General features: G+C 35.1%; 1 long non-coding RNA gene across 1 annotated transcript; it reads left to right on the top strand.

Moving 5' to 3' along the window:
* The first annotated feature begins 33,993 nt into the window (after positions 1-33,993).
* Positions 33,994-40,730, top strand: LOC131047854 (uncharacterized). Its single transcript, XR_009106294.2, has 3 exons — positions 33,994-34,363; positions 34,512-34,671; positions 40,420-40,730. It is a non-coding gene; the product is annotated as an uncharacterized LOC131047854 (long non-coding RNA).
* The last annotated feature ends 31,359 nt before the right edge of the window (positions 40,731-72,089 follow it).

The following is a 72,089-nucleotide window of genomic DNA, read 5'->3' as shown; positions in this document are numbered from 1 at the left end:
CTTCTATTTTAGGAGGCAAGACACCATTAAGTTTGGCAAATTCTAAAAATTCTTCTTCCCTGCCCAAATCTTCCAAATTATCCCCCAGAAAATGCCATTTTAGGAATCTAAGGCCCATGCTTGCAAAGGTTATGTGCTTTTGAAAGTCCTTGCCAATAAGGTCAAGCTGAAATGGGTATAATTTGATCATCTCACCCGGGATGTTGAAGAGAAGTCTCTCGCTCAATCGAGGAGCCCCAGAATCATGTCACACCTTGTTAAGAACCTCTTGCAGTTCGAGCAAGATGTCATATTAGGAAATAGTCTTTTAGTGAGGGTCCAGACTGCTTGTTTGTCAAGCTTTAGGTCCATGAGGGAGGCGACAAACCGAGATGAGATGTTGGTGTTGTCTCAGAGGTATTCTTCCCTGCTAATATGCCAACTGCCAAGATGACTGTTGGCTCGGGGAATATGAGGAGCCTCTTCAGCCTTAGGTCCGTGAAATTCCTGAAGGAGACTTGACGGGTAGAGGCCAAGAGAGAGATGGGAGTGTCCGCACCAAAACATGAGATTGGTCTAGGGTAGACACTCATAATAAATCCAAATGGCTCCTCACCAGACATAGCTTCGAGAATCTGTAGTTGCTTGATCTTCTATGAATGTGATTGCAGAGATAAACTAGTTGATAATCTTGTTGCAGAGGAAGCTGAATAAAAGCTAGAAGGCACTTTCTTCGACATGCATTAATGAGAAATGCCTTGCAATGAATTCGCTTGCAAAGGTGGCGAAGGATATCTATCTAAAATCATTGCAAATCTCCTGGCTAAAGAGTTAATCTCTATCCAACGGACAATGCATGCCTCATACTTAGAATGACGACAGACCGTAGGCTATCTTTTCGGGAGGGGAGTGGGAGAATTCGTTGATAGAAAGGCCAAGATTAGGTGATGTCAGAGATGACGTGTCAGATTCAATTCTTAAAGTTGGTAGAAAAGTTTGAATTCAAAGAATTAGCAGTTTCACCAAACTTTGACGTAAGAGTTAATGCCCAAGGAATAGAAACAAAAAACCATTGTTGGGCAAGATAGATTAACTCTCTGAAGGTTGACCTTGGGAACTTCTGCCCTGCTCTCACCGGAGCAATGGAAGGTCATCTGCTACAAATTTAAAAATAAAGTCTCCCTCTGATAGTCTCTTTAGCGAATAATGAAAATACTCTATAGGTTAGCCCTGGCGATTGCCATCCTGCTCCCACCAATGAAAAGAAATGTCTTTTGCTGTAGATTTTGAGAAAGCATCTTCCTTTGTATTCGCTTCTCTGTAGATATGTTTAACCTCATATTGCTCTAATATAGCCAAATTATCAATTATGCTATCTAGAATTGTCTGTAGCCACTAGTTTGGGGTTTTCTTCAATTTAATTGCATTGATTGCTATCTCTGAATCTCCCTGTATTATGATGTTTCTCAACCCATGATTGAGGCAATCTAGTAGGCCTAAAAGCAAAGCTTTGAATTCTTCTATATTATTAGTATCCGGTGGCACTGGCTTGGCCATTTTTTCAATAATTGACCTTGAATAATCTCTAACCATATATCCTATACTTGAAGGACCTGGGTTACCTTTGGAGGCTCCATCAAAGTTTAGTTTGAACCAAATCTGCTTAGGAGGGGACCATATAGCTTCCTTTCAAGCATTAGGTTTTTGCCCAAATGAAGGAGGAATCTTGATTCCTTGCTAGTTATTTCGTATACTACCATCTCAAGAAGAAAAGATTTTGGAAGAATCTATTGAGAAAGCTAGTTTGCAATTTATTGTCTCAACAATTGAGGTTTCAATTGAGGTTAAAACTGATTCAAATCTCTTTGCTTTATTGTCAAAAAGTCTTCAATTCCTTTCTTTCCAAATTTCCCAAACAAGGCAGGAAGGAGAAATTTCCAAAATCTGACTTAAAGTGCTTTCCTTAGAAGGAAGAGGCCAATATTGAAAAAGAGAGACTATATCATTAGGAAGGGCTAATATCCACCCCAATTTTGCACAAAGTCATCGCCAACATTTTGAGGCAAAAGGGCAATTCAAGAGAAGGTGATCAATTGTCTCTGCATGGGCTTTACACAAGATGCATCTCAAAGGCCCTTCATAGCCCATTTTAGTAAATCTTTTTACAGTAAGAATCCTCTTTTTGAAGGCCAACCACGCAAAGATTCATGCTTTTGGGACGATCTTATTGCTCCAAAAGGCCTAATTGGAATATCTTGTTCCTCTCGATTCCCAAAGTTAACTAGAACCCTGTAGCCATCTTTAGCATTATAGTGACCTATTTTCGAGCAAGCCTATATAAGAGTATATTTCCCTCTTCTAGGATTAATATTTCTTACTCTTATAAGGTCTAGAAGCTAATTGATTTTAGTAATTGGAATAGGCAATCCTTCCATAGGCTTCCAGCTCCATCCTTACATGCTAGAGGTCCTTTCCAAAACCATATAATCACTAACTCGGGATCCCTAGTGTTGTTGAAGCTAGTACTTAGCTGTTGGAATGTTAAGAGAGATTTCAATGTGTAGACACCTAAAATTGTCCAGTCATTTTATTTATTTAATTATCTAAGCTTAATTCTTCTATTAATTAAATAAATCTTTATTTATTTAATTAATTCATTTATCCTCTTCTAGCCTTATTTCTCATTTAAATAAATACATTTATTTATTTAAATTATCCTTTTCCTAAATTAAATAAATATCTTATTTATTTAATTGATCTCACTCCTTCTATTAATTAAATAAATATTTATTTAATTAATTAATTCATTAGCCTTTTATACCTATGACACATGTCATTCATCTCTTAATTCATACACTTCCTACCTCTTTCATTATTTTATTATTTCTTTTACCTACCCTCTAATCATAGCCGGTCATTTATCTTTTACACCTCTCAATCTTATCCCTCCATTTCATATAGTGTCTTCTATATAAGGAGATGCTTCCTTCATTATCAAACCCTAATCAATCATTCTAATCAATCATCCTAACTACTTGATCAATTGACTACTTGACTACACTATGCTTTTGAACATAGGCGATCCTACTTGCAACCACATTTCGTTCTTTGTTGAGCTCTTGTGCACATAAAATCTGAGAGCAAATATATCAAGCAAGATCAATGGAGATAGGAAGAATGGAGATCCAAACCCTATTGGACATGTGATGGTATAATCTTTGTGATTTCATTTGATTTGCATTGTCTTAGGTAATCTTCATATGTAATGGTGGATCTTTGTTGTTGTTAGGCTAGGGTTTTGTGGTTGAATTCATTTAGCCTTTCAATATTGTTATTATTGTTATCCATTTTCACCATATACATTTTGGCACGCTCGGTGGGACTCTTTTCCCTTTTGCATTTAACATCCTTGTTGCAGATTTTGTATTTTGAAGTCGCAGATCTAATGTTTTCGGCAACATTTTGATATTCCCACGTCTGTGCACTTTCGGATCGCGTTTTTGTTTTTTGGGCGCGTCTGCAACTTCTGGAATTGCATCTGTGTTACTAGCAGTATTTTATTTTGCAGGTTACGGGAAAGTACGTTTGTGTTATTAAGTCGCGTCTGCGGTGTTTTTAGCCGCGTTTGTGTCCAGAAGTCGCGCCTGCGTTCTGTAGCCGCGTCTGTGTCTCACAGAACCGCGTCTATGTCAGGAAGTCGCGTCTGTGTTGGGGGTAATCGTGTCTGTGTTCACCAGTTTCAAATTTTGGGTTTATTGATTCAGTTTTGGGATTTTGCATCTAGGGTTTCAGATCTGGTTTATTTTGAGCTAACATTTTCAGATCTAGCTAACAAAATTGGTGCAGCTTGTCTTGAAAGCAAAATCGTTTGGTTGAAGGCCCCTATTTTCACAAAGTCTTTTGGGTTTAAAATTTACCTAACTTGTGTGCTTGCAAGAAGGGGTGATCATTTCAAACAATCCAAACTACTAATAAATCTTTGTTGCAGGTCCTTGACAAGGGTTTTTGGATTTTTATTGTGTGCCTTGTTTTCATAGACTAGCAAACACTTCAATTGGTGCACTAAAATTGAATCATTGTCTTTTGTGTTTTGAGCAATAGACTCTTTTTGTTTAATCTTTAGAGGGCCTGTCTTCCCGTGTGGTCATTAAGACTACTAGTGAGAAGAGAACGACCCAAGTGGTAACGAGGAAAACCCACCTCTTCTGAACCACTATAAACAAATGTATTCATAGTGAAAACTATGGATAACGTGTGCTGATTAGTTCATACCGACACTATGTCTCCCCATAAACCCGTTTGATCAAATTTATTTGATCAATTGTAGGGCGTAACCCCTACCGGCTAGGAGCCTTCTATATTTACAGAGCTGAAAGTGCCGCATGTATGGCCACATGAGCGGATGCCCTTACTAGCACCTTTTTGTTTTAGAAGCCCAAATCCTTCTAGTTGTTGGGGCAGGAGGTCGGACCTCTGGTAGTGGCCCACACACATACGGTTCTTAGTAGAGATACAAAGTTTGCCATGGGGAGTTTTCGTGGGGACTGATGCTTGGCTAACTCGAGAAGTGAGTGTCGAGGGTGGAGCCAGTGAGGTCAAGCATCTAAGTATCCGCTCTGAATAGCATAGCCTCGGGGGTAAAACCCCATGTGGGATCAACAACTATTGTCTTGGCCAGCCATAAGAATTGTGCTTGACTTATTTTAAACATTCAAAACATTCAAGACCAAACAACAAAACATTGTGTCTTTTGTGTCTTCAAGTGTATGCAAAACATTTTTACATCAAACAACACACTTTTCTTGGAGTCATTTTGGAGTCTAGACACTTGCAAACATTGGGTCTTCATCAACATTATGTCCTCTTGTCACGAAAAACAGTCAAACAATCAGATTTGGTCACAACAAAACAACTTCACAGATTGGAAAAAAATTGCACAAATTTTGTAGAAACGTGTCTGTGTCGGACATAATAGCGTCTGTGTTGTATAACCGCGTCTATGAAGGGTAGAATCGCATCTGTGTTCCCAGAATCAACATTGCAATTTGCACAAAATCTCAGAAACGCGTCTGTGTTAAACAGAGACACGTCTGTGTCGGGAAACCGCGTCTGTGAAGTATACAGGCGCATCTGTGTTCAGAATTGAAAAACTGTTACAGTCCAACAAACAACTACAGTCAGTTTCTGAATTCTTGAGCTTCCTAGGTCATTTCTTCAGGGTTTCATTTAGCAGTTAACCTGTCCTTCGGTCTCACAAAATCCATCATTGCTTTACACCTTACATTACATTCACATTTGTCTAAAATTGAGTCAAAAGGTCACTTGCTTGTCCTCACTATACTTTGTCAACACACTACATACAACAACACTTTGCTAAGTGGTCCCTCATCAAGGTTTCTTACCTTTGGGTCTCATTTGGTCTTAGTTAGAGTCAAGGTCAACTTACCTCATCAAGAGAAACTATCCTCTCTTTGGAAGTCACACCTACTCTACTACATACATACTTGGTCTTACACTTTGGACATTGCAAGTACACCTCAGATTCATTTACATTCCATCCAACTCTTGGTCTTCCATACTTTTTTTCATTTTCATCTAGTCTCACACATCTTGGTCAAGACCTAGTTCATGGTTGAAACCTGTCTTAAAAAATCTAGGAGAGAAACTAAAGAGGCTCAAGAGTCCGCAAACATGAGTTCTTATGAGTATGAGAATGATATATTTTTCAATTCTGATCTTACCACATTACCTGACATGGATGTCTATAGAAACATTCCAAATGTTGAGAACATGGACACTACAAACAACAATGCTACACACAATGACAATATGGACAACTTTTCCGTACATTCAGCAGATGTGGAAGAATCCATTATGAATCCCCATTTCAATCGATTGGTTGAGGAAATAATGAGGAGGGATAGACAATACTTACAAATGATGGCACAAAGTGGAGCCAAGATACCTCATGATTTTGACATGTCTCAAATCATGGAAAATCGACCTTTGCAACAAACTCACTCCAACATGGATCAAGGAAGGCCTAATAGTGGAGGCAATAGAGGACTACATATGGTACATGAATCACCATCATCTCTATTTCAAAAACCAGAGGTCCCATACACACATGGTCAAGCATATGATACTCACCTTCGCAGACCATTATGGAGGTCTTATGCAGACAGATATGCTCAATCACATACCAATGCTAAGGATCAACCATCAAAGCAATTGGATATTCAAAGACATGCTCAAAATTTGGACACAAGGAAACCCCGTGTCAAATTTGGGGGCAACACATTAGAACATGACATGCCTGTAGAGTATGGTATACATGCACAAAATAGATATGGTGTTCCTCAACATGAATCTATACCAAGTGGTCCATATACGCAGCATCATTAGAGACCTCCTCCATATGAACATGTGTATGATCAATATCATCCATATATGCAACATGCTCCTCCTCCAATTGGTGCCTCAAGCATAGGGTATGGTCCAAGAAGCCGATCTCCACCTAAGAACAATTTGGAGCAACAAATCAGGGACTTACAAAAGAAAATGGAGGACATAAATACACCGAAGCCAACATACACAATGAGAGACATATGTCCTTATCCATTTGACAAGAGCATTCCAATGCCTCCTTTTCCTACACACTTTGTGACGCCTAAATTTGATAAGTATAGAGGAAAAGGGGATCCTAAGGCACACATAAGACAATTTTTTACAGCTTGCATTGAGGTAGCAGCAGAAGAGACATATTTGATGAGATTATTCCCACAAAGCTTAGGTGATCAAGCTATGGAATGGCTCTCCCAACTCCCACCTGGTATTTAGTCATGGGGTGATCTAGCAGAGGCATTTATCGAACATTTCTCCTACAACATAGAGACAGACATATCAGTCACTACCTTGTGCAACACCAAGCAAAAAGAGGGAGAGTCTTTTGCATCATTTTTACAAAGATGGAGAAATCTAGCCAACAGATGCTCTTGTGAAATTCCACAAAAACAAATGGTAGAGATGTTCACCCAGAATGTTAACAAAGACACTGGCTATGATTTAAGAAAAGCTTGTTTGTCCACCTTCAAGGACGTCATTGAAAAAGGCTTAGCAACAGAGAAGGTCCTAATTGAACAAGGAGTCATTAAGATATTCAAGGAAAACAAAGATGACTTTAAAGGAAAAGACAAGCCAAGATTTTGGAATAAAAACAAGAACACAGTCAATGATGGTGTTGTTGACGCCAACACAGTGTGACCCAAATTCATCTTTTCGGGATCAAGTTCTACAAACAATCAAGTGAATACTCAAACAACTTCCAGATCACGAAGGAAGTACACTCCATTGGGAGAACCACTTGAGTCAGTTTTCAAAAAGCTAGTGGCAAACAAAGTAATCACTATTCCAGATTTTCCTCCATATGAGCCAAAGGTTAAGCCAAATTGGTGGAATGATGACGAGTATTGTGAATTTCATAAGAGCAAGGGTCATAAAATAGGAAATTGTCATCGACTGAAGAACATCATACAAGATCTTATTGATAGAGGTGATATTGAGATTGAGGGACATTCGTTTAATCAAGAACATGAGATGTTTAAGGAACCATTCCCAAAACATGACAAAGGAAAAGATAAAGCCACAAATGACCAAACCAACTATACCAGAGCATCCTACAACTATGATTCAACTATCAATCACATCTCGATGGACAGTTATGTCTCTACCATTATCATCAAGGACAAAAACCCTGAGAATTCTACCCGGAGACCCAGGATTGTCCTAAAAGGTGTTGGATCTTCTTCCGAACCTACTTCTGAATGTCATGTTACAACCCGTCGAGGTAAAATCACTTTGCAAGGTGCTCCAACTAAGAACACCGCTTCTTCATCAACCAAACCTGAGTATGACCTTGTAGAACAGTTAGGGAAGACACCCGTGCTCATCTCCATCCTTGAACTATTACGCATATCCCCCGCTCATAAAGCCATTTTTGACAAAATCTTGAGAGATACTGTCGTTCCTACTGATATGAACGTGGACTAGTTTCAAGCCATGGTGGGATACCTTTCCGTTCCACATTCCCTTACATTCACAGAAGCCGATGACGCCTCCGTAAGTCGGCCACATAATGCACCGTTACACGTTGAAGCCTTCATACACAAACATCGAATAAAAAGAGTCCTGATAGATGGAGGAGCAGGTCTAAAAATTTGCACATTAAGCACTATTATACAATTGGGATATTCTGATAAAGCTGTAAATTCTAAAAATCAAATCACCATTAAGGCATATGATGACGAAGAGCGTTCATCCAAGGGCACAGTCACCTTACCTCTCAGAGTTGGGCCAGTTACAAAGGATGTGGTTTGTCAAGTCCTGGATCTAGATCTCACTTATAACATATTACTAGGACGTCGTTGGATTCATGAAATGAGGGCAGTCCCATCTACATATCACCAATGCATTAAGTTTCCTCATAACGGAGTGGAAGTAACAGTTAATGGCGATCCTAATCCATTCATATACTGCAATAACCTGAAATCAAAAACTGAGACCATCATTCCCAGTAATCGTGAGGCTGTTCCTTCGTCGGCATACATTGATCCTGAGTCATTGAAACCTTCGACATCAAAACAAGGTGAGCTTAAAGGCAAGTTTCAAGACAAGGGCATGGGGGAATACGCTTTAAATCAAACCATGTACTTACGACAAGTCATGAGTTCCCCAAAAGAATATGGAAGACCACATCCTAACAAGCAAGTATCCATCATGATACTAAAATGGGACCCTACTACCTTTCAGAGATGGGGTGAACTAGAAGAGGAAGATTTATACAAAATTCTTTACAAAGACATTGAAGATGACACACAAGACCACATTAGTCTACCATGTGAGAAATATGGCAAAGGCTTCAAAATTCTACAAAAAATTGGGTATGATGGAAAAAGCCCTCTTGGGTTACGAAAGGAAGGCATCATTGAACCTTTACAACCTGAATTGACTTTCAAAAAGGAACGCTCGAAAGGACTCGGTTTCTTAACTTCCAAGGTCCATACCCAAAGGACAGAAGAAGCCTTACAAATCAAAGCTGACAAAATGCAACAAGAGGATCGCTATTCCACATACTCCAATGAATGGGAATGGGGTTCAGATAAATCCTCCAGTGACTACGAGCTCACCGAGACATTCAGAGAGCTAGATGAACCCACAGAAGAAGAGGAATTTTATAAAAGATTCAAATTTGGTCGAGAAACAACCCATGGGGATTCCACACAGTCCTTGTCTCAAGGTTCTAGGTTGAAATCACATAGGATGAGAACACCTGTCCCAGAATGTGCTACTAGTGATGATAATTTGGATTCGTTCGCGATCGAGACTGATGAGGAGAGTGCCATCGATGACCTCGATAATTACCTTAACATACCCAGATATAATTGCATCTTCACTCTTAGCCCCACTAACTTCGAAGACATTAACAGCCTTCCCCTTGTTCACCACCAACTCATTGACTGGGATCATGAAGGACCTGCACAGTTTGACACATTCCATAATGATGAAGCTTTTATTGACTATCTGGGCATATGAGATGATCTTCCTCCTGGGGACCATAAAGCGGGATACACTATAGAACTCAATAGCATGGCATATTTTGGTGAGGGTGTCGGACCTTCCAGTCGCAAAAATGTGAAAATAAGAACAAATCAAGGGTCTTATGGCAAAAACCACACTGTGGCGTTGTTTGACCCCAAAAAAGTAAAAAGAAAGGACGTATCTGAGGGCGAAAATCTCTTTGAGGCACTCGAAGATGGAAGGCTCGACATTCTCCCAGCATCATATGAGAAAAAGTCATCCATGTTGGTAGAGGAGACCATCAAAACAAACATTGGTACAAAAGAGGTTCCACACAACATATTCCTAGCTCAATCGTTGACAGAGTCAGAAAGGTTAAAATTCATAAGTTTCTTCAAAGAACGACAAATCAACTTTGCCTGGTCATATGCTGATATGCCTGGAGTAGACCCGGATTTGGTAATGCATCATTTGACAGTTAAACCGGGGGCAAAACCAGTGAAACAGAAATTAAGAAAGATGCATCCACAAGTGGCATTACTAGTCAAAGCAGAACTTGAAAAATTATTGGATGTCGGATTCATACGCCCAATTGATTATCCTGAATGGATCTCTAACTTAGTGCCTGTCAGTAAACCAGATCGCAGCATCAAAATTTGTACAGATTTCAGAGACATCAACAAAGCTTGTCCAAAGGATGACTTCCCATTACCAAATATTGACTTGATTGTTGATCTCACAGCAGGTCATGAAATGTTATCATTAATGGATGGATTCTCTGGTTATAATCAAATAAGGATCGCGCCCAAGGATCAACACAAAACATCATTTACTTGTCCTTGGGGAACTTTCTGCTGGAACGTCATGCCCTTCGGGCTAAAGAATGCAGGTGCTACATATCAAAGAGCCATGACTACTATCTTTCATGATCTCATGCACGTAACCGTGGAAGATTATGTCGATGACCTCTTGGGCAAATCAATAGACAGAAACACACATTTGGACATACTTTCAGTCGTCTTTGATCGGTTGGAAAAATACAAAGTAAGATTAAACCCTAAGAAATGTGTCTTTGGAGTAACCTCTGGGAAGCTCCTAGGATTCATTGTATCCAAAAGAGGAATCGAAGCTGATCCAACAAAAGTCAAAGCCATCTTGGAGATGCAACCACCAAGAAATATCAGTCAGCTTCGATCCTTACAAGGCAGACTCCAGTCCATCCGAAGATTCATAGCACAACTTGCAGATAAGTGTAATCCTTTTCAGCACCTGCTACATAAAAACATCAAATTCAAATGGGATGATAACTGTCAACAAGCTTTCTAGACGCTCAAAGATTATCTTCTAAATCCGCCAGTTCTGATGCCACCAGTTCCAAATCAACTTCTGTTACTATACATATCAGCTACTCCAATAGCACTGGGGGCACTCTTAGCACAACAAATTGCTGAGGGCAAAGAAAAAGCAGTATACTATATCAGTCGCACATTGGTGGGATATGAGCTAAACTACACACCAATTGAGCGTGCATGTATCGCCGTGGTCTTTGCTCCGCAGAAATTACGACATTACATGCTCACTCATAAGACTAAGTTGGTTGCAAGGATCGATCCATTGAAATACCTTCTCAATAAAGCAACACTTACTGGGTGACTAGCCAAATGGGTAATGATCCTGAGTGAATTCGACATCGAGTATGTGGACAGAAAGGCAATAAAAGGACAAGCCATCACAGATCAATTAGCAGATGCCCCCATGATAGATGATGTTCCTCTAAGTTCAGAATTTCCAGATGAATCTATTTTGACAATGTCACATGCAAAGCCATGGCAACTGTACTTCGACGACTCATACACACAGCACGGGGCAGGAGCCGACATCCTCTTTATAACTCCTCAAGGGGATTCCATACCAAAATCATACCGCTTATCATTTCCTTCTACTAACAATATAGCGGAATATGAGGCATTAACAACAGGATTATGAATTGCAGTTCAATGGAAGATCCAGGAACTTCATGTTTTTGGGGACTCTCAACTTGTCATCCGTCAAGCAACTGATGATTACCAAACAAAAGATGAAAAATTAATGCCTTATAAACAAATAGTGGATGACCTGAAACAACACTTCACAAAGATAGACTTTGAGCAGATACCAAGAGAGCAGAATCGCGCCGCAGATGCCATGGCTACAATTGCTTCCCTGATTGATTTACCTCCAAACGAGACTTGCTATGAATTCTTGGTGGATAACCTTTTGGTTCCTTCATATGAGATCATGCCTACTGAGATGATATGTGTTGTCGGTCCTAAATCCCAGTTATATGGTTCCATTTTCACATACCTTCATGATAATACTCTACCTCCTGATCTATCAAATAACCAACATTGCACTTTCATTCGCCAATCCTCTCGATATGTCATTTTAGCTGATATCCTATACCGGCGAGGTCTAGATGGCACTCTTCTTAGATGTTTAGAAAGAGATGAAGCTCAGATTGCGTTACGTGAAGTGCATGAAGGGATATGTGGTCTACATGCTAGTGGTCCTACCTTGGCCAAGAAACTCATTAGGACTGGATATTACTGGCCAAATATGGAAAAAGACTCATATCAGGTTGTCAAGAAATGTAAGCAATGCCAAATTCATGGCGACCTCATACATGCACCAGCATAAGAACTTCAACCACTTGCGTCTCCTTGGCCCTTTTGTCAGTGGGGACTCGATCTCATAGGCAAGATTCACCCTCCTTCGTCCAATGGTCATAAATTCATTATCACTGCCACATAGTATTTTACAAAATGGATTGAAGTTGTGCCTCTCACACAAGTCACAGGAAAACAAATTGCTAAATTTATCCTCAACTATATCATTTGCCGATACAGTATTCCTATTTCCATTATCACTGATAATGAGCGTCCCTTCAAAAATCAGGATGTTCGTGAACTCTGTGACCACTTCCATATTTCTCATCGTTTCTCCATGCCATATTATCTCCAAGGTAATGGTCAAGCTGAGGCGTCTAATAAAACAATCCTTAAAATCCTAAAGATGACAGTCGAGGATGCTGGCCGTAATTGGCATATCCAACTTAATCCTGCACTTTGGGCCTACCTCACGAGTGTCTGCACACCTACAGGAGCTACACCCTGTTCACTTGTCTACAGCGTTGAAGCCATCTTGCCTATTGAGGTCGAGCTACCCTCTTTACGGGTCTCTTTGCAAAACATCATCAATGATGAAGCCTATAGGGTCTCTCGCTTACATGAGCTCGAATTACTGGATGAACAAAGACAAACTGCTTTTAATCATCTCAAAGCTTACCAACAACGAATGAGTCGCAACTACAACTACAAGGTCAAGCCTCGCACATTTGAGGTAGGTGATTTGGTTCTCAGAGAAAATCCCAAAAATCAGCAAGACGGAGAGAAGAAGGGCAAGTTTGAACCAAATTGGCTTGGTCCTTACATCATTACAGCAGCATATGGATCTGGGGCATATCAGCTCTCAACTACAGAAGGTGAACCTTTGGAGGATCCTATCAACAGTATGCACCTTCGCAGGTTTTACACATAGCTCTTTGGAATATCCTAATTCAAAAATACAAAAAAAATATAAAACAAAAAAATCGTTACTTGGTGAAAACCTGGCAAACAAGCGCCTTGTGACATGAAAAACATTGAAAAATCGAAAAAAGTAAAGAGAAATAATTTCGTCCAACAGTGAAAACCACTTCGGTGGCGCCCTGGGCAAGTACCATGGTGAAAACTGGGTCACCAGCGCCATGCGTAGAGACATTGCTCCTCCCTCCTTCAGGATTCACTTTCATCCTTTCACTTTGCACACACTCACAACCTATTTGTTCATAATAAACTTACCCATTCCCATCAAGGCTTGTTATTGATCTACCCAAGATTGGTTCGCCATTCATAATAACCTTCATTTTCACCTCCCTTTCCATCCATAATAAATTAGATGCTATCTGTGGCTAAGAAAAATCCTACGTCTAGTGATGGGTGTGGAACTGAGAACATCACATGTTTCGAGGAGTACAGTTTCTTCCAGCTTCCTTCAGTCTATCCGTGTACAATCCGCAATAAAGCAACATTTGCATCATAGATCTGCAATAAAGTTTCATCTTCTCCACAATAAAGTATCAGTTTTATGGATTTAGTCAGTTTCAGATGAGACACAACAGCAACAATGGGCTTCCACAAATCAAATCTTTCAGCAGACTCAGACAACATATGGTTCAGTGATATCTATCCTTTCTGTGAAAATAAACATTGTGACCACAATCAAATAAGACTTATACAAGTGACAAGAGACACTAAACTTGAGGACTACAGTGGATGTTGGTGTCAAGTCTTGGTTTTCTTTTGATTCTATCTTTTGGTGACATGTCTTTTAGCTTTTCCAGGATGTCTCTGACTAGAGATTCTATCTCCAGGATGTCTTTGACTAGAAAGGCGAGGATGGGGTATCATCACCTATTTGTATTTGCTGTCTGTGGATTGTCTCTTAGTAATGCTATGACTTGTCCAAGGATATGAGGACACTGTGAGTCTAGTGTGAACTGGGGCATTCCTTGTTTGCAACTGTCTTATTTCCATGCAAACAGGTATAATGACTTTCTGGGTCGAACATATGCCTCGATTGTCATAACCTATTTTGCCATAATAAAAGCTTAATGATGATAACGCACAAGAAGCTCTTTCACTTTCATATCTTCTATCTTCCATCCCCTTTTCTTGATTGACTTCCATCGTCCTTCTCGAGTTCGCGTAGCCTGCTATAACATGACTGAGTATAAGGACACACCAAAAACATTTGCATTTCATGTAGTTGCACCTACATTACCACATATAAGCATTTCATACATACATATAGATATCATAATTGCATCACATCCTGCACACAACATCTGTTAGCACAATTTACATTTGCATTATCATATTCATCTACATTACATACATTCACATTTGCATCATGCATATACATATAAAATATAAAAGAAAAAATATATATATTGCATTGCATCATATACATATTTGCATCCACATCATAAACATCACATAAGAACATCTCATCACATAGGTACACATGCATATAGCTTCCGCAAAGATGAATCATCTCATATATATAATCATAAAGTGTCATAATACAATGATGTCAAAATCATATGGCTACAAAGCACCCGCAGGTGTTTACATCATCATACAAAAATGGTACAATACTGATACATAGGGAGCCCTCTATGGCTATGATGAACTCCCTCCCTCAGAGCCACCTGGCCTCGACGGAATCTGAGCCCCTGAAGGACCCGCCCCAGGATCATCCCTCCTGTCTCCTCTATCTGGTGGTGGTGGAGGACCCATAACCCCACCACTCGATGCCTGTCTCCTCCAGCTCCCTTCCGTAGCTGTCGATGTACGCGACGGTCTATGGAAGCTCCTCGCCTGCTGATCCGCTGGCACTGCACCATAATAGAGATCCCGCCAGTAGGCAATCTCCTCCCCTGCTCACAGGACATAAGCGTATCCTGCCCCTATGTCCTCCGCTGCCTATCTCCCCGCCCTCAGTGCTGTCTCAGCCTCTGTATAACGCTGAATAGCCTGATCCTGCTCCCACTCAGTATCTCTGAGCCTCCTCCTGAGCCGATCCCTCTCCCTCTCCAACTCCTAGATCTCATTTTCCTGTCCCTGGCGGATCTCCCTCAGCTCTATCAGCTCATCCTGCTCTGCGTCAGCCCCCTCCGCCTCTGCCTGTGGCTCCCCCTGTACGGGTGCCTGCCCCTATGCCTGTACTTGTACTGGTACCTGTCTCTGTATCTGTCCCTATCCCTGTACTTGTACCTATCTGAGACCCTATGTTGCTGGCACCTATAGCGACAATCCACCGCGACCCCTCACCACCCGAGCCTGTCTCTTCTCTCCACCCTCCCTTCGTGGTGCAACCCTCCTCTCTCCAATTGCTCCCCTCCTCCTCCGTCGGCCTCTGCCCCCATCACCTCCACCATCATCATCATCCCCACCCCCATCTCCATCCAATGGCTCTCCCGGATCCGTCAGGCGTGGGAATGGATGCTTCGCCTACTATGTTGTGTACTCGGCATCCATGTCAGCATCCTCAATCTCTGGCCACATGTCCCAGGGTAGGGGCATCATCTCTACCAGCTACGTAACTGCCTGATCATATGACAATAGGGGCCCAAACTGTGCCTGATCTCTCACAGTCCGTGCATACATGCTTGAGCCTCGTGGCATCCTCTGGATCCTACCAAACTGTCGGCCAACCCTATCCACTAGCTGCCTCTCCAGCACATAGGGTGTCCGCCCAATCAGGTACCTGCTCCGGAAGGTGTAAGGAAGCTCAACTGCATCATCCTCCCACTGCTTGCATCCCAAATATGGTCTCCATATGACTACATCAATGTCATCTATCACTCGCCGCCAATGCTCTAACCTGCCAATCCGTGGCTACGACGTGATCATGTCATACAAGTGCACAAAACTGCGTCCATGACCCATGCCTCTGAAGTGTATCGGCCTCATCACCGGTAGATGCTCATAAGCCCACACCTGCAATAATGTCACCCCACAGCCTAATCCCACTGATCCGTGGTATACAAACTGATGCAACTCATAGTAGAGGTGTGCCAGCACATGCGGTCCCCAAGCATATTTGGTGTGCTATGTCACCAGTGTCTCCAATGCTCCTCCCCAGCCTACAGCCAACCCCTGTGTCACTCTATCCGGACATAGGAACCCACTGATCACTCCTCCTACCACTGCTGGTAGCGCTAGCCCTGTGGCTGTCATAGTGTCCCACACCACATGTCCTGCCCTCATCTCCAATCCTGGGTCCTAGAACACTCGTCTCAGGGCCTCCCTGTCTCCATCTTGATCATATGGGATCAGCTCCCCATCGATCGGTATCCGTAGGATCCTGTATACATCCTCAAGGGTGACTGTCATCTCACCCATCGACAAATGGAAAGTACATGTCTTGGAGTGCCATCTCTCCGCCAGTGCAGTCAACAGTCCCATGTTCGCCCGAAACTTAGGCACATATAGAACATGTCTCAATCCCATCGCTTCAATAGCCGCTCGGTCCTCAAAGGTCAGCTCAGGTCGTAATCTCTGAGTAGACGGGAATCTCTCCCGTGAGTCCAGCATCGACAAATACTCCTGTAGTCAACCAAATCAATCATGTCAGTCATAGTGGCATTCCCTGTTTATCACAAAATGCTACTTTTTATCTAAATGCCTATGGCTATCTATCCTAGCGACACTCATTGTTCATCACAAAGTGTTGCTTCTATCCTAGTGGTACTCCCTATTCATCACAAAGTACTACGTGTGTGACACTCACTGTTCATCACAAAGTGTTACTCACATTTGCACTCACTGTTCATCACAAAGTGCTGCTCATATTTTAGTACTCCCTATTCATCACAAAGTACTCTATCTTGGTACTCACTGTTCATCACAAAGTGCCTTGATCTATCCTAGTCTTCCTAGAGGACCTGCTTGAGTGTATCCTCTCAGCAGCTTATCCAATCGACAACGTATGTTCATCACAGAACTGTCGATTTGACCTAGAAGAAAAAAATTCACACTTTTTAAACACAAATGAGCTTATCTGACATAAACGCGCTTGAAGACTGCACAGATGCGCCTTAAAAACACAGACGCACCTGACCAACACAGACATGCCTATGCTCTGCACAGACGCGCTTGGGAGACACAGACGTGCCTTCTTGGCACAAACGCGCCTGACCATCACAAACGCGGCCGCATTTGACATAGACGCGGTTTCAAACGTAGACGCGCCTGACACAATCATAGACGCGCCTCGCGAGCATAGACGCGCCTGGCACCAATGCAGACGCGCTTAAACATTTTTGACATTTTTTGGGACCCTATTCTAAGTGCATTTATTGCTCTACCTACCATGCATTAATGACAATATTAAATGCGTCAAAGTATGAGGAGGTCTGGCGGTACTTACCGGCTCTCCTGCCTCTGCTGGCCTCTGAAATCGGCGAACGTGGTCAAATCTATGAATAAAGGCCATCGCTGCTGACTGCTGCTGCTCTATTTCGCTTTGCACTCTGCTCTCGTGGATGTGTAGATGACAACGAGGATGTATTTTCCCCCGTGGTCTATCTTATAGACTACCCTAGCCCTCGTTTCCCAAGTCAGTCTTCATAATCCCGTGACTTTGTCACTTTATCCGGTCAGTCCATTCTATCTCGTCTTTCTTATCGAGAGATTGTCTGCAATCTTTTCAGACATTTTCATCCAATCTCTCGAGGGGGCATATCATTCCCATCCTGGGGCAACTCTGTATCAATTCATCTTATCTTCTTTGAAACAACGCGACAAACTGCATTGTCTCAAAGAGGGGCAAAATGTAGACACCTAAAATTGTCCAGTCTAATTAAATAAATATTTTATTTATTTAATTATCTAAGCTTAATTCTTCTATTAATTAAGTAAATCTTTATTTATTTAATTAATTCATTTATCCTCTTCTAGCCTTATTTCTCATTTAAATAAATACATTTATTTATTTAAATTATCCTTTTCCTAAATTAAATAAATATCTTATTTATTTAATTGATCTCACTCCTTCTATTAATTAAATAAATATTTATTTATTTAATTAATTCATTAGCCTTTTCTACCCATGACACATGTCATTCATCTCTTAATTTATACACTACCTACCTCTTTCATTATTTTATTATTTCTTTTACCTACCCTCTAATCATAGCCGACCATTTATCTTTTACACCTCTCAATCTTATCCCTCCATTTCATATAGTGTCTTCTATATAAGGAGATGCTTCCTTCATTATCAAACCCTAATCAATCATTCTAATCAATCATCCTAACTACTTGATCAATTGACTACTTGACTACACTATGCTTTTGAACATAGGCAATCCTACTTGCAACTACATTTCGTTCTTTGTTGAGCTCTTGTGCACATAAAATCTGAGAGCAAATATATCAAGCAAGATCAATGGAGATAGGAAGAGTGAAGATCCAAACCCTATTGGACATGTGATGGTATAATCTTTGTGATTTCATTTGATTTGCATTGTCTTAGGTAATCTTCATATGTTATGGTGGATCTTTGTTGTTGTTAGGCTAGGGTTTTGTGGTTGAATTCATTTAGCCTTTCAATATTGTTATTATTGTTATCCATTTTCACCATATACACAATGCTCAAGTATCCTCCCCATGAGTCTTCCCAAAAGAGGCTAGAGGAACCATCATGTATATCCCAAGACAAGGAATTTGCAATTAAGTTTCTACAAGAGACAATGAAATTCCAAGTACTAGAACCCTTTGGATGAAAATTAGATCTAAGGAGGTTTCGAGGATCCCCATCTATTAGATATTTAGTTTCCATCGTCCTAACCCATATTGCTTTGGGATCTTTAATGAACTTCCAAACTAGTTTAGCTCCTAAGGCTTTGTTTTGCAATTGAAGATCTTTGATTCCTAGACCCTCCATAGATTTAGGTTTGATGATTTTATCCTATGCAATTAGGGCAATTTTCTGTTTTTCTTCAATGTTTTAACAAAAGAAGTTTCTCATCTTTTTGATGATGAAGGAATTTGCACCAACAATTAGGGATAAGAAGGATAAAAGGTAGATGGGAAGGACCGAAATAACTACTTGGAGCATTACTATTCTACCATCCCATGAAAGCCATTTCCCTTTTCAGGAGTTTATATTCTTATCCATCTTTGGCTTTAGAGGGTCCCAAGTTTAGTGTTTCTCAATCCTCTGTCAATTGGAATGCCCAGATGTATACAGGGAAGGATGCCTAATCTACAGTTCAAAATTCTTTGGATCTTAACCTCTAGGGGGGGAGGGGTGGAGAAGAAGAATTCTTTTTATATTTCTTTGTTGATGGTTTGTCCTGAGGCCTTCCCAAAGGATTCCAGAAGCATTTTTATTTGAATTGCTTCCTCGACTTTTGCTACACCCAGCAAAAGGTTATCATCTGCAAATTGTTGATGTGTGACAACAAAATTTGTGGTAACTTTGACTCCTTCCAATAGGTTGTTAGATTGTTTTGATTTAAAGGCCCTCTCTAGAGATTCTGCCATGATAATGTAGAGAAATGGAGAGACAGGATCTCCTTGCCAGATGCCCCTTGAGGAGGAGAAGAAACCTGTTGGCCTCCCATTTATCAAGATTGAGAATTTGGGTGTAGAAATGCATTCAAAAATCCAGTTGATCCATTTTTTGTCAAAACCAAAAGCTTGCATTATTTTGCATAAGAACCGCCAATCCACATTATCATAAGCTTTAGAGATATCTAATATTATTATCATACCTGGTCTCTTCATATTTTGAAGAGTGTAGATAGCTTATTGGGCCACAATGACACCATCAAGAATTGAACGACCAGGGATGAATCTAGTTTGTTCATCTGATATAATGCAAGCCATAAGGGGCTTCATTCCATTTGTCATGACTTTTGAGAGGATTTTGTAGACTATGTTGCAGAGTGAAATAGGCCTGAAGTCCCCTAATTTAGAAGCTTTCTCCTTTTTTGGAATAAGGGCTATGAATGTATTGTTGATTTCTTTGAGCAAATTGCCCGATCTTCTTGCAAACTCCAGAGCCTCAACAAGATCTTGTCCCAAAATATGCCAGTATATCTTGAAGAAGTCAGTAGGGAATCCATCTAGGCCAGGAGCCTTTCCAAAAGGAAGCTGATTAAGAGCTTGAGTTACTTCTTCCAATGAAAATTTCTCAATTAACTTCTGATTTTGTTCATCTGAAATGATCATTGGAATCAAGGCCAAGAAATTTCCTTGCTCTATAAGATGGGAACCTTGTGCGTTGTTTAGTAGAGTAGAGTAATATGAGATTATTTCTCTCTTAAGCTCTTCAGGGTCTTCTATAGTTTGGTTCTGATTCAAATCCAGTTTTAGGATCTTGTTCATGCTCCTGCGAATCTTTGTCACATTATGGAGGAACTTATTATTCTTGTCACCCATTCGCAGCCAATTTTCTCTAGACTTCTGCTTCCAGAAAAGTTCTTCTTTAGATAGGATATCCTCATAATTCGCGAGCAAACTTTTTTCTTGTTCAAAGGAGTCTTGATCCATGCCTTTAGAAATAATTTTTGCATTTAGAACAGTCAACCTCTCTTCTAAAGATTTTTTGGAGGAGAAGATGTTTTTAAAATGCTGAGAATTCCATTGCAACAACTTTTGTTTTAAATATTTTAACTTTGAAATGAAGCAATAAAGTTTGGAGCCTTCAAATGTTGCTTCTTTCCACCAATCTTGTATCAAGGTTAGAAAATTTGGATCTTTCATCCACATGTTCTCAAATCTAAAAGGATATTTGGAGGTGTCAGAGAATCCTTGAAGGGATAGCATAATGGGGAAGTGATCAGATCCTGAACAATCTAGAACAGAACACTCAAAGGAGAAGGGAAAAGAGCTGAGATCCCCCAACCAGAAAAATCTATCAATTTTCTTTGAAATGTTGCTAAAACCTTTTCTCATGTTTTTCCATGTAAAGGAATCCCCTGAGTCAATATCTTACACCCCATTCCTGTCTATCCAATCATTAATATCTTGTTGAGATCTACCTAACCTGATAATGCCTCCCCTTTTGTCTGGCGCATACCTGATAGCACTTAAATCACCTCCTATGATGAGTTGTTGATCTGAAAGTTGGGATATGATCCCATCAAGGGATGGCTAGAGGAGCCACCTGTTTTGAGGAGATGTTGGTCCATAAGTGTTGATGATACAAAGGAAGTATTTTTTTGTAAGTGAGTGATATTTACTAGCAGCTAGTTTTTGTTAGAAGCAAAACCTTCCACATGAACTTGAGAAGGCTTCCAGATTATCATTAGGCCCCCAGAGGCCCCTTCTGATGCAACTGTTGATTGAAGAGAAGCTTGGAAAAGGGAGCTAATTCTCGAGCCAAAGGAAACAACTTGTTGGCAATATAACTTAGTTTCTTGGAGGAGGGTAACATCTGCACTGACCAAGAGAATCCTTCTCTTAATCACTTTCAGTTTGTTAGGGGCATTAAGGCCCCTAACATTCCAAGAAAGGATTTTCATTGTTGTTAAGGAAGGGTATTTCCCTTCCCTACTTTCCAAAGGTTTGTGATTTTGGATTGGCTCTCTGCTGCCCCTTCTTGAGTTCTTGCTTCATTCAAAGATCTGCGGCCCTTCTTGGGAGGAGAGGAGCCGAAATAAGGTTTCCCCTTTCCACCTATGAACTGGTTCAGTCCTAGTTTCCTTTTCTCCTTAATCTTAGAATACATTATAGCTAAGGGAGTATCCAGAACCAAATCCATATCCTCATCTTCACTCATATAATCTTGAAGAAGTCTCTGAGTCTTTTGATCCAGGTGCATATCCAAATCATGTGGTATCAAGGAAGGCGACACCATGAGAGGGTTAAGGAGTTCAACTGAAATATTGAAGCATTGTTTTAATGACAGAAGATCATATAATGGGGAGATCGAGCAATCAAAAATTTCCTTTGAGGGGAGCTCCAAGGGGGGAGGAAGAGGGCTCAGAGGCAAATTGGTTTGGACTTTAACTGGAGATGCCTTTCCATCTGAGAGAGAGAGAGATCATATTCAACCTCCTTGCCTTCTTTTATGTCTTTAGCAATAACATCCTCCTCCTATAAAATGTTAGCTAGAGGCATAAGTTTACCTTTGTTTGATTCTATTAAAACTAGAGCACCCCTTGCTCGCTTTCGTCTAACTGTGTTCTTTTTTTTTGAAACCTTTATGGGATTCTGAGAAAATATATTGAAGGATCCCCTAATCAGAGAAGGGGTTTTCTTCTGGCCAAACAGACTCCTCATAGTCTTGTTGCTTTGGATCTTAACAATCAGAGACAGGATGAGCGGGGGAAAGGATGGAGGAGGGTGGGGAGAAGAGGGAGAACCAGAACTTGGGAGTGATTGAGATTTCAAGTTTACAATCAGATCATCTGAGAGCCAAGAGGGCATTGGAGTTTGAATATGGCACGAGGCTGTAGGAACAGGCGATTCTGTTGGAGACACCAATCCCTTGTTCTCTATTTGAAGGCTCATTTCATCATTTTTTAGAACAACATCTAGAATAGGCGGTTCTGTTGGAGACGCCAATCCCTCGTTCTTCATGTGAAGATTCATTTCATCATTTTTTAGAACAACAACTATTTGAAGGGGAGAGATTGCACCTCTAGCTACAGCCATAGAGAAGTTGCAGACTATTTGATTTCGAAGAATGCATTTACTAGGAGTCTCCTTTCCAAGTCTTTGAACTTTCTACTTTCATCTACCCACCTATGAGATTATCTCTAATTCGCTTTAAAAAGCCTTGTTTTAAATCTATTTCCACATAGATGTTAGCCACATCCCCCTTAAGTCCATTCACCTGAAGTCTTCCTCAATACCCACTAGAGATCCTAAAGCATCTCCTATCTTCAAAAGGGCTTCTAAACACCAAACTCCGATGGAAGACCAACTAGAGGAATCCATACTGGAGATTTCTGAAATATGTGATTAGCCTAGTCGAAGCCTGGTTTCCAATCTAAGAAATGAAAGGTTGAGCCCTGAAAAAAGAGAGGGCTACCATTAATGATAACATCTTTCAGCGTAGAGTCCGCACATTATAAAAAGAAAAAAATCATTCTGCAATGGTTTGATTGAAATCATTCCTAGGAAAGAGGAAGTCCACTAGGACATGATTTATTTGCTATCCCGTCGGCAACCACACCATTGAGAAAAAAGGGCTTTCTCCTTGAGGCGGGCAATTGTTGGGTTTAGAGAATTCAAAGGAAGGACAAAAAGCTTACTCCTCATGCCTTTCCTATTCCATTTTTGGTGCTTATGATCAAAAGGAGGGACTTGCCAAGGAGGAAAGGAATATTTGAAACCCAAAACCCCATGATCTTTGCGACTAGGTGGCTCTCTCGGAGCCCCGAAGTGGGAATGAAGGCGCTGAGATTGAGTCAGTTTTTGGAAGGGAAGGACCTCTTTGGATGGAGCAAAGTTGGACTTCCTAGTTTGAAGAGGAATGCAATTTGGACCTGTTGCTACTTTGCTTTCCCAAGAGTCTAAGTTAGGGGACTTAGAAGAAACGTCATTCTGGGAAGGGAGGGACCTTGGGTGTCAAGAAAAACCAACATTTTGAGGCTTTCCATGGTTCTGCCATTTCAAACTACTATAGTTTAGTTCTTTAGTATTCTTGTTTTCCCAAAGATTTTATTCTTTTTCTTTCCAAGCGCAAGCAGAGCTATGACTAAAGGAGGTGCCCAGCTGAGTCGAATGCGGAGGAGGGCATGCCCAGTTCCATGTCTAATCATTCCTCTTAAAACTGTTGTTGCTCTAATTCCTCTGATTTTTATGGGACCTCTGGATTCTCTAGATTCTCCGATTTCTCTGGATCCACTCCATGTTTTGTTGTTAATCTTCTAAATTCCCCCCAAATATTATCAATTTTTAAAATTTTCATAATTATTATTTATAGTATGTAATAAATATAATATAAATAATAATTGAAATTTTAATTTTATTATTATAAAGTATAAATACTAGATTTTTAAATACATATTATTTAAAATTTAAATAATACTAATATTTATCTGTACATATATGTGCAAATAATAATACACTTTCAATAAATAAAATTATTTATTTATTTAACAAATTTATTAAAATATCAATAATTTATTTTAAACATATTTTTTTGAGTATTTAGATTTTGATATCTTTGAATTTTATATTTAATTTTTTATTTTAATTTTGATTTAAGTTTAGAAATTATTTTAATTATCTATGTCATTTTATGAATTTGCATATAATAATTAAAATTAATGTAGTTTATAACTATTTGTCATATTGAAATTTTACTTATTCTAGCATAGTTATTTTTATTTTTATTTATATAATATTATTAATATCTCAATTCTAATAATTAAAAAAATACAAAATTTTTAATTTTGATTTAAGTTTAGAAATTATTTTAATTATTTATGTCATTTTATGAATTTGTATATAATAATTAAAATTAATGCAGTTTATAACTATTTGTCATATTGAAATTTTACTTATTCTAGCATAGTTATTTTTATTTTTATTTATATAATATTATTAATATCTCAATTCTAATAATTAAAAAAATACGTTACTTTTAGAATTAATCATTTGTTAATCTTTCTATCTCTTTATCTTGCTCCCCCTCTTTCACTCTACTTCCATCTCTCCTTTTATATATATTTATCTCTTTCTCACACATATATCTTTCTTAATATCTATCTCTCTGCCTCTTTACATATCCCTCTATCTATATCTCACCCTTTTTCTCTCTCTCCCCCTATCTAAATATCAGTCTATCTCTCCCTCTCCCTCTCTATATATTGGGGTATATCTCCCCCCTCATCTTCACTCTTCCTCTTTGTCTATCTCTTCTCTCTCTGTGGACTCTCTCTCTCTCTCTCTCTCTCTCTCTCTCTCTATATATATATATATATATATATATCTCCCTCAATTTCTCTCTCCCTCTCCCTATCTATCTTGATACCTATCTTTATCTATTTCTCTTACACTCCATATATCCCTCTATCTTCATCAAAACCCCATCTCTCTCTCTCTCTCTCTCTCTCTCACACACACACACACACACACACACACACACACACACACACACACAGAGTATATATATCTCTTTCATATCGATCTATCCATCTCCTCTCTTTTTGTCTCTCTCCTCTCCATATTTCTCTCCTTCTCCATCTCCATCTCCATATGTATCTCTATCTCTATCACCTTGTTTCTCTCACTCTAGCCTCATCTATCTCCATCTCTTTATCTCTCTTCTCCCCCCCTCTCTATATATATCCCTCTCTCTCCCTCTCTATCACCATATTTATCTCTCCATCTCCATCTATTACTCTATATCTTTGTATCCCTCTTGTTCTCTCTCTCTATCCCCTCATATCTCTATATCTCAATCACTCTATCTCACCATCTACATCTCTACTTATCTTTGCCTCTCCCTTTTCCTATATATCTATCTCTTTCTATCTATATGTTTATCTCTTCCATCTCTATATGTCCCTTTATGCTCTCTATCTTTATCTCTTTCTCTCTGTATCTCCATATTTGTCTCCTCCATCTTAAATTCTCTCCATAGACTCTTTGAAAAGAAATGGAAGATGATGAATATGATCCTCACCATTCATAATTATCGATGTCCTTTATCTTTATTTCTATCTATATTACTCCCTCTCTCCTCTCCATCTAGTGAGCTCTCTCTCTCTCTCTCTCTCTCTCTCTCTCTCTCTCTCTCTCTCTCTCCTCTATATCTCTATCTTTATTTTCTCTCTCTTTATCTCCCTCTCACTCCTCTATCTCTTTCTCTCTACATCTTTGTCTATCTCTATATCACTATCTCTCTATATCAACCTCTATCTATATCTCTCCCTCCTTCCTCTCCCTTTCCCTAAATCTATATATTCACCTTTCCCCATCTCTCCCTTTCTCACTCCCTCTCTATCCCCCTTATCTATCTCTATATCACTATATCTCTATATCAACCTCTATCTATATCTCTCCCCCCTTCCTCTCCCTTTCCCTAAATCTATATATTCACCTTTCCCCATCTCTCCCTTTCTCACTCCCTCTCTATCCCCCTTATCTATCTCTATATTTCTACCTCTCTTGAGCCCTTTATTTTTTCATATGTATCCATCTATCTCTTTATCCTCCCATATATCTATCTCCTAGTCTTTCTTTCTCCTTCTCTATCTCCCCCTTTCTTTCTCCCTCTCCCTATCTATTTGTTTATCTCTATGACTCTCTCTTACCATCTATATCTCTTTATCTCTCCCTCTCCCTCTTCTTCTATATGTCTATATCTCCCTTTCTATCTCCTTATTTATTTATATCTTTGGCTCTATCTCCCCCTCTCTCCTTCTCTTGATCTATTTGCCTTCCTCTTCTTCTCCCACTCTATCTTCGTTTCAACCTATATCTTCCTCTCCCCCCTCTATCTCTATATATGTCTCCCTCTTTCTAGATCCATCCATCTCTCTCCCCCCCATCCCCCTCTTCCTCTTCCTAGACCTTTAAATTTATAGTATCTTTTTGCCTCTCTATCTCTTGACATTTATTTTTCCACATCTCCCTCGATCTCTATCTTATTATATCTTCATATCTCTCTACCTCTATATTTATCCCTATATCTACTCTCTCTCTCTCTCTCTCTCTCTCTCTCTCTCTCTCTCTCTCTCTCTCTCTCTCTCTCTCTCTCTCTCTCTCTCTCTCTTCATATATTTATCTCTTTCATCTCTATGTGTCCCTCTCTCCTCTCTCTTCATATATCCCTCTCTTACATCTCCTTTTCCATCTCTATCTCCTTTCCCCTCTCACTCGCCTCCTATTTATCCCTCTTTCTATATCTTTCTCTCCCTATTCAAAGGCTTTGTTTCAACAATGTTTAGATCCTTATAAGTGGATGCATAGTTGATTTGAAGCTATCACTTCTCAATTGAGACCTTTGTCACACAAACAAAATCATTTGTTGAATGACTTGCCAATTGACCTCATGTACTACAAAAATGTATGCAAAAAATATACCAAAATTTCCGAACGACTTGCAACTTGCCTCCATCCGGACAATACTATTCACGATGGATTATCTCGCCATTGTTTGCATTGAGTTGTCTTCTCATTCACATTTACCTAAAATACTCACTGGCATCTATAATCATTATATCTAATCTGCAGTTTTTATTTTTATTTTTCTCACGGGCTAACCTTTCCTCCCTCTTCATATGATTCAAAAACAAGGACAATTTTAAGTAAAGGAATTCTTTTTGGGTCTCCATTTGTTAACTACACAAATGCATACACAAACATTTTTACTCCACCTGACCCACTCCGTGTGTATTTCAAAGATTAAAAGAACTACTTTTTAAAGAAGATTATAATGATTTTTATTATTTTCTATAAAAATAAATGTTTAAATATTTATTTTAATAAGATTGATTTAAGTGTTTGTATCTAAACTAGTTTTTTAATATTTTTATTTAAATAATTATTGTATGATATATAATTAAATATTTATTATTTTAAAACTTTTTTAATAGAGATGTTTTAAGTATTTGTATTTGAATTTTTTTAAAATATTTTAATTTAAATAATTATTTTATGATATATAAATATTTTAAAAATATTATTTAATATTTAAGTTATGCATGTGTAAATGTCTATATTTGTCAATAAATTAATTTGTTCTTTTGTTTGGCACCAACTAAATTTTTTTCTTACTTAATATATTTTAGATTTTATTTTTAAATGTTTTTTTATAATTAGTATTTTTAATAGATAGTTATTAATTTTATTTTTATTAAATTGTGTTTGAAATTTTTATTTATTTTTGTTGGACATTGTTGGTTACCTTTCACTTTGTTATCAAACTAAACTTATTTTGTCTTTTTAAATGTGCATTGATAGGTTAGATCGTGTAAAATTAATAAGAAAGTTTTTAATTCATTTAAGTAAATATTTTTAGATTTTTTATTTTTTTATTTTTTTTTAAATTTTTATCTTTAGTAACACTATAGTGTTATTATATTTCACTCCCTATTCATCATTGTTTAGCTACAAATTACCTCTAATAATTTATAAATGTCCTCATGCTTTTTAACCTCATTTTTTAACTATAGGTTAACAACTTTAATCTTTGTTTTATTCATGTTTGGTAATTGATGTGTATTAGTTTTAGTTTATTATATATATTTTTTGTTTAGTTTTAAATATTTTCAAATAATAAGTTTTTGTTGTGTTTCACATTTTAAAAAAAAATTTATTCAATAAATCACCTGTTTTTTATTACATATAATGAATTATTTTATTCTATTTATTATGTTAAAGAATTGTTATTACTTATTGATGATTAAATTATCATTTTTTATTATTGGAATTATAAAAAATATTTAAAAAATTAGATTAATTTAGTGTTTTTATTCATATTAGTGTAATGTTAATTTGTTAGAATTTGGTCATGATTGATTACATTTATTTAGATTTTTCACATTAAAATATCAGTTTCTACACTTTGTATTCATTTATAATTTTAAATAATTGGAATTATAAATATTTATGGTTTGTATTAACATTATTTCAATTATAATTTTATATATATATATATTTAATAGATTAATAGTTACAAAGGGGCAGCACCCTTGTATTAATCAAAATTGAGAAATACATATATGGTTCAGAAAGAGTCGTAGAGGGAAAGAACCAGGAAGAAAACCCGCTACCATTGCTCCAACGGTGAACAAGAAGGCCAGCCAAGCTAGCAAAGATCCTAAAAAAGCTAGACAAAAGAAACAACCGGAGGAGAACAAAATGCCGGTTGAAACCAAAATCCTACAATGCAAGAAAATGAGCTATGGAAAACCAAAGAGGAACATAGCACGAGGCCGAGGAGGTCAATACATTCAGGATTCTTCATCGCTTGAGACTGGGTCCTCGTCACCGAGAGAAGGAGCAATGACTGCATCCAAAATTACCAGGCAGTCATTCCCCCAAGCAACATGAGCCAATGCTTTCACTTTTTCCCAGGGGTGGCAGACATCATCTAGAAACCACTCTTCGCTGCGATCAAGACCCCAAGAGTTGCCTTCAACTATGTCACCGTTGGCCATAATGCCAATGTCTTCTCTACTCGAAAGCCCTTCCTCCTGGATAAAGGTGCTTCTCCCGACAGCCGTGAAGCCTGGTAGTATACCGACAATCTTGCAAAGGAACTCAATATTTCTGTTAATAACAGGCCAGGAGGCCTCCAAGGCATTGAAGTCAAGAGAGTTTACAATCACCTTTTTCCGCACCTCCACACCATTTCCCAAACTCATATAATAATTGTGGGGGAAGGGAAATCTGAGATTGTTGTTGACATTGTCCAAAACTGCGTCAATTTCCCCAAGAAAGCGGTGCTCGAACACCATTTGGGTGAGAAGCTTTGCCTTTTGTTTGCTAATCCTCATATAGAGCAGCATAGCTAGGAAGAAAGTCGGGATGTCTGCATTGGCTCTGTATCTGTAGTATGCATTAAGGAATTCCTTCCCCAAAATTCTTTTAACACAGTGCATAATCAAAGGGTGGTTTGAGGAAAGAACCGATTGCAGGTGCTTATCAGAGATTTTTCCTAGGAATGCCATTTGACGACAGGTTGTGTCCAGCAAAATTGGTGTTTCCATTGTAAAACAACAGAGCAAGAAAGAGGATGAGTTTGATATGTTAAAAATATGTAGGTCTTCCTTTATTTATCTCAACAACTCATAAAGGTTGAGGAGCTCAAGGACTTAGCTAATCAAGACAAATTACTTCGCACAAACAAGGCACATCTTAAGCATGCCATCTTTAATCACAATTAATTGCCTCTTTGATGTCAGCCACCATTCGAATTTATCATATCTAATAATAATGATGAAATTAGATTGTCTTTTGACAACAACTAGACTAGAGCTGAAGTTAGTGACCCCGGTAAGATCATATTATCGAAACCATAAAGAATACCAATATGTCTCCCAGTAAGTACTACCAACCGGTAGGGGCCAATACATCAGGGAAACAAACATTTCATGCTTAGAACAAGGTCGGTTGCATCACTCAAGCCATATTAATCACCATAATCAAATGAAGTTGTGCCTCAATCCGAACAGGGTATCTGAGGGGAGGAATGATTGCAACCGCTTATCAAAATTTTTGCTAGATTATCGTTCTAGAAGCAACTGCAACGAGACTATAGTAACCCCGATGATATCATATACCGGAACGTAGTAAATACCAGTTGGGGACAAGTGCAAGAGACCTATGTAAATGACAGTAACGCCAACCGGAAGAGACCGAGCAACCAAGATGGATACCCCTACCGATAGAAGTCAGAATACCACAATCAAAGAGAGACCCATACCCGGTAAGAGTTCATCCCCCAGTATGAACTACTGACCGGTTAGAAACCAAGACATTGGGGAACCAAAGCGGTTCATTCATCCGCCAAAGGATGCAACAGTAAACCATAATAATCACTATAATCAAAATTTATCTATGCCCTAGCCGAATACCCAGATCAAGGCCTCCATCTACAATTGCCATCTTAGATAGTCTGTCTGCATCCATGTTGCCTTCTCTATAGATATGGCTAATACGAAAACTTTCAAAGGACTCAAGCAACCCCACTATAGGTCGAAGCCATAAGTTGAGACGCCAACTGGGGGTATGGTTACTATGAACAACATTGACAACATTTAATGAATCACCCTCCAAATGGATTCTTTTTATCCTCAACTCAGACCCTAATTGCAAACCTCTTAATGCCACTCGGAATTCAACCTCATTGTTAGTGGCCAAACCAATGTCTTCGGAAATCATTATAATTTTATATTTTTAAAATTGTTAGTTTTTAAAAATTAATTATTTTTATATTTCAATTTAGTGTTTTGTCATCGACTATGGAAAGCTCATACCATTTATATACAATTATATGTAAGTTTTTTTATTAATTTATAATAATTTTAAATTTGTGAATTTTTATTTGTTAAATTAAAAGAAAGAATAATTATTATAATTTAAAGTTTATTTATAATTCTATTTAATATTATAATTCTATTAAATATTTGGTATTATAAAATATATATTATTCTAAATTATCTAACACATATATAAATTTATGATATTATTTAAATTTAATATATATAATTTTAAAAGAATCAATTAATAATTAGAACAAAGTTTAATTATGTGTTAGCTCATTATGATCTTAATAATTTTTTTAATAATATCAATTATATTGTGTACAAATTAAATTTACTTTTTAAATAAAAATATATTTCATAACAAAAAATATTACATATAAATATGTAGTTAGTATATAATATTTTTTATATTGTACAAATTTCATTACATATATAATAGTTATATTTATTATTTTGTATAATATTTTATATAAGTTTGATTTTTCTAACAATTTATATCCTTTTTATGAAATTACAAATGATAATTAAAAGTTATTAGAATTAATTTAATTTATAATTACATCTTATTAAATATTAATCATTGTATAGTAATTATATTTTGAATTTTTTTATATATAATAAAGTAACTTTTGATTACTCATTATCATTCTCTCCCCCCTTCCTCTCTCTCTCTATCCTTCCACTCCTGCTCTATCCTTCTCTCCTCATCACTCCAACTTTTTATATCTCTCTACTTCTCTACTATCATCTCTCTATTTCTCTTCCCCTCTCTCCCTAATCTATCTATAAATATATATACCCCTTTCTATCACTATCACCTAATCTATCACTTGAACAAACACTCCATGTTTCTCCTTCCCTAATTCTACTTTATATCTCTTTCTCGATCACACACATAGACTCTCTCTCTCTCTCTCTCTCTATATATATATATATATATATATCCCTCTGTTTATCACATCTTATATATTTACCTTTCTATATACCCATCTCCCCTCTCAAAGTCTCCCTCTTTCTATCTCCATTCTATCCTACCCCTCCCTCTCTCTCACTCTCTCATTATCGCTCTCTCTCTCTCATTATCGCTCTCTCTCTCTCTCTCTCTCTCTCTCTCTCTCTCTCTCCTCTCTCTCTCTCTCTCTCTCTCTCTCTCTCTCTCTCTCTCTCTCTCTCTCTCTCTCTCTCTCTCTCTCCATGCTTCTCCCTCCCTATTTATACTTTTTATATCTCCTTATCGCTCAACACAAATAGACTCCTCATTTCTCCTTCCCTTTCTCTCTAGATTACTTGACTTTATTACCTTCTTTACCTCATATTTTTGACCCCTTCTCCCTCCCCCCCTCTCTCTCTCTCTCATATTATTGATCACAGTAATTTATTTTAAATTCTTTCAACAACGAAGGTAGTACAACACATAATTTACCTTGACACTACACCAATTTGCATCCAAATTTATGATGTACAATAATGAATATAAATACAAGTATTCTACATTTCAATGCAAACCTTGCATGTAGCAGATTTTTTTCCCTATGTTAATTATTCATTCCATAATAGAGGCAACCTAGATGATGCATAAACTAAAACTTCACAAACCAAATTGTAGAGCAAAAATACAATCAATTTCTAGTGGGATTCGCTATGTCCATCGAAATGTTCGCATGCTAGGAAATTTCATTCATTAAAACATCAACAATTTGAGAATGTTCTATTACTTACAAATAAAAAATAAAAATATTTATCAAATATAGGTGATTTTGGTGTCCAAGACTTTAGCCTTTGCTTATAGTTTTTAATATTTATACTTTTATTTTAAAGATTAGGCAAAGACATATTGAAAAGGAAAAATATTATCATCTTTGGTGTTTGAATTTGACATGATAGTTTATAAGAAAGAATGACCACTCATGCAATTAATTTTATACTCTTGTATTATTAGTAATCAATATTTGTTAATAAATAAATCTATACAAGTATTTTTATTTAATCTATTATATCAAAAGTATTCAGGATCTATAACTGTCCATTGAAATGATCGCATGCTAGGAAATTTCATTCATTATAACATCAACAATTTGAGAATGTTCTATTTCTTGCAAATAGGGGTGTGAAATGCTCTAGAAAAAAAAATCTTCATCAAATATATGTGATTTTGGTGTCCAAGACTTTAGCCTTTGCTTTTAGTTTTTAATATAAATTTTAATATTTATACTTTTATTTTAAAGATCAAGCAAAGACATATTGAAAAGGAATAATATTATCATATTTTGACTTTGAATTCAACATGATAGTTTATAGGAAAGAATGACCAATCATGTAATTAATTTTATTCTTTTGTATTATTAGTGATCAATATTTGTTACTAAATAAATTTATATGAGTCATTTTTATTAAATTTATTATATCAAAAGTATTTAGAATCTATAATTGATACTCTTTTTTAGTCATACAAGACAACTGAAGCTATCTTAATCATCTATGACCACAAAGTGCATTTGTTTTTCATTGGCCAATGTGTTAGCATGATTGTAGTAATCATGTTCCATGAAACATTCTCACCCTCCCATATTAAAACTCAACTACACCTTCCTACAACCAACAATTAGATGTAAACTAATGTCACCTAGATACGTTTCTCGTCCACTATCCCTACCCCTCTCTATCTAAATCTCCATCTTTATCTCTGTATTCATCTCTCTATTTATCATCTACTAAATTGTCAACCAATTGACCCAATGTATCTTTATCCCTTCCACTCTATTTATCATCTACTAAATTGCTAACCAATTGACTAATGTACTACATAATTGTATACAAAATAAAACATTTTCTTTTCCATTGATATTCAAACCTCTTCGAATTGCTAGTTTCTAGTATTATCATCCTGATCAAGAATGTTTGAACAAAAAAATCACACAATCATATCCAAAAGTATTTTAGCAATTAAATGAATAATTTCAGAAAATTTTAGTAAGAAAATGTGTTCCTTGTAATTTTTGGGTTCGTCCCTGTGTGGAGCGTGTTTCCCCAACGGCTCTGAAACTACTGCCATGGAACTCGGAAGGAATGGCTATCCGTTAGCTGTAAAAAAATATGACTGTTGCTATATAACCGTTTTAAAAAGCAATAGCCGTTACTGTATATTACCGTTGCTGTATATTCATCTCTTATAAATGGCAGCGACTGTTCTTATGGATTAGCGAGAGCTTATGTTCTTCCTCTTCCGTCAATGTTTTCTTCGTCTTCGTCTTTATCTCTTTTGTAAGTGTCTTTTCTTGGAGGTTAATGTTGTTGTTTTTTGTTTTGTTTTTGTTTTTTTTTAAGGATTTTTCATGTTTTTGATAAGGGTTTTGTACTGTTCTTCTTCTGGGATTTGGTTTTTCTTTGGGTTGGTTTTTCAATTTTACAGAGGAAGAGGGAAGGCAAAGAGCAGAGGCAGAGCAAAAGGAAGCGACAAGTGAAGAGGGAAGGCAAGCTGATTCCATATCCAATTTCCTTTCTTAGGAGTTCAGAGAGAGAAGATACAAGCTGAAGGCTCTGCGCTTAGTCTCTGTTGCATCTACATTCAGGTATGCCTATCTGCTAATTTTCCCTGTATGCAGTCATTCAGACATTTTGTCAAACATAGGTCCGAAGAGTGTAATTTGTAATGTTGGCTTTTACTGTTTTTGAGTACTTTTCTTTGCAGAATCTTCTAGAAAATTATATAGGATTACAGTTGTTCTACCGTGATGGAATTTGGCAATTGCTACTTGTTTGTGAGTGATTGATGGTTTTGTGTTTTTGGGTGTGTGGGGGTTTACAACAGAATGATCAACCCTTAAAGCTAAAAATGACACTTAGTTTTCATTTGAGATGTCTAGTGAAATCAATAGGTTATGTCCCCAAAGATAGCTATATGCACATCACTAACTAGGGTATACAGGACACAGGCATATTTCTACAGATTTCATAAATGAACAACTTGTGATAAACGAGGAGTATCTTTGTGATAAACATGGAGTATCATTTCATTATTATGTGTAGTTAGCCATAGAGTATCATCCATGTTGGAGATCCACTATGAATACTATACACACTGAGGAGTATTTGTGGCAGTGTTACCTATCTTTATAGAGGAACACCTAGTTGGTATTGCTTAATTGTAAGTGCGTCAAATGAATTTTTTAAAGGAAATGAAGTCTAATGTGTCAAATGGAATTGGAATTAAAAAATGTTGTCTTGATCCAAGTCATTCCAAGAATGGTGTCAATTGGCTGGAATTGAACTACTTTTTTTGATCCAAGCCGTCATTCCAAGAAATTGGACTACGTTTTTTTTTTTATCCAAGCCGCTACAAGATTGAGTCAAGTGATTTGGTTTGGCTTAATGTTTTGATTCAAGTCATTCCAAACAGTGGGTTTTGGCATGATTTGTGTGAGGTCGTATATTATCTTTAATTGCTGTGAAATGTGTTGTGTTGTTTTGCAATGCTTTATGTGTTGTCTCTAGTATTGTTTGTGTTATCTTCTGTAACTTTATTGTATTGATATAATGTATTGTGTGATTTGAATTGTATAATAAAAAAAACAATTAAAAGAGACTATAATATAATCAAATATACTCTCCATATTGTTAAAACAAATGTCTCTAGTATTGTTTGTGTTATCTTCTGTAACTTTATTGTATTGATATAATGTATTGTGTGATTTGAATTGTATAATAAAAGAACAATTAAAAGAGACTATAATATAATCAAATATACTCCATATTGTTAAAACAAATGTCTATGTTCAGCTCTATATATAATCCTTGCTTAAATCTATCTGCCTTTCTGGAGAGACATGACTCTCTCCTAAGTAGGATCTTCAACAAGAGCATTGATGTGATAGATCCCAGTACCTAATACACAAATTAGGCTCAATGTGAATGATAATTTCCTTGAAGTTCTGGCACTTCAAAATCCTAGCAATCTTATTGGAAATTCTTTCAATGTAAGGATATGTACCAGTTGGTCTGTTGAAACTTCAATCCTCTGCCAATGCGTTTGTGCATCAGTTGTTTTGTGGAAGCCCTCCTTATTTGTTTTCTACTACATCCATCCTTTTTCTGATCACCTCAACCAAGAGCTTTTTCTTTTGTTCCAAATGCTTCTTATGCGAGAATTAAAAGCTCTGGTCACCAATGTTTTTAAATACACTTACAGCCTTTTTTCTGAGTTGTGTGGTGATGAGATGAGAACTGCATGCATATATAAGTATGTGTATCTTTCCTATAAACTTGGAGTGCAAGGAAACCGTACACTTTATTTTTAAATGAGATCATCTACGAAGGGTAGTCACTCCAATTCCTGGACAAATTTTATGCTATTTAGAATTTTATGAAGGTGCAAGTGAAATAAATCTGTTCTGTGTATACAGAGAAAATAATCATAATATGAACAAGAAAGTTAATCTGAATACTGGGCTGCATTGCCCTGCAAACTCAGAACTTTTATTCATTTCTTTGAATCAGAAGAAGATACAACTTCCAAAACTAACTACTAATTTTCCAGCATTCCCTTTTTATTCACTAACTGAAGTTTAGGACCCTCCCACGTAGCAGTTCAACTCCTAACTGGGAAATCAACTCCTGACTTATCTCCTATGTGGACCGCAGATTAAAAACTCCTAACTGGGAAATCATCTCTTGACTTAACTCCCTCAAAGACTGCAAATTAACTCCTAAAGTAACTCTACCCAACTCTAACACTAACAAATCATGGGACAAATGTTATTAAGAAGGGCCAGTCAAGACAACTAGTCAAGAAAACTTATAGTTAAGCTCCGCCAAATAAGACAAAAAAAGTCACCCACAACAGAATGTGAAGGGCTGTTAGGCTATAATGCTCCGCATCACATTTTGGGTTGAGTGAAAAAACTATCGGGAGGGAGGAAGATACATGCTGAAGGCTCTGCTCTTAGTCTCTGTCGCATCTACGTTCAGGTATGTCTATCTACTAATTTTCCCTTTAGATCCCTTGAGACGTTTTGTCAACCATAGGTCCGAAGTGTATGAATGATTGATGATTTTGTGTTTTTGGGTGTGTGGGGGCCTAGAACCAGAATGATCAAGCCTTAAAGCTAAAAATGAATGATCAAGCCTTAAAGTTAAAAATGACACTTGGTTTTCATTTGAGATGTCTAGTGAATCCAATAGGACATATCTCAAAAGCTAGCTATATATATATATATCACTAAGTATTTTTGGGTGTGTGGGGCCTAAAACCAGAAGGATCAATTCATAAAGCTAAAAATGACACTTGGTTTTCATTTGAGATGTCTAGTGAATCTAATATGTCATGTCCCAAATGATCAAGCCTTAAAGCTAAAAATGACACTTAGTTTTCATTTGAGATGTCTAGTGAATCGAATAAGTCATGTCCCAAAAGATAGCTATAAATGACACTTGGTTTTCATTTTTGGGTGTGTTGGGGCCTAGAACCAGAATGATCAAGACATAAAGCTAAAAATGACACTTGGTTTTCATTCGAGATGTCTAGTGAATCCAATAGATCACGTCCCAAAAGATATGCTATATGCACATCACTAAGTAGGGTATATACTATAGAGTACATAGGCATGTTTCTGCACATTTCATACTTCCCCCACCATTTCCTGGGACAGCTTCGAGTATGTTGGAGTCTTCTGACCTGATTGGATTGTTTTGGAATTGAACTAGTGTTATCTATTTTAATAAGTGCGTCAAATGAAGTCTAATTGTAAGTGCGTCAAAATGAAAATTTACAAGGAAATGAAGTCCTAATGTGTTAAAAATGAAGTCTGTGTCAAATGAAATTGGAATTAGAAAATGTTGTCTTGATCCAAAGTCATTCCAAGAATAGTGTCAATTGGCTGGAATTGAAATACGTTGTTTTGATCCAAGCCACTACAAGATTGAGTTGAATTGGTTTAGTTTGGCTTAATGTTTTTATATTATCTTTAATTGCTTTGAAATGTGTTGTGTTGTTTTACAATGCTTTATGTGTTGACTTTTGTATTGTTTGTGTTATCTTATTTAACTTTATTATATTGATATGATGTCTCGTGTGATTGAATTGTATAATAAAAAAATAAATAAAAGGGATTATAATCTAATCAAGACTAAATAAACAAAATAGCATTATATACTCTCCATATTTGTTAAAACAAATGTCTATGGTCTGCTCTTTAATCCTTGCTTAAACCAATCTAGCTATCTGGAGAGACAGGACTCTCTCCTATGTAGGAACTTCAACAAGAGCATTGATGTGATAGATCTTAGAACCTAATACAAATTAGGCTCCAATTATTCTTCTAAGTCCTTGAGAATCTTCCTTACCTTGCTCAACAGTGCTGATGATTTCCTTGAAGTTCTGGCGCTTCGATGTAAGGATATCTACCAGTTGATCTGTTGAAACTTCAATCCTCTGCCAATGTGTTTGTGTACGAGTTGTTTTGTGGAAGCTCTTCTTATTTGTTTTCTACTACATCTATCCTTTCTGATGACCTCAACCAAGAGCTTTTTCTTTTGTTCCAAATGCTTCTTCCGAGAAATAAAAGCTCTGGTCACTAGTGTTTTTAAATACAACCTTCTTTTGAGCTGTGTGGTGATGAGATGAGACCTGCATGGGGTCATCTACAAAGGGTAGTCACTCCAATTCCTAGACAAATTTAATGTTGTTTAGAATGCTATTAAGGTGTTAATCAACTCTTTGAAAATTAAATTCTGAAAAAGTGGCGAACATATGCATGAGATGTAATTAATGAACTGTAACATATTCATTATACTTGAAATTGAAAATTAATTTTAGATATAATTTAGGTTAGTCCTCTCTCCCTAATATTGGAACCAATTGGAGTGAGGGTCAGATTTTGACACTAAAAAAATACACGAGCTCCAACATGCACATTGCAGAGCATTACAATCCTGCGTCAACTGTCATTTTGTTAATTTTCCTTTTAAATCTATTGTGTGCAGCCATTGAGACATTTTTTCAAACAATTCATGTCTTGTCTGTTACTTGTTATGGTCTATATGATTTTTGGGCATAGCTTTTTCAAATGCTACGCCCCCCTTTATTATGTCTTTCGGGGTAATTGCAATTGCAACAGTAACAAAACATCCTCGCTTAGATACATGATTGGTTCTACCATCTGTGATTATATTAAATTCTGTGTACCACTATAACAGATAAGAAGATCTGGACTATGGGTTTCTGTGCCTGATTTTGCGTCTGTGAGGCTTAATTTTCTCATGGACTGCCTAACTGTTATAGATCTCAGAGAAGGATCTGTGAACATGTAGAAAGCCCAAGTATTTACTATTTATGAATTAGATCCTAAAGTTATAGAGCTTGTTATTCAAGGAAAAACTCACCTTGAAATAACTGTTGCAAAATACTTGATCCTGCTAGAATACTTGCATTTCTTGGTTGAGTTCAGTCCACAGCAAGTAGTCCATATGTTTCATCCAATGCAACTTTTCTTGATCTGATATAATAGCTTCCTTGAAGGGCCCAGTGAGCCCAATCCAAGTCATTCTCAGCAGCAAAAGCCAGAAAGCAATTTATGTATCTATTATCATTGACATTCGTTCCCCTCTCTGATCTATTTCAAGGAACAAATATTTCTTGATGATGGTTCAGGAACACGCATAATGGTCCTAATTTTTGTGCTTACAAGAGAACTTTTCATTTTATACAAAACCAATCATGAACAAATATGTATATATAATTTCTGTCTACTATGTTAAACATTTTTCTTTGTTTTTCCAATATTTACAAAAACTTGTGGTTTCCTTGATTAGGAAGGTTCGCGGAATTGCATCCTCTACTACATTTCCATTTTGGAAAATATACCTGCAATCTTTTATACATTTCCAGTTTGATATAAATTATTTCCTTCCTAGAGCTCTGCATCTAAACTGCTGGAAACCACCACAGGCCATTGTTGATCTACTTGTTCTATAGGAGCATTTTGAACAGTTCTGTAAATTTTTATTATTTTCCTTTCCAACTTTTGCTATATAGAACTATAATTTGAAATTGTCAAATCTACTGCAAAAATAAACAGTGTAATCTACAAATCTACTGCAAAAATAAATATATGTAAAATTTTTGTTTATATTAGAGCATATTTTGTCTAGACTTATCATTTTATATATTGGTATAACAGAGTTAGGCAGATCTATGATCAGATTTTTGATCTATTTGAAAGTTTTGGTGCGTGTCACATTGCATAAGTATTCATATATTTCCACTAAAATTAATTATTGAATTTTCTAACTTTAAACTATGGTTGATGTTGAGTGGTTGACAGGCTGAGCCAGTGTTGGAACACTATGGAAGCTCCAATAGGTAGCTACTAAAGTCAATTAATGAATGTATTTAACAAAATTTTACAAAAATGTTTCAAATATTGAATGGGTTTCTAAATGCAATATTTAATATCTAAAACTGGTAAAAATGTTGCATTTTTTTATCATTGTTAAAAAATTGGTGTAAATGTAATTTCTAAATTGAGGCAATTTTCAGATAATGCATATCTAAAACTGGAGAAGATGTTACATTTGTTAATCACTAATATGTAAATCCCAACATGTCTATCGAGTAAATTGATATATAAACTAATTTATTATTTAATACTATTATTTTTATTTGAGAAGGTTGAATTTGCTCCCTTCCTAAGACTGCAAAGAATGGTCATTACCCATGGCCATTCTTTTAGGTCTAGTGTCTTTGTGTTAATAGTTTTTTAGTTTTTAGACTATTTTTTAGTGCATACAATTTAACATTTTTTCAATTATTTCAATGTTTTTGAGTACCATAATATTTTAATTATAACAAAGTTTTGGTAATATTGTAATAATTAGTGTTGTGTTTATACATGTTTATTTTCAAAATTAATTATCATTTGTGTGAAGCGTGTTCTTTTGACATTTTGTTTGTTTAACATTTAATTTGTATGCTTGAATTTTGACACCTTGTTTGCATTGAAGGGTGTATTTGAGCTTTGTCATTTAGTTGATGTTTCGAAGTGACTTTTAAAAATTTATGTTTAGTATGTTTAGGTCGAGTGTCTTTACGTTAATATTTTTTTAGTTTTTAGACTATTTTTTAGTGCATAAAATTTAACATTTTTTCAATTATTTCAATGTTTTTGAGTACCATAATATTTTAATTATAACAAAGTTTGGGTAATATTGTAATAATTAGTGTTGTGTTATTAAGCAAGTTGTAATTATCATTTGTGTGAAGCGTGTTCTTTTGACATTTTGTTTGTTTAACATATAATTTGTATGCTTGAATTTTGACACTTTGTTTGCATTGAAGTGTATTTGAGCTTTGTCATTTAGTTGATGTTTCGAAGTGACTTTTAAAAATTTATGTTTAGTGTGTTTCACTTTGGCATCAACTAGTTGAGCAAAGTGTGTTTGAACTTTAGGCATTTACTTTGTGTGCATTTATTGTGAGAACTTCGACATTAACTTTATGTTCATGTTTTGAATTGTGTGTGAGAGAAACATCCCCTTATTGTCTTCATATTGATTGTAGCATTTCACATTCCTTTTTTTGTGTGTTTACGTGAAGTGTTTGCTTTGGCATTTAGTTTGTGTGTGTTTGAATTTTGGTATATATTAATTGTTTAGTGTGTATGAACTTATAAATTTATGTTGTGTATTTGAACTAATTTTATATAAAGTGCGGTCAAATTATTTTACAACATTTATATTTGATCCTCTTATTGTTTCTTAGTTTGTGTTGGTGGATGTGTTTAAACTTTGTATGTGTGAAGTGTGATTTAACTTTTTTATATTCACCTTGTGTGTAGTTGAGCTAAGTTTAAGTGAAGTGTGTTTCAACTTTGATATTCATTTTTTACTTCGTTTGTGGTTGAGCTAAATTTATGTGAAGCATGTTTGAACTTTGATATTCACTTATGTGCATATTTAAAATTTAGTATTTATTTTGTATGTATGAAGTACATCATTGAACAAATTGTGTGAAATGTGTTTGAACTTCAAATTTGCTTTAAATGTGGAGTGTGTTTGACTTTGATAACTTTGTTGTGTTGTACTTTGGTATGTGTTTATATGCCGGAATGTCTAAGTTCATTTGTATTAACTTTGACATTCACCTAAGTTGCATGTTTGAATTATAGTGCGAAGTATGTGTGAACTTTGGTTTTCACTTTGTGTGTTTTGTAATTTGATGTGTTTGAACCTCAAATTCGTTTTAAATGTGGAGTATGTTTGAACAAACTATGTGTGAAATATCATTTTACACAAACTATGTGTTTATTTATATGCTTGAACGTTCAAATTTATGTGTGAATAGTGTATTAACTTTCACATTCACCTATGTTGCATGTTTCAATTATATTGTGAAGTGTTTGAACTTTGGCTTTCAGTTTGTATGTTTTGTACTTTGATTTTTCAATGCATTGTGTCTAAATAAACTATATGTGAAATTTATATGGATTGTGTGTTTGAACAAATTGCGTATGAAATGCCATTTTACACTGACAATATCTTTGTTGTGTTGTACTTTGGTAAGTGTTTATAAGCAGTCATGTGTTCATTTTTGTGTGTAACTTGTACTTAAGTATGTTTGAACAAACTCCATATGTGAAGTGAACTTAAGTTTGAGTATGTTTAAATTTAAGCATGTATTTTGTATTGTGTAAATTGTGTCTAAATAAACTATATGTGAAATGTGTTTAAACTTCACATCTGCTTTAAATATGGATTGTGTGTTTGAACAAATTGTGTGTGAAATGTGTGTGAAATGTAAATTGTGTCTAAATAAACTATATGTGAAATTTATATGGATTGTGTGTTTGAACAAATTGCGTATGAAATGTCATTTTACACTGACAATATCTTTGTTGTGTTGTACTTTGGTAAGTGTTTATAAGCAGTCATGTGTTCATTTTTGTGTGTAACTTGTACTTAAGTATGTTTGAACAAACTCCATATGTGAAGTGAACTTAAGTTTGAGTATGTTTAAATTTAAGCATGTATTTTGCATTGTGTAAATTGTGTCTAAATAAACTATATGTGAAATGTGTTTAAACTTCACATCTGCTTTAAATATGGATTGTGTGTTTGAACAAATTGTGTGTGAAATGTGTGTGAAATGTAAATTGTGTCTAAATAAACTATATGTGAAATTTATATGGATTGTGTGTTTGAACAAATTGCGTATGAAATGTCATTTTACACTGACAATATCTTTGTTGTGTTGTACTTTGGTAAGTGTTTATAAGCAGTCATGTGTTCATTTTTGTGTGTAACTTGTACTTAAGTATGTTTGAACAAACTCCATATGTGAAGTGAACTTAAGTTTGAGTATGTTTAAATTTAAGCATGTATTTTGCATTGTGTAAATTGTGTCTAAATAAACTATATGTGAAATGTGTTTAAACTTCACATCTGCTTTAAATATGGATTGTGTGTTTGAACAAATTGTGTGTGAAATGTGTGTGAAATGTAAATTGTGTCTAAATAAACTATATGTGAAATTTATATGGATTGTGTGTTTGAACAAATTGCGTATGAAATGTCATTTTACACTGACAATATCTTTGTTGTGTTGTACTTTGGTAAGTGTTTATAAGCAGTCATGTGTTCATTTTTGTGTGTAACTTGTACTTAAGTATGTTTGAACAAACTCCATATGTGAAGTGAACTTAAGTTTGAGTATGTTTAAATTTAAGCATGTATTTTGCATTGTGTAAATTGTGTCTAAATAAACTATATGTGAAATGTGTTTAAACTTCACATCTGCTTTAAATATGGATTGTGTGTTTGAACAAATTGTGTGTGAAATGTGTGTGAAATGTAAATTGTGTCTAAATAAACTATATGTGAAATTTATATGGATTGTGTGTTTGAACAAATTGCGTATGAAATGTCATTTTACACTGACAATATCTTTGTTGTGTTGTACTTTGGTAAGTGTTTATAAGCAGTCATGTGTTCATTTTTGTGTGTAACTTGTACTTAAGTATGTTTGAACAAACTCCATATGTGAAGTGAACTTAAGTTTGAGTATGTTTAAATTTAAGCATGTATTTTGCATTGTGTAAATTGTGTCTAAATAAACTATATGTGAAATGTGTTTAAACTTCACATCTGCTTTAAATATGGATTGTGTGTTTGAACAAATTGTGTGTGAAATGTGTGTGAAATGTAAATTGTGTCTAAATAAACTATATGTGAAATTTATATGGATTGTGTGTTTGAACAAATTGCGTATGAAATGTCATTTTACACTAACAATATCTTTGTTGTGTTGTACTTTGGTAAGTGTTTATAAGCAGTCATGTGTTCATTTTTGTGTGTAACTTGTACTTAAGTATGTTTGAACAAACTCCATATGTGAAGTGAACTTAAGTTTGAGTATGTTTAAATTTAAGCATGTATTTTGCATTGTGTAAATTGTGTCTAAATAAACTATATGTGAAATGTGTTTAAACTTCACATCTGCTTTAAATATGGATTGTGTGTTTGAACAAATTGTGTGTGAAATGTGTGTGAAATGTAAATTGTGTCTAAATAAACTATATGTGAAATTTATATGGATTGTGTGTTTGAACAAATTGCGTATGAAATGTCATTTTACACTGACAATATCTTTGTTGTGTTGTACTTTGGTAAGTGTTTATAAGCAGTCATGTGTTCATTTTTGTGTGTAACTTGTACTTAAGTATGTTTGAACAAACTCCATATGTGAAGTGAACTTAAGTTTGAGTATGTTTAAATTTAAGCATGTATTTTGCATTGTGTAAATTGTGTCTAAATAAACTATATGTGAAATGTGTTTAAACTTCACATCTGCTTTAAATATGGATTGTGTGTTTGAACAAATTGTGTGTGAAATGTGTGTGAAATGTAAATTGTGTCTAAATAAACTATATGTGAAATTTATATGGATTGTGTGTTTGAACAAATTGCGTATGAAATGTCATTTTACACTAACAATATCTTTGTTGTGTTGTACTTTGGTAAGTGTTTATAAGCAGTCATGTGTTCATTTTTGTGTGTAACTTGTACTTAAGTATGTTTGAACAAACTCCATATGTGAAGTGAACTTAAGTTTGAGTATGTTTAAATTTAAGCATGTATTTTGCATTGTGTAAATTGTGTCTAAATAAACTATATGTGAAATGTGTTTAAACTTCACATCTGCTTTAAATATGGATTGTGTGTTTGAACAAATTGTGTGTGAAATGTGTGTGAAATGTAAATTGTGTCTAAATAAACTATATGTGAAATTTATATGGATTGTGTGTTTGAACAAATTGCGTATGAAATGTCATTTTACACTGACAATATCTTTGTTGTGTTGTACTTTGGTAAGTGTTTATAAGCAGTCATGTGTTCATTTTTGTGTGTAACTTGTACTTAAGTATGTTTGAACAAACTCCATATGTGAAGTGAACTTAAGTTTGAGTATGTTTAAATTTAAGCATGTATTTTGCATTGTGTAAATTGTGTCTAAATAAACTATATGTGAAATGTGTTTAAACTTCACATCTGCTTTAAATATGGATTGTGTGTTTGAACAAATTGTGTGTGAAATGTGTGTGAAATGTAAATTGTGTCTAAATAAACTATATGTGAAATTTATATGGATTGTGTGTTTGAACAAATTGCGTATGAAATGTCATTTTACACTGACAATATCTTTGTTGTGTTGTACTTTGGTAAGTGTTTATAAGCAGTCATGTGTTCATTTTTGTGTGTAACTTGTACTTAAGTATGTTTGAACAAACTCCATATGTGAAGTGAACTTAAGTTTGAGTATGTTTAAATTTAAGCATGTATTTTGTATTGTGTAAATTGTGTCTAAATAAACTATATGTGAAATGTGTTTAAACTTCACATCTGCTTTAAATATGGATTGTGTGTTTGAACAAATTGTGTGTGAAATGTGTGTGAAATGTAAATTGTGTCTAAATAAACTATATGTGAAATTTATATGGATTGTGTGTTTGAACAAATTGCGTATGAAATGTCATTTTACACTGACAATATCTTTGTTGTGTTGTACTTTGGTAAGTGTTTATAAGCAGTCATGTGTTCATTTTTGTGTGTAACTTGTACTTAAGTATGTTTGAACAAACTCCATATGTGAAGTGAACTTAAGTTTGAGTATGTTTAAATTTAAGCATGTATTTTGTATTGTGTAAATTGTGTCTAAATAAACTATATATGAAATGTGTTTAAACTTCACATCTGCTTTAAATATGGATTGTGTGTTTGAACAAATTGTGTGTGAAATGTGTGTGAAATGTAAATTGTGTCTAAATAAACTATATGTGAAATTTATATGGATTGTGTGTTTGAACAAATTGCGTATGAAATGTCATTTTACACTGACAATATCTTTGTTGTGTTGTACTTTGGTAAGTGTTTATAAGCAGTCATGTGTTCATTTTTGTGTGTAACTTGTACTTAAGTATGTTTGAACAAACTCCATATGTGAAGTGAACTTAAGTTTGAGTATGTTTAAATTTAAGCATGTATTTTGTATTGTGTAAATTGTGTCTAAATAAACTATATGTGAAATGTGTTTAAACTTCACATCTGCTTTAAATATGGATTGTGTGTTTGAACAAATTGTGTGTGAAATGTGTGTGAAATGTAAATTGTGTCTAAATAAACTATATGTGAAATTTATATGGATTGTGTGTTTGAACAAATTGCGTATGAAATGTCATTTTACACTGACAATATCTTTGTTGTGTTGTACTTTGGTAAGTGTTTATAAGCAGTCATGTGTTCATTTTTGTGTGTAACTTGTACTTAAGTATGTTTGAACAAACTCCATATGTGAAGTGAACTTAAGTTTGAGTATGTTTAAATTTAAGCATGTATTTTGCATTGTGTAAATTGTGTCTAAATAAACTATATGTGAAATGTGTTTAAACTTCACATCTGCTTTAAATATGGATTGTGTGTTTGAACAAATTGTGTGTGAAATGTGTGTGAAATGTAAATTGTGTCTAAATAAACTATATGTGAAATTTATATGGATTGTGTGTTTGAACAAATTGCGTATGAAATGTCATTTTACACTGACAATATCTTTGTTGTGTTGTACTTTGGTAAGTGTTTATAAGCAGTCATGTGTTCATTTTTGTGTGTAACTTGTACTTAAGTATGTTTGAACAAACTCCATATGTGAAGTGAACTTAAGTTTGAGTATGTTTAAATTTAAGCATGTATTTTGTATTGTGTAAATTGTGTCTAAATAAACTATATGTGAAATGTGTTTAAACTTCACATCTGCTTTAAATATGGATTGTGTGTTTGAACAAATTGTGTGTGAAATGTCATTTGACTTTAACATATGACTTTGTGTGTCTCTAAACAAACTCTATATGATATAATATGTTTAAAGCTTGATATCATTTTTTATGTTTTTAATTTTTGAATTGACTTTTGACACTGTTTGCATTTTATAAGTGTGTGCACATTTGGTTTTTGTTGTTTGGATTTTGGCATATGCACTACTTTGTTTGTAATTGTTGGAACTGTATTTGAACTTTAGACATTTATTTTGATAACTTTGGTATTCACTGTGTGCATGTTTGGATTTAGGCATATTCTTTTTGTTTTTTTCAACTATGTGAAGTATGCGAATGAACTTTGACATCCCCTTTTGTTGACATAGGATATTGATTGTTGGCATTCATTTTGATTGTGTTTTTTATATGAAGTGTGCTCTTGGGCTTTATTTTAAACTTTCATGGTTAGTGTGTTTCATTTTGGCATCAACTAGTTGTTGAAATTATATATGAACTTTTCCTTTTGTTTGAGTAATGTGTCTTTTTATATTGTTTGTTGGCATTCACTTTGTGTGTGTGTACTAAAAATAAGTCATTAAAATGCATCACAAAAATGAAAAATTTAAATGGGTGTTTAAAATGGAGTGATAAAAATGGGTACTAAAAATGATAAATAATGGGTCATTAAAATGAGTACTAAAAATATAAATTAAAAAATTAGGTATTTAAAATTGGGTCATTAAAACAAGTTATCAAAATGGGTATTAAAAATGAGTCATCAAAATGGGTACTAAAAATGGATCACAAAAATGGGTCATAAAAATGAGTAATTAAAAAGGGTATTAAAAATGGGTTATTAAAATTAGGTATTAAAAATGCACCTTAAAATGGTTACTAAAATTTGGGTCATAAAAATAGGTATTAAAAATGGGTTTATCAAAATGGGTCATAAAAATGAGTGCTCAAAATGGATCATAAAAATATATACTTCAAATGGGTCCTAAAAAGTAGTCATAAAAATGGATCACTAAAAATGGATCATAAAAAATGGGATTAAAAATTGGATCATAAAAAAATATCATAAAAATAGGTCATTAAAATGAGTCATTATAATTCTTCATAAAAATAGGTCATTATAATTCTTCATAAAAAAATTGGTCATAAAAATAGGTACTAAAAGTGGTTCATAAAAATATTTTATAAAAATGGGTTATACAAATGGATAATAAAAATAGTCATAAAAATGGTACTAAAAGTGTGTCATAAAAATAGTTTATAAAAATGGGTCATAAAAATAGGTAATAAAAATAGTTATAAAATGGGCATAAAAATGATAATAAAAAATGGGTACTAAAAATAAGTTGTAAAATTGAATCATAAAAATAGGTAATGGGTAATAAAAATGGGTATAAAATTGATACCAATTTTTATGACTCAAATTTTAGTACCTATTTTTATGACCAATTTTTATGATTCATAAAATGGGTCATCAAAATAAGTTATAAAAATGGGTTATAAAAATGGGTAATTAAAAATGGGTTACAAAAATGGGTCATCAATTTAGGTCATAAAAATGGGTTATCAAAATGGATTAGAAAATAAATGGTAATCAAGATGTGTCATAAAAATAGGTATTAAAAATGCATCTTAAAATTAGTGGTCTATTTTTATGATGACCCATTTTTGTAACCCATTTTTAATTACAAAGATGTGTCATTTTTAATTACCCATTTTTAATTACAAAGATGTGTCATTTTTATGATCCATTTTTAGTGATCTATTTTTATGACTACTTTTAGTACCTTTTTTGATGACACAAAAATGGGTCATTAAAAAAGATGATTTAGAAAAATGAGTCATTAAAATGGGTATTAAGAATGGGTGATAAGAATGAGTCTTAAAAACGGGTACTAAAATTGGGTAATAAAAATGTCATAAAAATAAGACATAAAAAATGGTCACAAAAATATGGGTCATAAAAAATAGGTACTAAAAATAAGTCATAAAAATGGGTAATACATATGAGTTATAAAAATGAGCCATAAAAATGATATTTTGTGTGTTTATGAGCTTTAACATTTAATTTGTGTGTGTTTTGATTCTAGTATACATTAATTGTTTGTTTGTACAAAAAAATATGTCATAAAAATGAATACTCAAAATGGATCATAAAATTGGTTATCAAAATGGGTCATTAAAAAGAGCCATAAAAATGGGTACTAAAAGTAGTCATAAAAATGGATTATAAAAATGAGTTATAAAAATGGGTGCTAAAAATAGATCATAAATTAAGTCAAATGGTACTCAAGATGGGTCATAAAAATAGGTATTAAAAATGCCTCTTAAAATGGATACTAAAATTTGATCATAAAAATGAGTTGTAAAAATGGGTCTTAAAATGGGTTATCAAAATTGCTCATAAAAATGAGTAAAAAATGGGTACTAAAAATTGGTTATAAAAATGGATACTAAAAGTGGTTTATAAAAATAATTTTAAAAAATGGGTTATAAAAATGGTCAAAAAAATGGGTCATAAAAGTGGGTTATAAAAATAGTCATGAAAAGGGGATTGTAAAAATCAATCATAAAAATGGATCAACAAAATGGATACTAAAAAATGGGTAATAAAGATATGGTTTAAAAAAATAGATCATTAAAATGGGTACTAAGAATGTGTCATAAAAATGGGTCACAAAAAATGGGTCATTCTTTTTTTATGTGTTTGTATGAATTGTTTGTTTGAGTTTTGACATTTAATTTGTGTATTAATTTTAGCATACATTAATTGTTTGTTTGTACAAAAAATAAGTAAAAAAAAAAAGTACTCAAATTGGGGCCATAAAAATGAATACTTAGGGTCATCAAAAAAGGTACTAAAAGTAGTCATAAAAATAGATCACTAAAAATGGATCATAAAAATGGGTTATTAAAATGGGTCACAAAAATAGGCTATTAAAATGAGTCATTATAATGTTTCATAGAAATGTGACATCAAAATGGCTTATCAAAATGGATCAGAAAATGAGTCAAATAGTACTCAAGATGGGTCATAAAAATACTTATTAAAAATGCATCTTAAAATGGGTACTAAGTTTTAGTCATAAAAATGAGTTGTAAAAATGGATACTAAAAATGGGTCTTAAAAATGGGTACTAAAAATGGGTATAAAAAATGGTCAAAAATGGGTACTAAAAGTGGTTTATAAAAATAGGTCATAAAAATGATCATAAAAACTAGTTAAAAAAATGGTCATAGAAATGGGTACTAAAATTAGGTAACAAAAATGGGTCACAAAAAAGGGTCATTAAAGGGGATCACAAGTTAGTGTAATGGTGAAATGGTTGCATTGTTTGTAGTGCAACCCAGGTTCAAGTCCCCACCTGGACCAAAGTGGTATGTTTATATACTGGTTTAATCCCACCTTGGTAGGAGATATTGATGGCAGCTGATCTTGGAGGACGTACAGGTGACCTTGGCAGATGCGTGGACTGACTGACCATGTTTGACCCTTGTTGGGCTAGGTGTGCTCGTGGACCCTGTTCCTCATTGGCATGTGTTGCTTGCGGATCCAATTTCTTGTTGGCGTGTGCTGCTCGTGGACTTTTGTAGGACCCACATGGGTCTTTCATGCCTTGCGATTCTGTATCGGACCCTTGCGGGTCTCTCACCTCTACTGGTTCATGGTCCCTGTTGGGCTACTCTACTACTATTGCTTTCAGAGATATAAGGTTGCAGGAAGGCACCGAGGAGAGATTGTTGGCATTGTGTTGCCATTGATGTCAACCAGTATAAAAGGACAACTGGTATGAGAAAATAGTTGATGAGCAATCATTGATGTCAACTAGTCGTGCAGGTTGTCGGTATAGTCTATCATCGGTAAGGAGAGGATGTCAACTCGTAAGTGATGTGTTGACAATGAGTGGTTGCCAACCGACAAGCTTATGACCAGTGTACAAGCAGGGTGAGCAAGATGCTTGGATATTGATTGTGATGAAGAGGCGGAATGTTATCAAGAATCACATCAACACTAGAGGAGAAGTATGTACAGGTCACCGGTATGCTGTGTGGATGTAAATCAGTAGGACTCCCAACGGATAAAGATGTAGTCACCATTTCATGAGATAACTGACAGTGATTGTGCCACAACCGGATTACATGTGCATGTTTGAAGATATGCTGCTCAAACAGGGAAGCCACATTGGTGCAATACAGGATGCAGATGACAAGGATCCAGTCCCATCGGTAAGTGGAGCTTATCACCTATTATGCATGTAATGCATCATAGTTCTTGGAGATAAGACAAAAGAGTTAAAGACAGATAATTGAAGGCTCACATTGAATCTACTGTTGAAAAAACATAGATGCCTCAGGTGCATGGAATCAAAGATGTGCACCAGATCAGAAAGGCTTGGCATGTTGTGCTAACCGAGATAGAAAAGGAAGAGTAAAGAGGTGATGAGTTTGTCACCTTGACAAACCGGTTGAGATATGGTTTGGGCTGATGATGAAGAAGGCAAGGCTGAGCAACTGCAGATAGAGAGTGCAACCGGTATACAAATGCCTCAGATGGAAACAATTGAAAGTTGATGACATGGTGTCATCAAGGTGCCTACTAGTAAGTTGAGAACCGGTAAGAGAGCAAAGAGGCTAAGTGATGTGCTCCTTCCTGATGAAGATGAGCATATGGTGGATTGATATGTTTAGCAACCGATAAAGGTGCTCCACTGGAAGAGATACCAAGCACAAGTTGATGACAAACCGGTTAAGGTATAACTGACAGAGTCTGTGAACCAGTAGATGAATTTGGTAATGGAGTTGGTTAGTGATCCTATCTAGACCAACACGGATGACCTAACAAAGGTGGATGCTGACAAAGTGGCCACGTGGAGTTGAAGTGGCAAGCATGCATGCACAGGTCAGCATGGTGAGATGGTAAAGTGTCAATCGGTGAGGTAGTTGGCGACATGTTGATATTTATGTCATCTACGTGATTCATGGGATGTGTAGCAGAGGTTTGCAGCTTGAGGTCAAACAGACAAACTGTTTGAGCAGATCGAGGGAGGTGAAGGAAACCGCAAAACCATTCTTGGTGATCGACCATGAAGTCCGCTGACAGGTTAAAAGTAGACTGCTAAATGAGGAAGGCGTGTTCTGGAAGGCACGACAATGGCGAGATTGATTGATGAGTTGCAGTTCATCAATCAAGGAAATCAGATTTGATGAGATCTGATTGGAATTAGTTTGCCTTGGGGTCGAAGAAGAAACCCTAACGATCTAAAGTTTGAATTGGTTTTTGGCGAGAAAACCAGTTCATAAATATGCAAGTCAAAATCGATGAAGGGTATCGCTGAATGAGAGAGTGCTGCTGCATGTGAGAGGAGAAATCAGTCAAGTGCGAAAAAGACAATCTGAGAAGATATTGAGTGTGAGAAAGAGAGAACAAGGTTGAAGAGTTCAATCGATAACAGTGAGGCAACTGACAGTTGGCCATTGAGTTTGATAGAGGAGTGAACCGGTAGTGACAGAACCGACAAAGAAGAGTTGCAGAAGATTGTAGACAAGGCAAGCATAAAATCGACAGAGTGTAGTACTAGTGGAGAGCTGCAGTGTAGCAGAGAGAAGAGAGAATCGACAGAGAGAAGAACCGACAGAGAGCTGAATTGGTAGAGAGTAGAAACAAAAAAGAAGAAGAAGAGGCTGAACCGGTAAGGTTGCAACAGGAGATAAGGCTGCAATAGTAAGTGGGTGAGCAGAGAACCGACAATGAACTAGATAGAAGATCCAGTGAACAGATTTGCAGAAGAGTTACAAAGTTCATTTGTAACAAGGCTATTACTTTTGTAATTGATTATGTCTATTGAAGATCACTGAGTTGGAGCTCGGTGCAGGGGTTGGTGCCCTAAACATTGTAATCAGATTTTCATTGTGAGGTTGGATTGGAGCAGCAGTTTCCATCAACATTTCTCACTGAAGTTTTTCCCATCTTGGGTTTTCCTCGTATATGCTAGTGTTATGATATGTGCCCTTGTGTGTGATTGCATTGTGTAAACTTTCTTTATCCTACTGGCAGGTTAACTTAGCTCTAGTGTGTTAACCGGTAATCATTCTTAGTGTTAGAAGAGTAAAATTTTTAAACCATTGATTCATCGCCCCCTCTCAGTGGCACATTGTGTCTAACATAGATAAGCGTGTAGGAAAAACGTCGTAAAAATTGAGGATGAGGCCCCTCAACAATGTGGTCTCACTGGTTCAAGCTCCAATCAAAAGCGATTATTGACAAAAAAAGGGTCATTAAAAAATGGGTATTGAAAATAGTAATAAAAATGGGTTATAACTAGTAAACTTATATTTAAAAAATATATGTAAAATATGTCGAGAGATATCTTATAATAGAAGAGAATCATCTGTAAAATAAATGTTCTTCTAAAATACTAAACACCAAGAATACAAATCCATTAAAGTCTTGCATGCAAAAAGTTGTGAATCTAGCTGGAGACAAGTGGCAAGGGTTCTATTTTATTTGGATTAATAAAATAACACCTCCACAAAAGCTGAAACATGGCATATTTCATGCATTTGCCTGTCATTTGCATGTCAAATTGTTTCAAAAATGGATTTTTATTTACGGACATTTTGATGTCATTGTAGATGCCTCTTGGCATAAAAATGGGTACTAAAATTAGGTAATAAAAATGGAACATAAAAATGGGTACTATAAATGGGTATAGAAAATGGTCATAAAAGTGGGTACTTAAAATGAGTCATAAAAAATGGGTATTAAAAATTAGTCATAAAAAATGGGTACTAAAAATAAGTCGTAAAAGTCAATTATAAAAATGGGCCAACGAAATAAGTATTAAAAATGGGTAATAAAGATGGGTTAGAAAAATGAGTCTTAAAATGGGTACTAAGAATGAGTCATAAAAGTGGGTAATAAAACTAGGTAATTAAAATAGGTCATAAAAATGAAATCATTAAAAATGGGTTATTAAAATGAGTAATTATAATGGGTCAACAAAATGGACAATAAAGATGGGTCATTCCCTTTTATGTGTGTTTATATGAATTGTTTGTTTGAACTTTGACATTTAATTTGTGTGTGTTTTGATTTTAGCATACATTAATTGTTTGTTTAAAGTGTCTTCTAATCTTATTTTTTGAGTGTGTTTCACTATTGCATCCACTAGTTTTTTGATGAAAGTATGCATGCACTTTAGGCATTTATTTTATGTGCACCCTTTTATTGTATCTTTCAACTTTGTTTGAAGTGTGTGAGTGAACTATAATATCCCCTTATTCAAGGAGCGAGAAGAGGGGGGAGTGTGTTTGAACTATCTTTGTACGAATTGTGTTTAAATTATTTTACCATTCACTTATATTTAAATCCTCTTATTATTTGTATGTTTGTGTGGGTGGGTGTGTTTAAACTTACTGTCATTTTCACGAGTGTTCTAACTTTGGTTCTCACTTTATGTGCATGTTTGAACTTTGGTGTATATTTACTTTGTATGTGTGAAGTGTGTTTTAACTTTTCATATTGACCTTTTGTGTGGTTGAGCTAACTTTCTATGAAGTGTGTTCTAACATTGTTATTTAATAACTTTGAAATTCACTTATCTACATGTTTAAACTTCAGCATTTATTTTGTTTGTGTGAAATGTTTTTTTTTCAAAAACTATGCGTGAAATGTGTTTTAACTTCACATTCGCTTTAGTAAAAACTATACCTAAACTTTGACATTCACTTATATGAATGTTTGAATTTCAGTGCTTGCTTTGCATATGTGTGTATTGTGTGTTTGAACAAGCTATGTGTAAAATGCCATTTGACTTTGACAACCACGTTTTTGAGTTATACTTTGGTTTGTGTTTATATGTTTGAACTTTCAAATACACTTTGTGTGAATAGTGCACTTTAACATTGACCTATGTTGCTTGTTTGAACTATAGTGCGAAGTGTGTATGAACTTTAGCATTCATTTTTTGGGTGTTTGTACTTTGATGTATTTGAACTTAAGTGTTTACTTTCTGTGTGGTTGAAGTGACTTTTGTGAAACATTTTTAAATGAGACGTGTTCATTTTTGTGTGTTTGAACTTTAGTATGTTTGAACAAACTCCATATGTCAAGTGAACTAACTTTAGGTATGTTTAAACTTTAGCATTTACTTTAAAAAAAATAAAAATTGGCATGAGTGTATATTTGAACTTTCACATTCAATTTGTGTGAACATTAATTATTAAGTATTCAAAAGTGAAATTTTTATTTTGGTTTAATTATTATATCAGTATTCTTTAATTTTAACATAATATGCTAATATTGTAATAATTAATGTTGTTTATTAGTAAGTTGTAATTTAAACATGTTTTTGTTTAGTGTTTTATTTTGGAAATAATTTTTTTGAACACACCACAAGAATGAGAGGGGGGATGAATCAATTGAGACCTCAAAAGTACTTACAAATAGTTGAATTGAAATGAATAAGATCCCCTGATCATGAAATCATCCTTGAACCAATATGTCAAGTGATCAATATCATGGTAAATTCATCTAAATTCAAACACAATTACTGAACATTCACACTGAAGATACCATCATTAAAGCTCTTTACAACAACCTTTTGCACATCTCCAATACCAAATCTTCTTACAAATCATTCACACCCACTACACATCAATTCACACACATCCCACTACTTCACTCATACATTCACACTCTTTTATATACAAGATAATCATCAAAATCCTTAACTAGGTCAGCCACAAATAGAATAAACAATATTACATAAATTTGGCCACTCGGATCAATAACAACCATTGCGGTCTACTCCAGGAGATAAAGAGGACCCAAAGATATCATAACACATCTCTTTCAAACAATTCCAATGAATCACACACAATAATACATCTTCCAAGGTTGATATCAATTGAAACTTGTAGATAGGCATTAAAGCACATTAGTTGGTCAGCCAAAAAACAAATCTCAATACAAATTACACAATGCTAATCTGCGCACCTCATGGTGAGACCCAAAACATTAACCATTCTCATCCTCCAAAGAAAAACTGAACCAAAAGAATATGATCCAAGTAGGATACAATATGAGTATTAGTCGGAAACCGGACTAGCTAACAACATAGAACTCAAAAAATCATAATTCCATTTGCCAATCAAGCCAATCAAGCTATCACCTGAAAACTAAACTAGAACATTGCATAGACCACATGAACAAATCCTCTAGACCCCAACACATGAGTCCACATATCCAGAAGCCACCAAACATCCTCTAGAATTTTTCTAATAGATAGCCTTACTATAAAAAACAACACCAACAAACTCTGCCAACTGAGTAGTAGAGGACCTGTAAATTTGATAGTGCAATATATACAAAACATAGATATCATATTCAAGACCATAGCACATAATCTTCACATGCTGCAGGAATGCAAGAAATTCTTCACTAGGACATTAAATATTGTTTCCTACATATTGAAACATCTACTGTACCACCCTTCTAGAAATACTTGAACATTTTCACAAGAAAAATCAATGATATCGAAACACATAAATACTCTTTCCTACATATTGAGACTTCCACTACACCATCCTTACTTCAATATCAATGACAACACAAGCATCGACACCAAAACACATAAATACTCTTTCCTGCATATTGGAACTTCCACTGCACCATCCTTACTTCAACATCAACAACATAAGATAGGTTGACATCAATGACAACGCATAACAGGTTAACATCGATGACAACAAATCACAACAACTCAAGTTTCCAACACATTTATCATTTGTGTGAAGTGTGTAGGAATTTTAATTTATTTATTGTTTATTAAAACTTGGGTTTGAATTTTTGGATTGACTTTTGACATTTTGTTGTATTTTTTAGACTTTTTATGATGTGATTGAAATTTGATATGACATGTGTTTATTGGTTTAGTGAACATTGGCATCCCATTGTATTATTTGTTGGCATTCACTGTGTGTGTGTGTGTGCGCGCGTGCACGCGCGTGCTTATAAGAAGTGTGTGCTTGAGTTTTGGCATTTGGTTTATGAGTGTGTGCTTGAGTTTTCGCATTTAGTTTATGCATGTGTTTGAATTTTGACATATATATGTTTCTTTGAATTATCTTTTAATTTTTTTTATAGTGATTTTCACTTTGGGATCAATGAGTTTGTTGGAAGTGTGTTTGAACTTTAGGAATCTACTTTGTGTGCATGTTTGGATTGTCGCTTTCAAGAGTGTTATAACTTCAACACTTACTTTATGTACATGTATGAGCCTTGGTGCATTTACTTTGTATCTATGTGAAGTGTGTTTTCATTTTTGACATTCATCTTATTTGTGTTTGTTATGCTTACTTTGTGTAAAACATGCTTAAACTTTGGCATACTTTGTCTAAAGAGTTTTAATTCAACATTCACATTGTTTGTGTTTTTTTACTTAGGCATGTTTGAACTTCAACATTTATTTTGTGTGAAAATTTATAAACTTTGGGATGTATGTTTATCTTTGGACTTTCACATTCACTGACTTTGACATTGACTTTGACATGTTTAAATTAATTTGAATGAGCAATTATAATGATTGATATTTGGGTCCCATCAATGCAGGATCCTTGAAATCATACCCACCTTCACAAAAACAAAGACCACTAAAGAATTATGTAAATTATAATCAAAATAATACTAATATGAAGAGATATGAATAGCTTTCCAATGATTTGTAAATGAGCTCAAACAAATCTTGCATTTAAATTATTGTAATGCAAATTGTAAATACAAAAAAATAAATTCCTCCCATCAATTCAATTTGAAGCACAAAATTTTAAATTTTAAACATAACAACAAATAGCCTTAGTATGTCACACCTTTTTGCTCTGTTGTCTATTGATTATGCAACTTGCTCTTTCATGTTTGCACACTATCTAGGATCCTCTATTGAATAAAATATTCCTTGGATGATTGTATTTCATTAACTAGAGAAACTAACAAACATAACTGAAAAATTTACTTATTATGGAAGTAAAAATCTATCAATATTAAATAAAATTCTATAAGATTGTAATGGGTATTGTTTATATTTAATTGAAATAAATAAAGTAGATTCACATAATAATAAAGAAATAATAAATGAATAAATCATTATTTAGTACAAATATTTTGATGTGACAACCTTTATGAGTCTTATAATAAAAATAAAATTTATAATATAAAATTAAACTATTCACTACCTCTTATGAATAACATTATTTAATAATATTAGTATCTTAATCCAAATAGTTCGACTAACCCTATAAATACTATATATTTTAAATAAATTATTAAGATAATGTGTGCCCTTATTAGCAATCACAAATCTCAATACATGCAATGGTTAAGGACATAACATTTGTTGGTGAGCTAAGATCTAGGACCCAAATCCCTAAGGCCTAGTAATATTTCAAGTGTCAAGGGTATTAGACCAAATAAAATCACCACAAACCTGTCTTCAGGTTTGGCAATTATAATGTGGTAAAAATTAGGGTTTCCACCACTAGATGTAGTAAAACCAATAATTTTGTTTAGGGACCAATTACATTAGGGAAAGATAGAATATGACATATTAGTCTTGATAGATCTAGATTATGATTATAGGGGTTTTAGATGTGCCTCTTCTTTCCCTTGAATTGAATTGATTTGAATTTGTTGAAGATGCTAAATTTAGGGCAAATGTGTGAATATTTTTAGAGATTTGGTATAAATAGTGAGATAAAATTATCAAAGGAGCCATGAACCTAGATCTGAGCAATATGTGAATGTTCGGATCTATTCTCAGAAGGTCGACTTGAATTGTCGAGACCAAAATGCCGGTCACTCTGGTCCTTCACACTTTTCGTTGTCTAAAGGGGAACCTGTTTGTCTCTATGAATTATGTTGATCTTGAAAGTTACAACTATGTACCTATTCTCGCACATAGTGGAGAAGAGAAAATGGTTGGGAATAGGGTTTTTCCTAAGTCAAACCTCGGTTTAGGAGTTAAACTTGAATGAATAAATGCAAATACTAAAATAAATAATGGAAAGATATACCTCAAAATTTGCAATTGTTGATGATGATGTTTTGCTTCATGAATGTAATCACATATGTTATATGAAATGACATGAACATGACAAAACCCTAATCAGACACACATGCTTGCATATGAATGATGTAATTTTTCTCCACAATGTTTGAATGAAGAATATGCAGCCTCAAGATATCTAAAAATGCTTGATAATGAATGCTTCATAGATGCAAGAGTTCTAGGATTCGATAGGTGGATTAGGGATATGAAATTAGGTTGATCAAATGTCTTTATATATGGGTATCTAGGTCATTTACCTATTAGGACGAACTCCAATGGTCATGCACAACCACAAAATTGAATTCCCGCCAAAGAGATAGGACCCTTGCCCATTTCAAAATAGGGCCCAACTAAGAGGGACCAAGGTGCGGGCACTCTGATTCTAAGACCAGGGCATGGGAACCCTGGTCCTTCTCAGCAAGAGACCACCATTAAACCCCATGGAGAAGGACACTCCTTCAATAAATAAATTAGTGGGTGTACATGGCATTAGAACTGAGGATTGAGCATAAATCAGACCTAAATAAGAGATGAGGATAGGAGACATTAAAGTAGGGGCACAATATGAGGTGTAAATTGGCCCGATGACAATTTACGATGCTACATTTATCCCCCAATTTAATGAGAGTATGAGCCTATGCAAATAATCGTGGTAAAGTAGACGAAAGAGATGAAAGAGAGGAGAAATTAGGAACACAATCACAAGGAGTATAAGACATCACTAATTTCGAGGAACCAAGACCCCAATCTTAAGATCTTAACTCACTCAAATGCATGCAAGGGCACACAAATCAAGACACAAAACAAAAAGGAAAAAACAAACAAACAAAGACAAAAAGGCAAAAGACACAACTCAAAAGCTAAAAACCAAAACAAGACCTCAAGTAAACTAGTTGAAGAGACCTTGATATCAAAATATCTCAACCACTAATATCATTCTTGAAAAATTCCATCCTAAGAACACAAGTGATCACATAAAAGAGCAAGAGCATGCATCATCCATGAACTACAAATAGAAAAGATATGAGCTCATGAGAAGAAAGGAGGAAACATGGATACACATTCTAGATGTGTTTTTCTAGGTGATCCATGTTGGGGAGGAGAGTAGGAATAGTCTAGCCATGTTTTGCTAGTTTCACTCATCCTCATGCATGTGTGCAAGTGATGTCTGATTTCAGGTGTTCAACATCTTGTATAAGAGTTTGTTTTCTCTAGTTTCAAGTATGCAACAACATGTGTAATACATGAAATGGAAATGCAAAAGTGTTTGGTATCGAGAACATCTCGTGTAAGAGTTTGTTTGCTTTGGTTTCAAGAATGTGTAACCTCATGTAAGACAAATATATGTTTGGTTTCAAGGACATCTCAAGTAAGAGTTTTTTTTCTTTGGTTTTGAGAATGTGCACCCCGTCTAACACATATTTCAATGTTGCATCAAGTTTCGAGCATGAAGCATCTTGTGTATGATTTTGAGAATGAGCACCTCATTTAAGACATGTAAAATATAGTACAATATAGTACAAAGAGGGCGATATGTATCACCCCCCTTAAGATCTCAACATAGCCCTATGTTGATGTCTTAAGGAATCTAGAAACAAGGATACCCATCTTCAACACCAAGGAGATATCCTTTTAGACAACAATGTTCTTAATCCAAGCTAAAGAGGGAATACTCTTATAAGCAAGGATAAGATAGTTGAAAAAGTGATATCTTGAAACAAGTGTAAGGAGGATCCTTGGAGGAGAAGCGATCTTTTCTCAAAAGATATCTACCTCCAAGAGGAGTTCTTGAACAAACATAACATCTTCTACCAGAAGAAGGGAAGGAGAAAAAAAATGCCTACCTTCCTCCTATTGCTAGGTGAAAAGATTCTTGATGAAGGATGACACACTTTTGACCCAAAGTGAAAAAGGTTTATTTATAATAGATATACACTACCAAGTGTAGAAGAGGTTGTAGTCAAGGATACAAACATATTTTATAAGAGAGAGTCATTGAGCAAATAACAACTTCACACAAGGAATACATCGAATCATAAGCAAAAACCACTCAATAAAGGAAAAGTGGATCCTTAGAAAGGATAGGAGAGAGAAATAATTGTCCCCCAAGTGCAAGGATAATGAGAAGGATTACAAAACTTCCAAAGAGAGATTATTCATAATAGACATATCATTTCAAACAAAGAATAGGTCCTAACCAAGGAACACACATGTACTCACATGAAGGATAATTCCATGCAAGAAAGAACATCAAGTTATGAAAAATACAACACAAAATAAGAGGTAATCTCTAAAAAGGAGAGAGAGAAGGAAAATGCCATCCTTGCCCCCCAAGGAAGTGGACAAGGAAAAATTAGGATGAAGGATCACACATTCCCTAAGGAGAGGTTATTCATAAGAGATGTGTCATTTCAAACAAGGAATATGTCCCAACCAAGGAATATATATATATATATTTGCATGAAGGATAATTCTATGCAAGAAAGGGCATCAAGTTATGAAAAATGTAATCCATAAAGGAAACAATGAAACCTTAGAAAGAGGAAAGATAATATTCTTGCCCCCAAAGCATATAGATAAGAATAAATAGACTATTATGTTTCTCACTAATTATGATTGCACCTTAAATTGTACGACCATGAAATACAATGAGCCTCCAATAGGTAGGCTAAAAATGTCACATAGCGAGGAGAAACAATAGGAACTTGAATGTTATCTGAAATGATTATGAGAGATATGCCATTCATTGCCACATGCTACTTTTATGATACCTAAATCAATATAATGTTGTATTTTTATTTTTAAATCTTGACACCCATTAGTAGAATGTCCATGAATTTGATGATACTTGCAAAAAGAAGAATTTTCATGATGTTGTCTACGTTTCCTTCTTTTAGGCCAAACAAGAGAGATTAAATTAGCATGAAGAAGATCAGACAAAAAATTATCTTGTTGTAATACCATATTGGAATGAGAAGATGTAGAATCACTAGACAATGGAGGAGGGGATGTTGACAAATTAAGGAAGAGGTTGGAAACCTATCTTTTGATTAGAAAAGTGTGATTTCTCATGGCTTTCAAAACTTTGTTGCACACATACTAAAACTTGTCCATTGTATCCATGTGTAGGATCAAGATAGGGTTACTCTTAGGTGGAATTGGATTGAAGTTTAAAGAGGCCCAATCAATTTTTATACTTGTGTTAGGATAAAAATTTTGAGTATCAAATTCAGGCATCTTAGATTTTCTACAAAAAGAAGGTGTGAAATCTAATAACCCCTAATCATCCTCCAAGAGTTCTTCTTTAGGAACTTATTTAGTAGGAGATGGTGTATTTTTTTGAATTGGAGAGAGAGGATTGTAGGAAATAACAAAGTCTATTGTGATTCAATTTGTATGTTCTTGTCTATTTCTAAAGTAAACACTTCATTATTATATGTGTAAGGCATTGCATGATAATCATGAACATTTTTTGGTTTTTATTGGGGTTGAGAGATATCTTGTTCAAGGTGGACAACAACCTTAGGGTTCTCAACAATATGAATGGCATTGATTTTATCTTTGTTAGGCTCTTCATTTTTGGGAGAGAGCATTAGAAACATTATAATGACAGGAAATGGTATTAACCTCTTGCTTTAAGGTATCTTTATGATTAAGACAAACTTTAGGAAAGGGACCATCATATGTCATTAATTATTCATATCTAGGGGGGAGATCATGAAGAGAAGATATGGTATCACTAGGAAAACTAGCCACAATATCATCTTGTTGCACCAAATAATCCTTATGGGGGAGGTACATTTTAGGAGAAAGATGAATTTCATTCTCCAAAGCTCCATCTTTATAAGGAAGATGATATTTGAAAGAAGTGTTCATATTCTCTTCTTGTACCAATGTGTCCTCGTTGGTAGGCTCAATTTTGGGAAAGGGTAAATCATAGCTATGAATGAAAGGGAGAACTATGTTATCATCATATGCATGAAAGGAAAATCATGATAATCTTTAATGTAACTTGAAATTGAACTAGCAAAACAAGATAAGAACTACATATGCACTTATGATAAAATAAGAAACTCATATGTCATGTAAACAAAGTAATACATTGAAGTTATGAAAAATCAAATCTGAAACAAAATCGAATAAATGAGGGAAATTTGAATGCAAAACTTTGTAAAATTGACTGATTAACCAATTAATTAAGCAATGTAATTTATGAATTTGAAAGATAAATACCTTTAAATCGTAGCATAACATATCATAAAGATCATATCTGAAAATGGATTTAAAAAATTATACAACCCACAAATAAATTTTAGAATTATAAATTAGGGTTATTGTGAAATCAACCTCAAATTTATGTAATTTAGTTGAAAATAAGATCTATGAGTGCAAATTAGAATTTTAAAATGCATAATAAATCAGATTTGAAATAATGAATCTAAATTAGGCAACCCACAAGTTCAATTTTAGAATTATAAATTAGGGTTTGTTAAATTTAACCTCTAAATTTATGTAATTCAATTGGAAATTAAACTTGTAAATGTAAATTTGAATTTAAAAAATGCATCAACACTCATATCTGAAAACATAAAGCAGAAATTAAGGTGTAGGAAGTTGGGTTCACCAAAATGTAATGTGGTCAAATTTAGGGTTTCCACCACTTGATGTTGTAAAACTGCTAATTTTGTTTAGGGACCACTTACATTAGGGAAAGATACAATTTGATAGATCTAGATTCTGATTAGATTTTAGGGGTTTTAGATGTGCCTCTTCTTTCTCTTGAATTGAATTGATTTGAATTTGTTGAAGATGCTGAAATTAGGGCAAATGTGTGAATATTGAAGAGATTGGGTATAAACAATGAGCGAAAATTGCCAAACAGAGCCACAAACCTAGATCTAAGCAATATGTGAATGTTTGGATATATTCTAAGAAGGTTGACCTGAATTTTCGGGACTAGAATGCATGTCACTCTAATCCTACACACTTTTCATTGTCCAAAGGGGAACCTGTTTGTCTTTGTGAATTATGTCAATCTTAAAATTTACAACTTTGTACATGTTCATGCACATAGTAGAGAACGAAAAATGGTTGGGAATAGGGGTTTTATTAAGTCAAATCTCAGTTTAGGAATTAACCTTGAATGAATAAATGTAAATACTAAAATAAATAATGGAAAGTTATACCTCAGATCTGCAATTATTGATGATGATGTTTTGCTTCTTGAATGTTATCACATGATATGTTGTATGAAATGGCATGAACATGACAAAACCCTAATCAAACACACATGTTTGCATTTGAATGATTTAATTTTTCTCCACAATGGTTGAATGAAGAATATGCAACCTTGAAGATCTCTAAAAATGCTTGATAATGAATGCTTCACAGATGCAAGGGTGCTAGGATTCGATAGATGGATTGAAGATATGAAATTAGGTTGATCAAATGTCTTTATATATAGGTATTTGTTAGTAACAGTCAAGAAGGAAGACTGAGAGTGGAGGGGGGGGGGGGGGTGAATTAGTCTTCACTAGAATACTGAACTTAAACACAAAACACAAATTTGATTAAGTGCAGTGATAAGATAGATAAGAAAATTGAAAGCACAACACACAACACCATGATTTTGACGTGGAAAATCAAGTTAAGGGAAAAACCATGGTGGGAACCTACCCACAATAAGATCATACTCTGCAGTAGTATGTGAAAATATTACAATGGGGAATGCACATGCATTCAGGAACATTGCCTAGAGCTCATTGCTCAAATGATAATGGCTCGAAAGGCTACAACCCTCAGGGAAGTCTCACTGACTTACAAAAAGATTCAAACTACAATATGAAAGAAATGAACTAAAAGAATATCATCTCCAAATGCCAGAGTACAGTTTTGGTTAAGCACAAATGTCTGCTCTGAAACATTGAAGGATAAATCACTTGTTCACACATAAAAATCTTTTTGATAATGCAGACACAACATCAACACCTAAATTACTTGAATATATCACCTATATATACAAATCATCAACCTTGATAACAAGGTTGGCTAAACCCTCAACCCTCAATTACAAAATTACATCACATGATGCAAAGATCGACCATTGAAACAATATAATGGTTTACATAGAATAACATGGTCCTAAAACAAATTCCCAAATGCACAACACCACCAGAAATCACGCCAAGATCAACCGCAACATGCTACACCACCACAAAAACCGCATAACACAAAAATCATCACCGATTCATAGAAACCACCAACAAATCACACAACGATCAATGCAGATCACAAAAACAAATAGGACATGACTAAAAACCACCATTGAGTATGTTGGAATCATCAAGAATAGCTGCATTAACACCACTTATCAAATCTTCATCAATCAACATTTGAAAGCTCAAGAACACAACCAATCGGCAATTGTCACAAAGAGAGATAACTTGTAGAGCACAAAATCATGATCCATCTAAAATGAAGATATACAAGACAATCCCAAGCAATATCCCAAGGACTCAGCACAAGATCTGATCATACCGGAGGATATACCGAGCTTTGCAAAATAGTGATCAACAAAACTAAACAACAAACCGGATCACAAGATCTTCCCAATCTGCAATCACCAGATAAGTGTACATGAATATGTTGACATCAATGACAACAACATATCCTAGTAGCAACAATGACCAACAATATCCAACAATATCCCCCTTTGGCATTGATGGCAACATATGAATGTGAAAATTAATCAATGCAAAGAAAGAAGATATCTCCAGCAAACTCCCCCTAAGATAAGGATATATAAAGCGGTTTTTCACATGATCTCTCTCCCCCTTTGAAAAAAATACCAAAGGTCACAAAATAGATAGCCAAACTCTCCCTAAAAACATAGATATGAATCTCTGTCCCCTTGAAATACATAACCAGATCAACAAACTACTCCACCAGAGGAGAAACACCAACTCACCAATCCAGATAAAAGAGATAAAGCTCTGAAATCCACCAGATTGATGCAACTCAATACATATAATTCTCATCAAGGGGGGTGGATGCCCCTAACTTGTCTCTCAAGTAGACAAATGTATCTATAGGCAAAGGCTTAATGAAAATATCAACTATTTGTTCCTTTGTAGATACACACTCTAGCTTCACCTTCTCTTCACTGACTTGCTCTCTCAAGTAATGATATTTGATTGACACATGCTTAGTCTTTGAATGCTGCACCAGATTCTTTGACATGTTAATAGCACTGGAATTGTCGCAGTATATAACAATAGGCTTATCATAAACAACTCTGATATCTTTTAACATTTTCTTCATCCACACTACCTGAGTACAATTACTAGCAGCAACAATGTACTCAACTTCAACAGATGTTAAGGATACTAAATCTTGTTTCTTGCTATCCCATGAAACCAACTTCTTACCCAAAAATAATGCTCCACTGGTAGTGCTCTTCCGTTCATCAGCATCACCAACCCAATCAACATTAGTATAGGCACAAAGCATGAAATCATCATTCTTCGGATACCATAAACCATAGTCCACAGTTCCTTTCAAGTATCTGAATATCCTCTTCATAGCAGTGACATGACTCTCTTTCAGATTAGCTTGGTACCTAGCAGCCATGCACACAACATGCATAATGTCTGGCCTAGTTTGAGTAAGATATAGTAGTCCACCAACCATAGATCTGTACAAACTCTAATTAGCTTTAGGAGATCCATTATTCTTAGACAATTTACAACCAGTCACCATAGGAGTTTCAACAAGTTTGGAGTCATCTAACCCAAACGTCTTCAACAATTCCTTCACATACTTAGTTTGAGATATGACTATACCTTTTCTAGTCTATGAAATTTGCAAACCTAAGAATTTTTTTATTTCACCAATCATAGACAACTCAAATTGTTTTTGCATATCACCGACAAACTTCTTGCTCAAGTTATCATCACCACCAAAGATAATATCATCAACAAAGACTTCAACAATCAGGATGTTATCATTCTCAATCTTGAAATACAAATTACTATCAGCAACACCTTTAGTAAATATGAATTTTAATAAATATTTATCTAGTCTAGCATACTAGGCTCTCGGGGCTTGTTTCAATCCATAAAGAGATTTCTTCAACTTACAAACCATGTCTCCATTATCTGATAATGAAAATCCATCAGGTTGCTCAATGTAGACTTCTTCCTCAAGATCACCATTCAAAAAGGCAGATTTGACATTCATCTGATATACCTTGAAATCTTTATAAGAAGCATAAGTAAGCAACAGTCTAACATCTTCAAGTCTAGCAACCAGAGAAAAAGTCTCCTCATAATCAATTCCTTCTTGCTGTGAGTATCCTTTGCATACTAGTCTAGCTTAATTTCTGACAACTTCACTGACTTCATTCAATTTATTTCTGAACACCCATTTGGTACCAATCATTTTTATTCTTAGGTCTAGGCACAATATTATTTTTCTCAATCTGATCTAGTTCTTCTTCCATAGCTCTCATCCAATTTTCATCTTTACAAGCTTCAACAACATCTTTAGGTTCAATTTTAGAAATCAAACATACTTCTTCAACAACTAACCTTCTTCTAGTCATCACACCTTTATTCGTATCACCAATGATCTGATTTTCAGAATGATTTAGTCTTACATACCTCAGAGTCTTCTGATTGTTCTGATTATTAGGTTCCTACACTCCTTCACCAACAACAACAACATCTGGGTTAACTGCCTCTACCTGATCATTCTGCGTAGGCTCTTCAGTCTGAATAGGCATTAAAACAATATGTTGACCATCATCATAACCACATACTCTGATCTCTTTTCCAAGGTTCTCATCCACCTTCACATTTGCACTCTCCACTATCTTCTTTAGTCTCTTATTGTAGCACCGATAGGCTTTTCTCTTTGTTGAATATCCCAAGAAGATACCTTCACCACTTCTAGCATCAAACTTTCCTATATCCTCATCTCTCTTGATATAACATTTTCTACCAAATACTCTAAAATATCTCATAGTAGGAACATGACCAAACCATAGTTCATAAGGGGTCTTATTGGTATCACCTTTGATGTGAACTCTATTGAATGTGTAAACAGTAGTACTAATAGCTTCTCTCTAGTAGATCTTCAGAACATTTCCTTCAATCGACATAGTCCTTGCAATCAAAATAGTTATGTTCTTCCTCTCAACAACTCCATTTCGTCGAGGGGTTCTAGGAGTAGATAATTGTCTTCTAATCCCATGCTTCTCACAGAATGAATTGAACTCACTAAAACATAATTCTCCACCTCTATCATATCTCAGACATTTGACCTTCAATCTAGACTCAATCTCAATCTTTTCTTTGAATATCTTGAATCTATCAAATGCATTTGATTTCTCCTTCAAAAAGACAACCCGCATCATCCTAGAATAATCATCAATTAGTAGCATAAAATATCTATCACCCTGCACACTCCTAACATTTTTCGGTGCACATAGGTCAGTATGCACAAGATGTAGTAATCCTTCTGATGTATATTCTTTTTTCTTGAAATAAATTCTTGTTTTCTTACCCAACTGACATTCCTTACATACTGAATTAGCAGGCTTGACAATCTTAGGCAGATCTCTAGCAACATGTGTAGAACTGATCTTAATCATTAAATAAAAATATACATGATACATCTTCCTATGTCATAACCAACTCTCATCAATATGAGAAATCAAACAACTTTTCTCACTAGCATTCAAATAAAAAATGTTACCTTCAGTTTGAGTTCCAGATGCAATCTATATACCAGAGGCATTCAAGATCTTGCATTTTCCATCCTTGAATTGTAGATCATAACCTTTATCAACCATCTGTCCAACACTCAAAAGATTATGCTTAAAACCTTCAACATACAAGACATCATCACTGTTATTGTTACCATCAAAAGAAAAAGAACCTCTCCCAAGGATCACACAGGCTATGTCATCTCCAAATCTAACTCTTCCACCATCATATCTCTCCATACTCACAAATTTTCTCTTATCACCGGTCATATGATGTGAACAACCACTATCAATTACCCATTCATCTTTCTCTTCAACTTTAGTAGCTAAAGCTTTCTCTTTAATAGTACATCTAGTGGAATCAATAGGTACAGGTCCATCTTCCTTAATGGTAAGAAATACAACTTCACCTCCTTCTAATTCTTCATCTGTAATACCTTCATCAACATCATAATAACAATTCTTCTGGTTAGGCTTGTAAGGATTATTCTTCTTCTCATGCTTCTCATGCCTATTTATCCTATCATGCTTATCAAACTTATCATGCCTGTCATACTTAGCCATTCTCTCTGGGCATCCATAAGAAAAATGTCCTATCTTATTACAAGAGAAACATTTCAAAGGTAACTTTCCATCATATTTATCGACAACTTTAGGAAATGTCTTGGCAATCAATGCTTCAAGTTCATCCAGCTCCCTTTCTTGCTCTTCCATCTCTCTCTCTCTCTCTCTCTCTCTCTCTCTCTCACACACACACACACACACACACACACACACACACATCTAGATATTTTTCACTCACTGGGATCATATTTCAGCTTATTAGATACAAATGCAGATGCTCTAAATGTTGTTTTAGATTTTCTATGTGATTCTCCAAACTCACTCAACTCAAATGCAGCAAGATTTCCAACCAACATGTCTCTTGTCACTATAGTCACACTCCAGATTTCATCAATATCAACAACCTTATGTTTATAAGCAGGAGGCAAAGATCTCAACACCTTAGAAATAATTTCATCTTCCTTAATGGTTCCACTAGCACATCTGATACCTAGGACAAGATCATTCACCTTATCCATGAAAGAGTGTATGTTCTCATCTTCTCCCATCTTCAATGTCTCATACTTTCCTTTTAAACTCTACAACTTAGCAACTTTCACTTGTTTATCACCTTCATACAGAGTGTCAAGCTTCTCCCAGGCCTCATGAGCAGTCTGAAGTTCCATCAGATTTATCATCTCAAAATCAGTCAGGGCACTAAGCAATGCTTTCTTCGCTCTAATATTGTGTTTAGCTTCCTTGATCTCATCAAGAGTAGATGGTCCATTCTGAGGAACAATATAGGTATTCTTTGTAATCTTCCAGTAATCTTCACCAAGACATTTGAAATGCAATTCCATCTAGTTATTCTATATAGCATAGTTACTTCCATCAAATCTCAGATTGTCCTTCTTAAAGATAATGTGAGAGTTGAGAAATACAACACCACAGGAGCCCAAATGATCTCTACAAGCTGAATAAACCTGTTACAAGGAGAAGAAAGGAAGCAATAACATGTGAGAGTTGAGAAATAAAACACCACAGGAGCCCAAATGATCTCTGCAAGCTTAATAAACCTGTTACAAGGAGAAGCAAGGAAGCAATAACAGAAAAACAAATACACATAAAATATGCTCAAAAAGATGAGAGCTCAATATTCACAAAATGTGTAATGTGATAATGGAATCAAAGAAAAGAAAAGAATGAACCTCTAATAGGTCAAGAAACTCTAAAAGGGAAAACCCTAGGCTTGCACATAATAATTAATAAAAGAATTAATTATTATGCACCTAAAGTTAGCTTAAGTGTAAAAGAGATAAATGGAACTTAAATAATTAAACAAATGTTGTTTAATTAATCAAGTAAAGACCCGAATACTCTAACACCCCCCCTTAAGCTAGACTTAGGGAGAAGTTAAAACTTAGAACAACTACTAAAAGCAAGAAAGATGGGTCCCGACAACAAGGCCTGATCAAGTACCCAAATACAATGAAATCTCTATAAACCAAAGAAATAGAGAAAACCACGTGGGAAAAAAACTCTACTCCAAACAGAGATGGAAAAGGAAAGTGAAGGACTGAAAAAGACTCCAAACAAGAATGTTCCAAAAAGATAGGAACAAGAGAAGATCAGAAGAATCACTCAAGCATGAAGAACCTGCAAACACTGTCGAATAATAACTGCTGATCTGAAGAATCCTCCACTGAAATAGAACATGAACAGGTAGAGAAGACTGTAATCTGCATGAGTGCCCTCAAATGACACTACTCAAATCAAATGACAAAGAAAGGCAAACAACTGAACTCGAAGATACAGATGGCATGGGAAACCAAAGCCTGAAGAGCTGATCAATCGAACCACATAAGCATTAGAACCAACAGGACAAACCTCCCCATAATGCTGAAAAGGGAGAGGGACATGTATACTGAAAAGAACGACCAACAAGAACTGCACGACGAAGAACCAGGAACATCGAAGGCACAAAGAAAGTACATAGTGTCGTGGAAGGAACACTCACGTGACACAGAACATGAGGTGAATGTAATGGAAGGAACACTCACTGGACAAAGGTAGATGGCAAACAATAGGCAAACATCAACCCCCCCATGGCACTTTATAATGGAGTGCATGTACAATAAGGCACAAGATGTGCAAGATCCCAAGTAAACAATGCATGATGACACTTTATCTCAGTGCGTTTGTATAAATGAAATACTACAATGATAATAAGACTGGAAACATAAAGAAGAACCAAAATCGAGACA

This window comes from Cryptomeria japonica, chromosome 3 (assembly GCF_030272615.1).
Source record: "Cryptomeria japonica chromosome 3, Sugi_1.0, whole genome shotgun sequence".
Taxonomy (NCBI): domain Eukaryota; kingdom Viridiplantae; phylum Streptophyta; class Pinopsida; order Cupressales; family Cupressaceae; genus Cryptomeria; species Cryptomeria japonica.
The sequence above is the reverse complement of the archived record's forward strand: the minus strand, read 5'-3'. Positions and strand labels throughout refer to the sequence as shown.